At 36.9% G+C, this 72,089-nt stretch overlaps 1 pseudogene; it reads left to right on the top strand.

Moving 5' to 3' along the window:
- Nucleotides 1-34,741: 34,741 nt before the first annotated feature.
- Nucleotides 34,742-49,117, top strand: LOC124243305 (shugoshin 1-like; annotated as a pseudogene).
- The last annotated feature ends 22,972 nt before the right edge of the window (nucleotides 49,118-72,089 follow it).

Raw genomic sequence — 72,089 nt, 5'->3', positions numbered from 1 at the left:
GGGATGTCCTTGCTTTGGGTCCCAAGTTCAAGTTATAACCAGTGGGTAAATAAATGTCATACATGGATCGTTTCAGCTCACTGTAGGAAAGAACTTTATTGTAATTAGAGCTACTTAAAAAATAGAATGGACTTTCTCCTAAGATTAGGGCAATATTTGGCACTCATGGTGTTCAAAGATAAGCTAGAAAACAATATGGAGTCTTCCAAGAATTTTGTGACTTCCAGGATATTTTCCACTGATTGATAGAAAATAAGTGTTTCAGAAATCTTCACTGGTAGTGTTAGAAGTGTCAGAATAATCAGATGCTATTGAATAGGTACTTGGTCCCAGGAACCAGACACTCAGCTGCATGAGGTTCTTGTGGGAAATTTCTGCATGAGAAACAATGGCAAAAAGAACAAAGTGTCATTTTAACTGCACTGACGCATTGCCCTCAAAGTATAAAATGAGAAGACTGGTGGGCAGGAATACAGAGAGCACAGCCGGTTTCCCAAAGGAGTTGGGTCTGAAGATGTTTCCCCACTGCAAGCCCTGGAGGCAAGTCCTGCCTGTGTCCTGTTCCTCTGGATTTTGCCCAAACCAAGGAATCTTTGCTCCTTTAGTTGCATGTAATGAAGAACCAGTAAAAAGTGACATGAAGTTTAGACCTGTAGGAAAGAGAAAATGCAGGTTACACACTGATCGTGGGCACCCTGCTGTGAGAAGGAAGAGAGAAAAGAAAGTATCATATCCGTGGACTGATGTTTCCAGTTTTTATCATCTTACTTTTGAAAGTTATATGCTCAGAAAAATAATTGACAATAGAGATACATTTAAGACAAAAATTTCAATCCACCCCCTCCCCATATATGTGCATTCCACTGGCAACTGCTTCCATGTCATTCTTTTCTAAAGATACATATTTGCTTACGCATAGGGTTGGGGCTCTGTTTTTACTTTTAATGGGATCAAACTGTATGTATTTACATGCATTTTCAAAAATTTAATGCTATGCTTTAGAGGACTTTTCATGAATGGCTACATACAGATATATACCAACCCTAAGATCTTCTTCTAAAGATTGGCACCCGAGCTAACGACTGTTGCCAATCTTCTTCTTTTTTTTTTCTGCTTTTTCTCCCCAACTCCCCCCAGTACATAGTTGTATATTTTAGTTATGGGTCCTTCTAGTTGTGGCATGTGTGACACTGCCTCAAACTGGTCTAATGAGTGGTGCCACATCTGCACCCAGGATCGGAACCAGTGAAATCCTGGGCCGCCAAAGCGGAGCACGTGAACTTAACCACTTGGCCACTGGGCCAGCTCCCCAACCCTAAGATCTTAATAATAGGATTTTATTATCTTCTAAATATTTTCTTCAAATGATTCGAAGTATTATATTTCATATTTTCTTTCATTTACTTGGAAGTGACTTTTGAGTTTCCTGTGAAATGAAGATACAACTTCATTTTTTCCATGCAGAAATCGTTTGTCCCAACACCGTTTACTGAGTAGAGTATCAGTCATTATTGATCTACAATGCCCACTCTAGCATGTATCAAGTTACCATATACAGGCATCTATTTGTAGATTCTCTTCTCTCTTCCATTTTATAAAATTTAGAAATTTATGTTGAGATAGTGTCTGGTACAGGTAATGTGCTCTTGTTATTCTTTTTATGAATGACTTTGGCCTATTTAGGGACTTTCTCTACTCTATCAGGGATTGGCAAGCTTTATCTGTAAAGGGCCACATAGTAAATATTTAGACTTTGCAAATCATATAATGTCTTTACAACTACCCAGCTTTGCCATCAGAGTGTAAAAGTAGCCAGAGGCAATCTGTAAACAGATGGTCATGGCTTTGTTCCAATAAAACTCCATTTACAAAATAAGACCGTGGGTAGGATTTGGCTCAAGAGCCAGAGTTTGCCAACCCATATTCTATATAAAGGCCTTGTTGGGATTTTGAATGGAATTGCACTAAATCCAAATATCAATTTGTAGAAAATTGTTAATACTGAAGTATTCTTTCTGTTTTTGAACATGATATAACATTTTATAGTTTTGTTAAAAAGAATATGCAATAAAATTTTAAATGAACTCCCTAAAAGACTTGGCCCACTTCAACTATGTTTATTCCTAGATAGCTTTAGTTCTCTGTGATTCCTTTCGGGTCTCTAGGTAGGTAATCTTATGAACTACACTAATCATATTTCGTTTTTTCCCTCATTGCCCCAGGTTTATAGATTACTGTTTGAACTCACCTTATTGCACTGACTAGAATGGGCACATCAGTGCTGCACAGCTTTGCTGACATTAAACATGCTCGTCTGTGGTTTCCTTCAATGTTTCAACATTAAGTATAATATTTGATGTAGGTTCTGGTAGGATTCTTTTAACATATTACATTTTCTTTCTAGTTTGATTATATGTATATTCAAATCTGGAATGAATGATGAATTCCATCAAATACTTTTCAATATCTATGATGAAGAGGATAACTTTAGGCTTTTCCCTTTTAATCTGTTAATGAAGAAATTCAACTTGAATGCTTTAAATAAGACTTAGTTTATCATAAACTATTATTTTACTATTTTACTACTATTTTAATTTTCAGCATCTAGATTCATAAGTGTGATTAATCTATTCCTTTTTCATGCTCTCCTTGTCTGATTTTTCTATGAGTTTAATGCTGGTCTCATTTGGAAGTTTAAGAATAATTGTATTTTCTATCATGCCCTGGACAAGTTTAACTAATGTATCGATACTAATAATTTACATTAGTAATTTCTGTTGATTATAAACCAGACATGAATATGCCAAAATATGACCAGCTCATAGCAATTACTCCCTTATAGCAGAAATGGAGAATGAGGGGGCTGGCCTGGTGACGTAGAGATTAAGTTTACTCGCTCTGCTTCAGAGGCCCAGAGTTTGTGGGTTTCAATCCTGGATCCAGACCTAGCACTGCTCGTCAAGCCATGCTGTCGTGGTGTCCCATATGAAATAGAGGAAAATTGGCACAGATGTTAGCTCAGCAGCAATCTTCCTCAAGGAAAAAGAGGAAGATTGGCAACAGATGTTAGCTCAGGGCCAATTGTCCTCACCAAAAAATAAATAAAATAATAAAAAATGTAGAAAGAAATGGAGAATGAAATTATGGCCAAATCATTTATTTATTCATTCATTCAATTTTGTTGTGGAGGAAGCAGATACTGAATAAGATAAACAAGTAAAGTATGTGATATGTTAGACGGCTACTAAACATTAAGGAGAACAATAAAGCAGGTAATGAAAATAAGAAGGAATTGACATTTTTGATATGGTGGCCAGAGAGAATCTCAAAGAGAAGGGTCACATGTGAAGGAGCTAGAAGTAGTTCAAAGATGAAGTTATGTAAATATCTAATGGGAAACAATGAGCAAAAAGGCACTGAGATTAGAGGAAATCTGGTTCATCCGAAGGGCAGCAAAGAGGTGAGGAAGACTGGGAGAGTAGTAGAAGATGATGTCTGAGAAATGAGTGGGGGAGAGACTGATCTGAAAGGAGTATCTACAATTCCTGCTGCCATATCATCACACTTACCTTTGTGGCCATATATTTTCACTTTCCTCCTGTGACCAGATATGAATTCCTCATGTTCCCTTCAAAGCCGGCTCCTCCACTTGTGTGCTAGTCTCATGCTCTCCCTCCCACTCAAAGACATTACAATAGAAATCTCTCCTCTCTCTTATTTCATCAGTTTCTCCTTGAATGTTAGTTAATTTCCATCAGCAAGCATACTGTGATTTCTTCCATTTTGAAAAAAATATTTCTAAATTTTCCCACCCACCTCCAACTACTACTCCATCTCTTTGTTCATTTCAGCACAAATTTTTGTCTAATCTCACTGTATCCAAGGCGTCACCATCCATTTACCCTTAATGTCATTACACTCAAGGTTCTGCCCCACTACTGCACAAAATTCACTGCTGTCAGGTTCACCAGTTGTTTCCACACTGATAAATCCAAGGGTCACTTTCCGTCCTCATCTTACCGACCTGTCAGCAGCATTTCATATGGCTGATTATGTGGAAGGCTTTCTTCTTCACCTAATTCTGTCATAATTTTTTTTTTTGGTCCTTACTTTACTGTTGAATCCTCTTGGTCCCATATTGCTGGTCTTTTTCCGTTTCCTTGAAGTTTAAGATCAAAATGCCTCAAACCCACATTACTGAAAGAAATAAGTAATGAGATAAAGAAATGGAAAGATATTATATGCACATGGATTGAAAGAATAAACAGTTAAAATGTCCACACTGCCTAAAGCTATCTACAGATTCAGTGCAATCCCAATCAGAATTCCAATGACATTCTTCACAGAAATAGAACAAAAAATCCTAAAATTCATATGGAGCAACAAAAGACCCTGAATAGACAAAGCAATCCTAAGAAACAAGAACAAAACTGGTGACATTGTAATCCCTGACTTCAAAATATATTACAAACTTATAGTAATCAAAACAGCATGGTACCGGTACAAAAACAGGCACACAGATAAAAGGATACAATGGAGAAAGGTAAAGCTCTTCCCACATGCAAAAGAGTGAAAGTAGACCACTATCTTTTTCCATACACAAAAATGGACTCACAATGGACAAAAGACTTGAAGGTAAGACCTGAAATCATAAAACTTCTGGAAAAAAACATAGGCAGTATACTCTTTGACATCAGTCATACAAAAGGATCTTTTCGAATACCATGTCTACTTGGAGAAGAAAAACAAAAGAAACAATAAATAAATGGGACTTCATCAGACTAAAAAGCTTCTGGAGGGCAAAGTAAACCAGGATCAAAATGAAAAAACAACCGATCAAATGGGAGAAAATATTTTCAAATCATATATCCAACAATGTGTTAATCTCCATTACATATAAAGAACTCACACAACTGAACTACAAAAAAAAAAAAAAATCAAAGAACCCAATCAAAAACTGGGCAGAGGATATGAACAGACATTTTTCCAAAGAAGATATACACATGGCCAATAGGCACATAAAAAGATGCTCAACATCACTAATCAACAGGGAACTGCAAATCAAAACTACACTTAGATAGCACCTTATGTCCGTTAGAATGGCTATAATCACCAAGACAGAAAATAACAAATGTTGGAGAGGATATGGAGAAAAGGGGACCCTCATCCACTGCTTGTGCGATTGCAAGCTGGTGCAGCCACTATGAAAAATGGTATGGAGATTTCTCAAAAAATTAAAAATAGAAATACCATATGACTCAGCTATCCCACTACTGGGTATTTATCCAAAGAACTTGAAATCAACAATACAAAGATACTTATGCACCCCTATGTTCATTGCAGCATTATTCACAATAGCCAGGATATAGAAGCAACCCAAGTGCCCACCAACTGATGATTGGATAAAGAAGATATGGTATATACATACAATGGAATACTACTCAGCCATAAAAAAGACAAAATTGTCCCATTCGCAACCACATGGATGGACCTTGAAGGTATTATGTTAATTGAAATAAGCCAGACAGTGAAAGACAAACATCATATGATTTCACTCATTTGTGGAACATAAACAAACTTTCTGACAAATAGAACAGTTTAGTGGTTACTAGGGGGAAGGAGCGTGGGGGGATAGGCACAATGGGTGAAGGGGCACGTTTATATGGCATCTGAAAAATAATAATCTACAAATGAAATTTCACAATGTTATAAGCTATTATGACCACAATAGAAAAAAAGCTAAAGGCTAAAAAAAAAAAAAAAAAGCCTCAAACCCAGTTCTTGGACCTCTAGTCTTTGTCTACATTCATTCCCTTGGTGGTCCCCTTCACAGTGTTAAATATCAAATATACTTGCTGAGAACTGCTAAATTTTTATTCTAGCCCAGACCTCATCTGAATTTCAAATCATATAAACAATAGCATCCCTGTCATCTCCATTGTAACATCTAGTAGGCATCTCAAACCTTACAAGTCCACAACCAGAGTCCTAACCTTTCTACCAGGAAACGGGAGCTCTATCTTTCTGGTTGCTGAAGCCAGACAAATTTTCTGTTCATTCTTGATTACTCTCTTTGATACTTCATGTCCAACTCGTCACCAAATCTCATCAGTTATATTTTCCAAATATACCTAGACTCTGATTATTTCTCCATATCCCCTCCCTCGACACCAGCATCGTTTAGTCTAAGCCACTACAGCCACTTCCGGTTTGCATGGTTGTTGGATCCTCCTCCCTAGTCTTCCCCTTCCCAGCTCACCTCCATCACCTGACTTATATCAGAGTAAAACTTTAAAAACATAAGTCCACTATCAGCATTCCTCTGCTCAAAACCATTCAACTGCATCAGACTCACGCACAACTGCTGTCCTCATGCCCTTCAGGTCTCTGTGTAAGTTACACTCTCTTGCAATGTCCTTCTTGACAATCTTCTTTAAAGTAAGCATCTTGCACACCACTCACACTTACGTTCTACCTTGACACTTTCTATCTTCCTAGTTTTGTGATTTTTTTCTTTCCTCCATTGTACTTATCACTAAGTGGCAGAATATGTTTTATTTATCTGCTTGGTTATTTTCTGTCAACCCCGACTAGACGATAAGCTCTATGAGCAGAGACTTCTCTTTATTTGGTTTGCAATGCAAGCACCTCCCAATCATTACCTCTTTCCTCTTACTCAATGGCACTGTTTTCCTAACTGCTAGGCCCATAGGTTGTGTACTGCTGTTTAAACTTTACAAAAATAAGGACTAGTAAACTATATACACTTTGGAGTCTGGCTTCTTTCACTCAAAATTAATTCGTAAAATTCTTTCATGTTGTACATAGCTGTAGTTTATTTTCAATGATACATATTATTTCATTATAAATATAACACATTTAATTTATCCCATCTTCTATTGATGGCATTTGGTCATTTCCCTTTTTTGTTATGTCAATTAATGCTTTTAGATTTTTGTTATTCATGTATTTTGGTGTATACATGTTTCATCTCTGCAGAGTATATGACAAGAAGTAAAATCCTAGAAATAAATTCAACATTATTGCGATTGATACATTCCTGTTTTATGCATTTTGTTTATGATATTGGAATCTGTGTTTGTGAAAAATCCTGGCCTATAGTTTTCCTTTCCTAAAACACAATTGTCCAGTATAAGTATCTAGTGCATGTTGGTTTCATAAAATGAGTTGAGAAGTGTTTCCTCTTTCACCATTATCCGCAAAAATTAATGTAAGAGTAGTGTAATTTTCTTTTTAAACATTTAGTGGAATTCACCACTGTCATTAAAATAATATAACATAAATAGTAATACAATAATCTGTTTAATGGACAGATACATCAGCTTTATAGGCATTTTATGTTTTTATACATATTGATCACGTTTTCTATTATAATCCAAGGTTGTTGCTGACCTTGACATGGACACGTGCATGTGATAAGCTTATTGGTCATGCTCTTGGGAACTGTGCTCTTGGGAACTACACTCATGAAGAAGTTATGAAAATAAATTTGAGGGAGAAGCTGCGCAGGGATACAATTGCCTCAAAGATCTCAGCTGACTCTACGTAAACTTGACATGGCATTCAGAGTTGTCTTAAATTCAGAAATTGCAAGAAAGGGGCTGAGTCTCTGTACTGTCAAAACAGACCTATCACTGGAAGCCAACTGCCTCTCGGGAGAATTAGCAACCTTTGGCATAGCAGCTCTCTTTAATCTAGGATGATTCCTGGGGAGACACAAGACCCTGAGTGGTCAGCAGCTGCTTGAATGAGCACCTCTGGCCTAAAGTGACGTCATATCTTAGCATCAACTACAAGCATTTTAATTCTCCAAAAGTACAAGAGTGATACCAGCAGTGACCAGATTTAATAAGGAGAAACAGAACATTGACCTCTGCTATTTGTACTGAAAGAAAAGACATTGCGCTCAAAGTAAAAGAGGGTTTCCTTCTTACTGGGGTGAATATCCACCACCTTGTTTGAATTCATTTCCACATTGATAAGGAAACTAGAATGAAATGTTTTCAAAGTAAATTGAGCTTGGTCAGAGCTAAAGTCGGGGCAGAAGATTTGGGGAGATGAAGTTGAAAGAAAGAAAAGCCAGGTCCTAATGTCCCAGGAATTGAATAACAGACAGAAATATCAAAATCAAAGGGGAAAAAAGCTGTCCCCTAATTCTAATAAAATTCTCTCAAACCCTTACCCCAGTGTGTTTTGGATATTTACATGAGATAATAATGCAAACAGCTAAGAAATGGATGCCACTCTAAGTCTCTGTATCAGGGTTGAGACAACCTGGGTCTGCCTTTGGAAGCGGGTGAAGGAAGGAAGTTACCATGAAGTTAATTGGAAGAAATTTACTGGGAAGTGGGTAATTTAAAAAGAACTGTATAGGTGGATTTCCATAAAAGGAGATGAGCTATACAGGATATTTACTTTTTTTCTTTTTAGTAACATAACCTCTTTACTTACTAAACATCCAAACTGTTATGTTATTCAGTAGAAGGAAGGGTGATTCTTTGCATTCTAGAATCCAATAAAAACAAATATTTGCCTACCTTGAAACCTGGAAGTTGGGCAAAGACTCATAACTGAATCTGGACCACATGAAAGCTCTGGGATAGAAATTTCCATCTGGGGCACAAATGCAAAGAAGCTGAGGCTGTTGGGAACTCTTCCTGCTATCAGAAGCGGTGAGTATCCAAGGTCCAACAGAAGTTACAATTGAGGAGCTTGGTATGCAGCAATGACAGCAGCTGCCTCCTGTCCAGGTTATTCCTTTCACTGGACCTGGACTCCCTTGATTCCTGATCATTTTCCAAGCTTGTTTCTTCATCCTTCCCATTAATTATTTTAGTTCAACCATAATTTCTAAGTTTACTTTTTTTGTTGAAGTTACCAATGATTATTGTTTTCAGACTGATGTTATTGCTTGCATCATGAGTCTATGAAATTGTTTACTCTGGGGAGGTCTCTGCTACAGTTCTGAGACTATGATCAATGTGGTCCCACCAAGTTAGATTGGCATGGAGAATGTTAGCTTTCAGACTTCTGATTCCCATGTCAGGAGGACTTTGGTCCCAGAATTGTTAATGCATTAATTTTTTGATCCATCACATGGAATATTGTTAATCTCTTTGTTTTATCAAAAATTCTAACTCTCAGGGAGAGCCTGGTGGCATAATGCTTAAATTTGCACACTCCATTTTGGTGGCCCGAGGTTCACGGGTTCAGATCCCAGCTTTGGACCTATGCACCATTCATCAAGCCATCTGTGGTGGCATCCCACATACAAAATAGAGGATGTTTGGCACAGATATTATCTCAGGGACAATCTTTCTCAAGCAACAAAAGAGGAAGAGTGACAATGGATGTTATCTCAGGGCGAATCTTCCTCACCAACATATATATATAGAGGGAGAGGGAGAGAATATCTATATATATGTATATATTCTAACGCTTAAAAATATTTACTTAAAAATCAAACATCATATGGGTCAAGGCCAGAAACGTTAAGCAGAAATATTTCCAAAGAGTATTTGAATTTTAGGGTTTAGAGTTTTGGGTAAAATTTTTTCTAATACACATGGCGTGTGCTTTTATTTCAGGCAATTTTTAAAATATAGCATATAACAAAAATAAAGAAGCCCAGAGCATTACTACAGGGTAAGTCTCAAGGTCATTTTATTCCATTACAGAGCCATTGAAGAATTTGTGATGGTATATCCAATTATGAGTTTAGAAATAACACTCTGTGATAAATTATGGGGACAAGACATAAGGTAGGGAGATTGTTTTGAGGACAATTTCAATAATTCAAGAAATTCATTATATTTTCCAAACTAAAGTCATGCCAATGGAAATAAAGAGAAATAAAATAATAGACCATTTTAGGTAAGACAAATACTGATACTGGTATTTCTATGAGAGATTAAGTCCTAATATCTTACATAATTCACAGAATACAATTAATTAACTGTGGCCAGTACATCTAAAATGGTTTAGTTATGTATCATTGAGAAAATGAAGAAAATAGTCACTAAAATAATTTCTTACATTCTGTAGTTCAGATGAGGGCCCTGATTGAGAAAAGCTATAATTAACTGAAGGTCTGATATTGGGTGACTTGGTGGATGACAAATGATTTACTAAGCCTGTGACTACAGGAATAGAGCAAGTTTGGATAAACAAAGATAGCAAATTTTGAGTTGGACTTGGAATTGCTAACTAATGAGGCAATATTCAGTAGCCAAACTGTATGGATTTGGAAAGCATTAAGAAACATGAGTTGTAGATATAGGTTTGGAAATTACTATTATGCGTAATTGTTGAAGTCAGGGATCAGGAATGAGATCACAGAAGGAGAGTAGGTAGAGAAGAAATAACAGCCTACAATCCAAAGTTGAAGGAGTGGATAGAGGAGAGTGTTTGTTAAGGCACTAGTAAGAGATCTGAGAAAATGACATGTAAAATGCAAAGAAAGTTTTTCAGGATGGTAAATTTTTATAATCTATATGATATGAGGAATGATTAGAAGAGCTTGGAGAAAAAGACTAAGACTCTATAGCCACAAATATCAAAGGGCTAACAATTTGAAGAGAATAAATCTACATAAAGTTGCTCAATTCATATTGCCAGAATCGAAGTCTAAGGCACTGAAAAGCTGAGTTATATTCAACATGATAAAAGCTCAAGATACTCCAGCTGCACAGATTGATCCCCAAATAGAACCAGTTTAAATAAAAATGAAATTTATTGAGCTCCTATTTGTCAAACTTGGGAAAGACAAAGCAATCCTGAGGAAACTTCAATATTTCCAGGATTCTGTAACATACACTGTTGTCTCCAGATACAGAGTAACCCATAGAAAAGAGGAATGTGGCAACATTCACTATCATGCTTCATAAAGCAAAGCTTTTTTCAAGAAGAAGGGTTGAATGTTTCTCACTGACTCCTGATCAAGCACTTCTTGGGAGTTTGAACTGGCCTGCACTGTGCACACTCTCTGAAATCATGACTCAGGGTATGTGAGGCAGGGACCATTGTTTTCTGCCTCCATTAGAAATAAATGATTGTAGTTTAAAAACAAAAAGAGCAATTCCCCAGAAGAAACAGAAGCAGCTCCAAGGATGAGCATATAAAGCTGGACAGACAAACCAGCAATCGCCACTAAGCACATGCTACTGGAAGTGGCTAACCACCATTGAAGGGGCTTCCATAAGTATGCTTAGCTCCCTATCTCCAGATGCAGAAGGCATTTAGATTGTTCACTGGTTCATTTTCATAATACAAAATGTAAGGAATAAAAGAAGAAATGAAGAGAGAAAAGGAAAGGAATATTTACTGACTAGTTAGGATATGTCAGCACGGTTTTTGTAATTTTTTTTTTTGGTAATTTCACTGATATCATCTCATCTGGTTCTCATTATTGTGTCATCAGCATTACTATTCACATATTTATGTGTATCCCAGACTTCAGAATGCATTGCTATCCCACATCATTCCTAGGATTTTTTTCCCTTTTTTGTATCTATTTGACTCTAAATATAATTTGTGGTCTTCTGGTTTTTTTTGGATCTCTTGATTTTTCTCTCAACGGTTTTCGTCATTTTTGTCTCTCAGCTCCATGCCAAGTCAGACATGGTACTTAGTCCCTTTTTTAATTTCACACACTCAGGCCCATGAATATGTGCATATATATTAAACAAGAGAGAGTCACTACCACAAAATATGTTTGGGCTGACATCTCAGAAACTCAAAAAGTTAAAGTCAAATATATATATATATATATATAATTATTCATTATAATAACTTTAACTATAATAATGAGCTTTATGGTTACCTCCTCATTCCTCTTCTTTCTCTCCTTAAGCCTTCTCTCCTTGAGTCTCTGTACTTTTTATTCTTCAGTTTGCAACAGCAAAGTTGGTGCACGGGACAGCAGCACTCAAGCTTATGGAGAGTCACTGGGGAAACACAAGACCGAGATGGCCCCGGAAGCAGCGGAAGTGCTCACAGCCTGGTAACCCCAGTGATGACACCCAAGACTGCAGTGGCGTCTTATACAGCAAGGCACCAGGAACCTCAGAGGGACAAGCAACACAAGGAGGGCACCGATGACACCTCTGGCAGAAGCAGTGGAGGGTGAAAAGTACAGATTTTCAATACAATCAGAAACATCTCAGAATCAAAGTAACCAAAGCCTTACCCAAATAGGAAAGGTGGTTACTACCACAAATGTGCTGGTAGCGGATCAACTCATGAATCCCCATGAAGAACTACAGTAACACGGTAGAAGAGAAAGAAAATAACAACTCTCCAGAAACCAAACTTGAAGTCACAGAAGATTATAATCTAACTGAGAGAAAATTCAAAATAGCTGTCACAAAGAAACTCAATGAGTTACGAGAAAACTCAGAAAGACAGTTCAAAGAGCTCTTGAGTAAAACTAATGAACAGAAGGAGTATTTCAGCAAAGACATTGAAACTCTAAAAAGAAAAGAGAAATTTTGGAGATGAAGAATGCAATTAATGAGAGGAAAAATAAAGTAGAACACATTGGAAATAGAGCAGACCATATGAAGAGAGAATTAGTGAGTTCAAAGATAGAAATCTAGAAATAATTCAGGTAGAATAGGAGAGAAAACTAAGAGTTTTTATAAAATGAAGAAATTCTACAAGAATATCTGACTCAGTCAGGTAAGGCAACACAAGGATAATGGGTATCCCAGAAAGAGAAGAGAGAGACAAAGAAGCAGAGATCTTATTCAAAGGAATAACAGCTGAGACTTCCTAAACCTGGGGAAAGAAGTGGGTGTACAAGTAAATGAAGCTAATAGAATACCTCATTATCTCAATGAAAAAAGACGTTCTCCTAGGCATATAATATTTAAACTGTAAAAAGGCAATGACAAAAAAGAATATTAAGGGTGTACACAGAGAGAAGAAAATAACTTACAAAGGAACCCCTATCAGACTATCACTGGATTTCTCAGCAGAAACTCTACAGGCTAAGAGAGAGTGGAATGATATATTCAAAATATTAAAAGACAAAAACTATCAACTAAGAATACTCTATCCAGCAAAGTTATCCTTCAAATATGAAGGCTTTTCTAGAAAAACAAAAGTTTCCTAGACAAACAAAAGTTCATCACCGCTAGACCTGACTTACTAGAAATGTTGAAAAGAGCCCTCCTACCTGGAACAAAAAGCCAAAGTTTTACAAAGCTTTGAGCAAGGTGATGAATAGAAAGAATTAGAAAATTACAGCTCTGTCAGAATCAGTTAGTAAACAATTATAACATAAAGGCTAAATGGAAAGAAACCATAAAAATAACTATTACCATTTCAATTTGGTAACAAACTCACAACACAGAAAAGGGTAATTTGTGATAATAAAAACATAGAGTGGGAAGGCAAAAAAGACAAAACCTGCATAAGTTAATGGAGATAAGATGCTATCAGGAGAAAAAGGACTATCCCTTCTACGAAATCTTTTATACAAACCTCAAGGTCACTACAAAACAAAAAATCAGAGCAGTGTCATAAAACATAAATAAAAAGGAAATTGAGAAATGTATCACAGAAAACCGCCAAACTGAAATGGCAGACAGAAATACAAGGAAAAAGAAAAAATGGAAATATAGAACAAAAAGAAAACAAAAGAATAAAATGGCAGCATTAAGCCCTCATATATCAATAATTGTTCAAAATGCAAATGGATTTAACTAACTAATCGAAACACACAGAGTGGCTGGATGGATTAAAAAACAAGACCTCCAGGAAACACATCTCAGCTCTAAAGACAAACAAGCTCAGAATGAAGGGATAGAAGATGATACTCTAGGCAAATGGCAACCAAAAGAAATCAAGTGTAGCCATACTTATATTAGACAAAACAGACTTCAAGCCAAAAAAGATAATGAGAGACAAAGATGGACATTATATAATGATAAAAGGGACATTCCACCAAGAAGACATAACACTTATTAATGTATATGCACCTGACATAGGGGCACCAAAGTATATAAAGCAACTATGAACAGATCTAAAAGGAGAAATTGAAAGAAACATGATATTAGTAAAGGACTTTAACATCCCACTTACGTCAATGGATAGATCATTCACATAGAACATCAACAAGGAAATATTGCCTTAAGTGAAACACTAGAATACAAGACCTGATGAACTTAATATTCTGTCCAAAAACAGCATAATACACATTGTTCTTGTAATCTTCCTGCACATGGGACATTCTCAAAAATAAACCATATGTTGGAAAACAAAACAAGCTTCAAAAAATTAAGAAGATTGAAATCATATCAAACATCTTTTCTGAACACCATGATATGAAACAAAGAATCAACTACAAGAAAGCTGGAAAAGTCATAAATATGTGGAGACTAAACAACATGCTTCTAAACAACTATTGGATCAATACATAAATCAAAGGGGAAATTAAAAAACACCTGGAAACAAATGAAAATGAAAACACAACATACCAAAACTTATGGGATGCAGTAAAAGCAGTATTAAGAGGAAAGTATATAGGAATACAGGCCTACCTCAACAAACGAGAAAAATCTCAATAATAATCTAATACAGCAATAAATAATCTAATGCTAAACCTAAAAGAAGTAGTAAAAAAGAAAGACAAAACCCAAAGTCAGTAGAAGAAGGAAATGATAAATATTAGAGCAGAAATAAATGAAATAGAGCTAAACAGACAATAGAAAGGATCAATGAAAGTAAGAGCTAGTTCTTTGAAAAGATAAACAAAATTGTCAAACCTATAGCTAGTATTACTAAAAAAAAAGAGAGAAGTATCAAATAAATAAAATCAGTAATGAAAGAGGAGAAATTACAAAAGATACGACAGAAATATGAAGGATTATAAGACAATACCATGAAAAATGAAACACCAACACATTGGATAACCTAGAATAAATGAATAAATTCTTAGAATCATACAACTTCCAAAAACTGAATCAAGAAGTAGAGAATCTGAAAACACCAATCACAAGGAAAAAGATTAAGATGGTAATCGAAAACCACCCCCCCCAAAAAAGTCCAGGACCAGAGAGCTTCTCTTGTGAATTCTATCAAACATTTAAAGAATATTTACAACTTAGCATTCTCAAAATTTTCCAAAAAATTGAAGATGATGGGATGCTTCCTAACTTATTTTATGAGGCCAACATTAACCTGGTACTAAAACCAGACAAGGACAACACAATAAAGGAAAATTACAGACCAATATCACTGATGAACATAGATACAAAAATTCACAACAAACTATTGGCAAATTGAACATAACAATACGTTAAAAGCATCATACACCACAATCAAGAGGAATTTATTCCAGGGACACAGAGATTGTTCAACATCTGCAAATGAATCAATGTGATACACCACATTTTCAAAATGAAGAATAAAATCACATGATCACGTGAACAGATGTAGAGGAAACTTTTGACAAGACTCAACATCCATTTATGATAAAAACTCTCAACAAAATGGATATATAAGAAAAATACCTCATTATAATAAAGGTCATATATGACAAACCCACAACTAACATCATACTCAATGGTGAAAAACTGAAAGCTATTTCTCTAAGAACAGGAACAAGACAAGGATTCGCACTTTCACTGCTTTTAATGAACAGAGTATTGGATGTCCTAGCCAGAGCATTTAGGAGAAAAAAAAGAATAAAAGTGATCCAAATTGGAAAGGAAGAGGCAAACTGTCACTATTTGTGGATGGCATGTTTCTATACATAGAAAACACTAACGAATCCACCAGAAAAGTATTAAAAATAATAAGCAGAGTAAAGTTTCAGGGTACAAAATCAACATACAAAATTCAGTCACATTTCTATACACTAACAAGGAACTAGCAGAAAGAGAAATCAAGAATATAATCCCATTTACAATCACAACAAAAAGATTAAAATATCTAGAAATATACTTACCCAAGGAGGTGAAAGACATGTACATTGAAAACTATAAGACATTACTGAAAGAAATTGAAGACATAATGAAATGCAAAGATATTCCCTACTCATGGATTGGAAAAATAAGCATAGTTAAAATGTCTATATTACCTAAAGGAATTTACAGATTCAGTGCAATACCAATCAGAATCCCAATGGCATCTCTCACAAAAATAGAGCAAAGAATCCTAAAATTTACATGGAAAAACAAAAGACTCTGAATGGCCAAAGCAATACTGAGGAAAAAGAATAAAGCTGGAAGTATCACACTCTCTGATTTCAAAATATACTACGAAGCTATAGTAATCAATACAGCATGGTACTGACACAAAAACAGACATATAGATGAATGGAACAGAACTGAGAGCCCAGAAATAAACCCCGACATCACTGGAGAGCTAATTTTCCACAAAGGAGCCAAGAAGATGCAATCAAGACTAGAAAGTCTCGTCAATAAATGGTGTTGGGAAAACTGGACAGCCGCATACAGAACAGTGAAAGTAGGCCACTATCTTACATCATCCACAAAAATTAACTCAAAGTGGACTAAAGACTTGGATGTGAGACCTGAAACCATAAAACTCCTAGAAGAAAACATAGGCAGTATGCTCTTTGACATCGGTCTTAGCAGAGTCTTTCTGGATATCATGTCTCCTCACGCAAGGGAAACAAAAGAAAAAACAAATAAATGGGACTACACCAAACTAAAAGGCCTCTGCACAGCAAAGGAACCATCAACAAAATGAAAGGAAAACTCACCAACTGGGAAAAGATATTTGCAAATCATATATCCAATAAGAGGTTAAAACACAAAATATATAAAGAACTCACACAACTCAACAACAACAAAAACAAACAACCTGATCAAAAATTGGGCAGAGGATCTGGACAGACATTTTTCCAGAGAAGATATACAGATGGCCAATAGGCACATGAAAAGATGTTCAACATCACTAATTATTAGTGAAATACAAATCAAAACCACAATGACATGTCACCTGTCAGAAAGGCTATTCTTAAAAAGACAAGAAATAAGAAGTGTTGGAAAGGATATGGAGAAAAGGGAACTCTCATACACTGGTGGTGGGAATGCAAACTGGTGGAGCCACTGTGGAAAACAGTATGGAGGTTTCTCAAAAATTTAAAAATAGAAATACCAGGTGATGCAGCTACTCTGCTTCTGAGTTTTTATTCAAAGAACATGAAAACACTAATTTAAAAAGATACATGCACTCCTATGTTCATTGAAGCACTATTCACAATAGCCAAGAGTTGGAAGCAACCTAAGTGTTCACCAACAGATGAATGGATAAGAAGACGTGGCACATATATACAATGGAATACTACTCAATGGTAAAAAGATGAAATTGTGCCATTTGTGACAACATAAATGGACTTTAAGGGTGTTATGCTAAGCTAAATAAGTCAGATGGAGAAAAACAATTACAATTATGATTTAATTCATGTGTGCATAATAAACAAACAATCAAATACATAGGTACAGAGAATGGACTGGTGGCTACCAGCAGGGAAGGGGGTGAGGGGAGGAGAAAAGGGTAAAGGAGCACACATGTATGCTGACAGATGGCACCTAGACTTTTGGTGATGAATACAACGCAGTCTATACAGAAACCGAAATACAATGATGCACCTGAATTTACATAGTGTTATAAACCAATATGGCCTCAATAACAAAAGAAAGAAAATAGACTTTCAATATGTGTACTGTTACTGTCTCTTTTAAGTGGTTTCACTCAGGAATTTACATTTTTATTCACTGTGGTAGAATCAGTGAGTGTAGATGCCATCAAAAGCAAAAATAAAACAAAATAAAAAAAAAACAATGAAAGGTAATTTTAAAAAGACATAGTTAACATTTAACCTTAAAAGACATTTGGCATTTTCAAGAAGCTCTCTGAGGAACAATGTGTCGTACACTTTAGGTCACATAATGCTATTTAAATGGGAGTCACTCTGAGTGATTTTAGTGTTTGCTATTTAGGGAAAATGAAGTTAATGCAGTAAAATCACAAATAGCAGTTCTTTCTAGAATCAGACAAAGATCTACAAACTCTGCAGTTCCAGCTCAGACAGTGGAAAGCTGACTAGCAATTGATACCACTCAATCTATTTCAAGTTACAGAGGAGAAGGGGGATTCACCTATGATGATGTCATGGACACTCAGATTAGAGCTAAAGTCCAGAAAATGCAGAATAAATCACTAAATTAGAAAAGTTATATGCACATCCTTCACAGAGGAGTTTATTTAGACAAGAAGAGACTGGGAAGACCAAGAGTTTTTCCTGGAACTCCTCAACTAATTATTAAACACCTGCTATATTGCGGGCCTGGAACCAAGGCTTTTACAGACATAATTTCTAATCACAGCATTCTTTCAACATAGATATTCTATATGGGTGGTTATGTAATACACAGGGGGAACAAAGAAAACTGCAGAGATATTAAGTGAACTGAAGAAACTTGCCAAAAGTCACACAAATTATACATGACACATACATGCATACATTCAGGGACTCACGACTGAACATGTAGTATAAATTTTGGCATGAGAACTTCCTAATTCTGTATCCCTGGGCCATTTATTTAACATTTCTGTACTTCAATGTTTTTTGATTTTAAGAATTAGTATTGGATGAGTGGCAAGGGTGTTGATAGTACTATGTCCCCCATGAACCCTGGTAGGAAATGAATCTTAAATAAAAGCTGCTTTTCCTTATTTCATTTTCCTTATTTCCTTATTCCTGTCCTTCTGTTTCCCATGCCTCACTATGAGTGTAATCTTGTCACTCCAATACTTTCTCCCCAAATGTGAAATGTGAACATTCACTGTGACTCCCATCCAAGTAATTCTCTCATTCCCAAAGATTACATATCACTCCTGCCTGTTATTTACAACTGTTCCCTTAAAAGATTTTCTCACATCCATGTCACTATTTCCCGCATCAAGGTCCTTCTTCACTTGTTTAGTTCCTGCTCATGCTTCTTTTCAGCATCTGGCTCAAAATAATCCATCTGAATTTCCCTCTATTTCCACAGATAATTAAAATTCATTTCCTCTGCACTTTTCTCTCATATATCTCAATGTTTTATCATCACTCAAATCCACTAACTATAAAATGGGAGAAAAGGTGGTCTTCTCTATTAATTAATGCCACTCCTGCACCATCAGTCATTTTGTCAATGCTTCTGTCACTTGAAATGAGGCTATATACTACAGCTGAATGAAAAATTTTAAACATTTTATCTGCTCAGTCTAAGTATCCAAAATGGACATGAAATTCAGAATCTATAACAGCAAACATGCTTCTGCTTGGACATATAACAATTGTAGGGGAGGAAGACATTTCCTCTTCCCAAATGTGGGTTCGTCTGGCCAGAGAATGAATTAAATTCACATGAGACAGAATAGCAAGAGAAAATTAAACAAAGCTTTATGAGGAACCATGGCCCGGGGCCTTTCTTCCCAAAGGAAGAAAGGGCACCGAAGAAGTGGGGTGCACATAGTGGTTATATACCCCCAAACAGGGTGTTTCACATGTGATTGAAATGTCCCTCCCACAATAGTCACAAGATTGCCCTGTCGGCACAGTGCTTGATGGACACAGCAGGTAATGGTCTGCTATCTCGGTGGGCGTAGCAGGAGGCAAGTCTGTTGTCTGGAGCTGGGCGGTCACAGGTGAGCACAGCAATCAGTTCCTTGCCTAAGGAAAGATGCTTAATCCTTAAAGAAATGCCAAGGTTGGGAGGGGGAGGGAAGTCAGTTACAGGAGGTTACCAGACTAGCACAATAAAATGCAGATTTTAAGTCCTTGCCTTTGGTATTGATTAAGAGTTTCTAGAGAGAAGGTCATCTCCTTTCTTCTTCCTGGTACAGAGAGGGAGGCACCTTTTACAGATAGAGATTTACCTTACAAATGTAAATGTGTCCTAAGAAGGGCAAGTTCCATTCCTCAGAGCCTCCTTCCCTGTCCCAGTTTATCAAAAGCAATCAGCCTCAAATAATCCTGATGCCAAAGAGACATATCTTGGGGTGGCCAATTCCACGTCCCTACACAATCATACACATTCTTATAACAAAAACAGTTAAAAACTGTGTAAAAAGTACCGTTAGTGCTTGACAGTCTGAAGCTTACTTCCCTAATGGTAAATGAGCTCTCTGAGATCAGGAAGAAACTAAACCTCCCCACACCTCCCAATTTAGCATTCATATGGCCTTTATCTCAATATTTTCCCCATCTGTAGAAGTCTGCCAGTGTTCTTGTCTTTTTCCAATGAAGGGTTCAGGATTGCCTGGTTCCCTCCACACATTTAAATCCTGAGATTGGTGCTCAATTTCTGGTGCCTTAAAGAAGCAGAGGCATTCCATCTGTGGATACGCAGATCAAAATATGGGTAGATGTCAGTAATACTTAGGTGGACTCAATCGTGGGGTTCTATTCAACAACAGCAGCAATGGTGGATGTGTAATGCTCACTCCCTTCATGGTACACCTCACATCTTTCACACTTTCTGCATAAAAGGAACTGATTTTAGTATTGCATACCCTTTTAGGAAGTTTTCTTTGATCTCACATTAGGTTAGTTCACCTTTTTATGTCTTTCCTTGTTATTCTGTATTTCTCCATTCATAATATTCATCACACTTACAATTGTCCTAAGTGTTTCTCCCTCCATTCTCTGTATATTCTCCTGCTCCCCTGTGAGGCTCCTCTACGCCATATGCTTTTCCTCAGTGCTTGTTTCCCTTCCTCTCCTCTTCTACTAAGTCCATAAAATTTCCAAAGGAAGTACTTTCTAAAGAAAGACCACCTTTTGTAGCTAAAAATTCACAAATAAATAACTTACGGTTATCAACTAGGAAGTCATTGCTGATTATTTCAGAGAAAAACATGGCTGCTAGAAAATAACACTGCTGGATCTCAGTGATAAGCAATATCAATAAAAGTAACAGTCTTTACATTGCAATACATGGACCATACGAGCCCCAAAGGTTTAAACACCAATGACAGAGGCATCGCATCATGGGTTAGTGGATTTGTTTAAAATGCTGGTCCAGGGGAAAGGGGGGTGTGGGGGGATAGCACTAAGGGTGAAGTGGTGTACCTGCAACATGACTAATAATAATGTACAACTATAATTTCACAAGGTTGTTAACTATCATAATCTTAATAAAAAAAAATTTAAAAAGAAACCATCTAGGGACATAAACAGTAAAAAAGAAAAATGCTGGTCCAGCAAAATTCTGGTTCTGAGAAATTACCACAAATTCCATCTATCTTAGATTTTACATTATTTTTTTAATTAATATACTTTATCTTTTGAGCAGTTTTAGATGTACAGAAAAATTGAGTGGAAATTATAGAGTTCCCGTATACCTCTTCTCTCTCCTCCCCTAGTTTCCCCTATTATTAACATCTCTCATTAGTGTAGTACGTTTGCTCCAATTGATGTTTTGGGGTTTTCTTGCAGTTGGGACTGACTCAGCAGGTTGGTGAACACTGTGAGCAGAACTGCATATGTGTGGGGTGGAGATGGGCTGTAAGTGGAGAGTGGTTATTTTTGAAATTGTGCCTGTGTGGAAATTCACGTCGGGCTTTATGCAGAGCCACACCAATTTATCAATATGCCCTCTAAACCTGATCACCCTCCGTTTATTACCCCACCAACTTCTTTCCCCTCCTGGAAACTCCCTCATTTCCACTGCCTTTTGCTCTCTATAACTCAGTGCCTTTCCATATTCTCACCTCCTCTGTTTCTATAACGCCTCTATTAATCGACCCCTCAACCTCCCTGAATGTTCCCTCCTCAAATGCTTCCTTCCTTAACTTTCTGAGTCTGTAAGTGCATTGACCAGCTTAGGTGCCAACAGTTGTCGTTAGTTTTCAAATAAACTTCAGCAATCAGTATAAACGTTATTTGGGGACAGAACTTCACCAAGAAGTTGACATATTTCTTCATGCTCTTTTAAGTCAAATCATACACTTGGCCAACTAAAATGTCTATGTGTTAGACAAATTTAGGTTTGTATTTATATAAGAGAACTAGAGAATATTATTAAAACACTATGCTCTTTAATAGACAGAACTTAACCAGATTAGAAGATTTTTCAGGGAGCTACAAATGCTAAGAATCAAAGTTTCTTCGTGTTGAGCCTCCTTCCTGCCCTTCCCTGAGCCAGTTTCCCCAAAAGCAGCACAAAAAAGTCCCGCTGCTCCACCTTGGTACCAGACACCACCATGACATAAATAGCATTTTACACAGGAGAGATAAGCTTGGTAACTGTCACAATTTCTTGCTTATTGTTTTCACAGTTTTGTAGAAACTCCTGACTTTAAAGTCTGCATTTTTGACCAGGGCGATAGTTTAAATTTTAGGCGTTGCAGGCTGAAAAAGACCTTAAAGCTCTTGCTCAAGTCAAACAAAAGTTCCTGCTGGAAATGACATCTTTATAGTAGGAAAAGAAACGCTCAGGGATTCAAACGGACAGAGTCATGTTTGCTAGGGCCCAAATTATTCTTTGGAAATATAAAATACTCGAAACTGATATTCAGGACAAGCACAGTCCAACTTCAGAAATAGAGACTAATGAAATGGCAGTTTGAATTAGCTAAAAATCTGAATTAAATGAGAATGGAAAGCAATCTAATCTTAGAATTCTAGGATTTTAAATAGAAGCAACGTCTAAGATCATGCCATCACAAAGGCATATCTGAAGAAGTTTTCCCTAGCAGAAGTATTTAGAAAACCTGACTTAATTAACAGATATGAATCACAAAGATAATAAATCGTCTTTTACAGGAAATATATAATAACTTAATTCTCACAAATTACTGATATTTGTATAGCTTGATCAGACTAGTCACTGTGTTTGAAAAAATGTTTTAGTACACACAGTATAATATGACATACAGTGCATAAAGTATGTCAGGGTACATTATATTGACAAATGGGATCCACCGCATTTAAATTAAACTAAAAGCAAATGGCAGAAAAAGAGATACGTGTATACTGTACACATATGCATGTGTATATGTTTATATTGTATTTATATACTATGTCTGTGCAAAAATATGAATATATGTATAAAATTTTGCTCACAGGGCTAGAGACTAAAATATGGCAAAACTACTAATTATCAGGATTAGGTAGTGGAAGATACCTCAAGAACTCTATTACAAAGTCCACATGTATCTTTCTATCATTTGACTATTCTTAACCTCTTGAATTTTTCCTCCAGCCTGTTCTACTGTAGTGCCATCTTCTTAGAAGTGAATGATATTTGACCATTGAAATTGATGAGATTTTCACAAATAGAAAAAGTTCTAATAGATCACTTTCCATCAGTCCATTATGATTGGCAACATCATCCTCTTCTCCCTATTGCATAGAATGGGCCTCTGCAACATTAATAATTTGCGGTGTGTACCCTGTTGGATCATACATTCACTATTCACGTTATTGTAGAGTAAATCTTGTTAAAATTAGCATTACAGTGTGATTTTTAAAAATATCATATATAAACATCCTTTTAGGAAGATTTAGTTCAAGATAAGATGGAGTATTTATAATCTACCCTGCCCTTCTCATTGAATACTGATGTAAAACCTGTAAAGAATGCATGGAGACACTATTTGAGGAGTCTGAAAAGCAAACGGTAGCAGACAGAATGTTTCAGCAAAGAAATAGAGCAGAAAGAAGAACCAAATGGAAATATTTAGAACTAAAACATACTTGATTTGAAAAGGAAAACCAAGAAAAACAAACATTCAGGTTTCCTGTGGCTGCCGTAACAAAATAACACAAATTAGGTGGCTTAAGACCATAGAAATGTATTGTCTCATAGTCCTGGAAGGCAGAAGTCGGAAATCCAGGTGCTGGCAGGGTCATGGTTATCAAGAAGCTCTAAGGGGATATTCCGTTCCTTGCCTCCTCCAGAATCTGGTGCTTGTAGCCACAACATAAAGCATGAAAAATAAAGGGCCTACGGATTAGAAAGAAAGGGATAAAAGTGTTGCTCTTCACAGATAACATGATTTTTCTTGTAGAAATTCTTGAGCAATATATAAAAACACCTTCTAGAACTAACAAATGAGCTGATCAGGGCTGCAGCTTACAAGATCAACACAAAAAATTAATTCTATATTTTTACATATTAGCAACAAAATTTTAAAATTAAAAATATGACTACAATTTACAATAGTTGCAAAAATAATGGAATAGTCAAGAACAAATCTATGAAAATATAGACAATATTTATATACTGAAAACTACAAAATGCTGATAAAATAAATAAAGAGGATCTGAATAAATTAGAAGACGTATTTTTTCTATGGATTGGAACACACAACATAATATTGGTGTCAAATAACCCCAAGTTGAGCTATAGATTTATCACAATTCTAAACAAAATCCCAGGATGAATTTTTATAGACATAGACAAGGTGATTTAAAATTTATGTGAAAGCGAAAGGGACTAGTACACCCAAAACAATTCTAAAAAAGATGATTGTTAGAAGGTTGTTAGAATGTGTGTCACACTCACATTCACTTCACCTGCCTTTAAGACTTATTACGTAGCTACAGTAATCAGGACAGTGTGGCATTGGTGAACAGTAGACACATTGATCAATGGAAGAGAATAAAGCATTGACAAATAGACCTGTGCTAATACGGCCAATCGATTTTTGACAAAGGTGCAAGGACAATTCAATAGAGAAAAGTATTCTCTTTAACAAATGGTGTCGAAACACTTGGACAGCTGTCCACACACCCAAAAAAGAACTTTAACCTAAACCTCACAAATTATACAGAAACTAACTCAAAATGGATCATGTATTTAAATGTAAAATAAAAACTGTCAAACTTCTAGGAGAAAACAAGAACATCTTACTACTTGGGGTAAAGAGCATGTGACAATATCAAACATACAAAACATTAAAAAAATAATACAATAGATTTTATGAAAGCTGAAATTGCTTGTTCTGCGAAATGCCTGTTGAGAGAATGAGAAAACAACCTATAGATGAGGAGAAAATATTTTACAATTATTACATATTTGAAAAATTTCTTATATCCAGAATAAATAAATTGTTAAAACTCTCAAAATTCAACAGTAAGTAAACAATAACACAGCTTTTTTTTTTTTTTTGGCTGAGGAAGATTTGGCCTGAGCTAACATCTGTTGCAATCCTCTTCTATTTGCTTGAGGAAGATTCACCCTGAGCTGACATCTGTGCCAGTCTTCCTCTAATTTGTGTGTGGGTCACCACCACAGCATGGCCTCCAACGAGTGGTATAGTCTGCTCCCAGGAATTGAATCAGGCCACCGAAGCAGAGTGTGCCAAACTTAATCACTGGGCCACAGGGTCAGTCCCATACCATACTTTTGAATGAGCAAAAGTATTGAACAGACTCTTTACCAAAGAAGACATGTGGATGATAAATAACCACATGAAAAAATGTTCAACATCATTAACAATGTAAATTCAATACCACAATAAGATATCATTACACATCCATTAGAGCAGCAAATATATAAAGCACATACCAAAAATGCCACTGATGGAGATGTGGAGTGATGGAAGTCTCACATTAGTGGTGAGAATGAGAAATAGCACAACAACTCTGAAAAGCAGTTTAGCAGTTCCTTGTATAAACACATACTTATCACATGACCCAGCCAGCTCAGGTATCTATCCCATAGAAATAAAAACATGCATTCACACAAAACTCTGTTCATGAATGATTATAGCAAATCTATTTATAACTGTGCTAAACTTGAAACAAACGGTGAATAAACAAATCTAGGAACTCCATACAATGGAACACCACATCTCAACAAAAAGGAATAAACTATTGAGAAGATAAGTAGCTTCAATGGATCTCAAAGGCATTGGTGTTAGTGACGGGAGCTTGTATGGGCAGGTTGATATATGCTATATAATTCCATGAGAGCAGATCCCTGGTTGCCAGGGATTAGCAATGGAGTTTGACCGCAAAGCGATGGCATGGGGATGGAGGCAGCTCCTGCAGTTGTGGAACCGTTCTGTATCCTGCTTGTGGCAGTTACATGAGTCTGTACATGTTTTATGATTCATAGAACTGTACACGAAAAGGTCAATTTTACTGTATGTTAATTTAAATCAATTTTAAAACTCCTCTCATAAAGCCATCATTTTTCTACTCTCACTTTAAGACTTCTGGATGACAATCATCTGTTGGGCTTAGAATGTTGTTTGTAAGTAAATGGCTACTTTGCATCTTTATATATGCTTGTGGAAAAGATACAGTAATAATTTCATACGAACTGGTACGAGAATTATAATATCTACAGGACCTAAACAGAGGTCACTCATTCTGAATGAGTAGGGTTTGAAATAATGAGATTTTCTCCACTTAATGAAACAACTTCTGCAGGCTGGAATTTTACATTTTTTTTTCTAATGCTCATGCCAAAATTGAATCTTAACTCAGGCACCAGGCCTGATCTTTTAGATGAAATAACTCTGCTAATTGGTAAGGTCCCCCCTCTACCATCTGCTGTGCCTGTAACTCCCAGCATTTTATGAGAAAGCTACACAGTTGTCTTTCTTGTTAACCGTTAGTCACACACAGAACACCAGAGAAGACAGTCAGAATCTTGTCCACAGAGAATCCTCAGGATGGTAGAGGTTTAGAAGAGGCTTCAGTATAGAATGAATCTTTCTCGTGCTCTGTCCATGGACTGCCCTGTGGGCTGCCCCCTGCATTCATCAGGCACATCCCTAACCTTCTCCTGCTGCCCCTTCACTTGCCCACGCCCAGTGCTCCTGAGTCCCTCTGTGATGGTTTGTCATTCCCTCCAAAACAAAACACAAGGCAACCTACTTCTTCCAGCGTCCTGTGGCCTGGCTTGAAGGACGTTACTTCCCAGTGGTATCCAGTTCTGAGGATGTAATATGGAGGGACTAATGGGTGAAGCACAGAGCAGAAGGGAACCACATGGAGTACTGAGCAGGAAGAGGTGGAGAAGAGGACCTCAAGTTGTATACAATTGAGGGCCATTTTAAAAGCTAAACATGGGGCTGGCCCCGTGGCCGAGTGGTTAAGTTCATGTGCTCCGCTGCAGGCGGCCCAGTGTTTCGTTGGTTCGAATCCTGGGCGCGGACATGGCACTGCTCATCAGACCACGCTGAGGCAGCGTCCCATATGCCACAACTAGAAGAACCCACAATGAAGAATACACAACTATGTACCGGGGGGTTTTGGCGAGAAAAAGGAAAGAATAAAATCTTAAAAAAAATAATAATAAAAAAAAGCTAAACAGAATGGTCACACTTCCAATACAATCTGCTAGCAAATTCTTTTTTTTTAAGTTCCTTTTAAAGATTTTATTTTTTTCCTTTTTTTCCCCAAAGCCCCCCACTACATAGTTGTATGTTCTTCTTTGTGGGTCCTTCTAGTTGTGGCATGTGGGACGCTGCCTCAGCATGGTTTGATGAGCAGTGCCATGTCCACACCCAGGATTCGAACCAACGAAACACAGGGCTGCCTGCAGCAGAGTGCTCGAACTTAACCACTAGGCCACGGGGCCAGCCCCTGCTAGCAAATTCTTAATTCTTATTTTATAAACAATAAAGAAAAACAAAAAAAAAATCCTCTTTCTGTGACATGAGTTGTATAAAAAAGTCTATTTGCTATTATTTTTTTGCCATTGGATGCGACTTGCTTCAGCCAAAGTTCAGGGAAGAGTGAGTTGGATGATAAAATTTATCCCACCACCTTCCCTGGAAGCTGACAATGCTCAGATTTAGCTGAAGCCGTGAAAGCTGATCAAAGAAGCAAACTAATGACAGGCTAGCTAAAGGCAATATTTGGTGGCAATCGGGTCTCTGCTAACTCAAAAATTGCAGCACTTATGATATTCTCAACTATATTTGTGACCAAATTAGGCCTATTTGTCATCCATACCAATGTTCCTATAATAGTCATGATATTTGGAAGAACCACATTAAAATTACAATAAAGCTGTACCACAACTAGAAGGACCCACAACTAGAATATACAGCTATGTACTGGGGGGATTTGGGGAGAAAAAGCAGAAAGAAAAATAAATGAAGATTGGCAACAGCTGTTAGCTCAGGTGCCAATCTTTAAAAAAAATTAAGCTGTACAGTAATATGTGGCATCAGGGTTTTTCTTCATTGTGGAATAGATGAGCTGGACATTGTGCACTGACATCAAGAATATGCTACTTGGCATAAGTGACATAGTTCCAAGTTTACATAAAGTTCTAGAAAAAAAATAAATTTAGAACTACTGTCAATTTTTACCTCCACATGTCATTTGAATGTTTCAGTTTTTTCCTTTCTCTAACGTATCTCTTTTTTGCCTTCTGCCACTACCATCATTTTTTCATTTTGCCCACTTGTTTGTCTCTTTGTCTGCATCTATCTCCCTTTCCATTCTACTAATTCTCAATCAGGGAGAATTCCTCTTGAGGGATTTGAAGACTGGAGGGGGTGTTTAGTTTATGGAGCAGTACTACAGGTGTTTTTAAGCAAAGTCAGGACATCAGACGTCTGCAATGTGGAGTCTTTTCCACAGATCAAGGTATTTTTTGCATCCCTTGTAAAAGTGATTGTATAGCCAGGCAATAATGTAGGTGAAACTGTGTTTATAATTATCCGTGTATACAGGCAAGCTCTATGTTTCCACACAAGCATGAAGCATCTTGCACAATTTTAATCAATTGAATATTCCATGAATACAAATAATACGAAAATTGAGGAAAGTCTGTACTTTGTTTTATTGCAAAATTTTAACAACTATCAGTCATTATTTCACAATAAAATCACGCCACTGGCAGAAATACCTTCTACACTTTGTGTCACCTGTTTGCACATCTGAACTGGTCTTCCTTGTTTGATACTTTCTGTGCTTCTTGTATGTGGATGTCTGTTTCCTTCTCCAGGTTAGGGATGTTTTCAGCTATTATTTCTTCAAATAAACACTCTGTTCTTTTTCTTTCCCTCTTCTCCTTGTGGGACACCGATAATGCAAATGTTACCACACTTGATGTTGCCCCAGAGGTTCCTTAAACTGTCCTCATTCTTCTTTTTTTCTGTTCAGCTTGGGCGATTTCCTCTACTCTTTTGTCCAGATTGCTGATCTGTTCTTCAGTGTCATCTACTCTGCTGTTGATTCCCTCTAGCGAATTTTCCATTTCCATTATCATATTCTTCAGCTCTGATTGGTTATGTTTTGTCTTTTCAAATTCTTCGTTGAAGTTCTCGCTGTGTTCCTCCATTCTACTCCCCAGTTCAGTGAGCATCCTTATGATCATTAGTTCATACTCTTTATCAAGTAGATTGTTTTCTGTGTTTTATTTAGTTCTTTTTCTGAGGATTTGTCTTGTTCTTTTATTTGGAATACATTCAGTTGTATCCTCACTTTGTCTACTTCTCTGTGCTTATTTCTACATATTAGGTAGACTAGCTCTGTGTCCTGATATTGAAAATGTGGCCTTATATAGATGTCTTATGGGGCCCAGGAGCATTCTCCCCTCTTGACACCCATGCCAAATGCTCCAGGGGGCTCCCCTGTGTGGGTTGCATGTGCCCTTCTATTGTGGTGGGACTGTTATGGCTGTGGTCACATGGGTAGGCTGGGTTGGTCCCCACATTGGCTGGTTGCAAGGCTGGGCCAGATGCAGCTGCTATGGGAACATTATTGGGTGGGGCAAGCCCCCAGCACAGCTGGCTGTGCGATTTGGTAGTGCACAATTACTGTAGGTTTGCTCGTGGTGGAGTCAGGCCCTAATGTGGGGGGTTGCTAAGTCCAGGGGCTTACAACTGCTGCAGGCCTCTTGTGTGGCTGGCTGCACAACCAGGCATTGCTGGCTGCCTCAAATATGATCGTGGGTAGAGCAGGCTTCCAGTGAGGCTAGCTGCATGGTATGCAGCTGTTGCCAGCTTGCTCTTGGGTGAGGCAGGCCTCTGGCAAGAACTGGCTACACTTCCCTGCATGCACAGGTGACTTTGGTGCATTTATGGGCAGGGCAGGACCCTGGCATGGAAGCATGCAAATATTTCAGGTGTTTGTAAGGGGGAAAAATTCCCCATGTGGCTATTTGCAAAACCTAGCTGTTTAAGTTGACTGCTGGTTTGATGGTGGGTAGGGCCATTTCCTGGGCTGAGCTGCCTGTGCTGCCTGGCTACACTCAATTGTTTCAGGTGCTCTAGGGAGTGGGGCAGGCCCCTGTGCTAACAGGCTAGAGGAAGGATTCCAGTGATGCCTGCCAATGTCTGTCTAAGCATGGCTGAACTAGTGACAATAACGGCTGCTGCCAGTGTCTCGTCCCTGGCAGGTGGGCCCAACCCCCTCCTGCCTCTCCAAGATGCTCCATGCTTAGTAAATAAGTCTAAAAGAGATGGACTATGCACTTTTCTATTTTTTTCTATGTTTTCGCACTGGTTTCCAGGTTGAATGAGTCTGTATGTGGACCCTTTAAAAGCAGGCTTTACATTCCCTGAAACTCCGTAGTTTTCCAGGGTGTATTACCCGTTGGTTTTCAAAACCACATGCTTTGGGATCTCCTCTCTCTTATGCTGAATCTGAGGGCCTGGGTGCCTAATGTGGGGCTCAACTCTCCTGCTCCTCCAGGAAAGGCTTCATGCCTTCGAGATTGCTCTTGATGATGAAGAGCAGTGGCTTGGCTGTGTTTAGTTTTCCCTAAGCAAAGCTGTACCTCAGCCTACCCCCCACCCCTGGGTAGTCCCTTGTTGTGGAAGTTCTTTTCATCCAGTTTCCAAATCTCTCTTAGCATAAATTGTTCTACAGGTAGTTTTAGGTTTGTTGTGTCCATAGGAGGGAGTGAGTTCAGGATCCTCCTATTCCTCCGTCTTCCACACTCCTCAGTGTTCATCACACACGTCCTTATGTTGAGATACAAATATGAAAACCCCATTTACCCTCTTAAGGAAATAGGCATAACTTCCTATGGCTTAAGTGCAGGATGTACCTAGTGACTTTCTTCAAAGAGTAATAAGGAAAAAGTTAAAAAAAAAAAAAAAAAGGATAACTGTGGCAGATAAACCTGACAGAAACTCTCTCAGCCAGATGATCAAAGTTAATGTCAATTGTGATAAGTCGTGCCGACAATATTTACCCCTGATGTAATGTGATAAGAATAGCATTCTACCTGTGTGGTTTTCCGCCTAAAAATCCTTCCCCCCAGTGGATTCATGAAAAAAAGAATAAGATAAACCCCAGTGGAGGGGCATTCTACAAAACACGTGATCTGTACGCCTCAAAAGTGTCAAGGTCATGGAACATAAGGAAAATCTGGGAAACTGTTACACTCTAGAGGAGCATGAGGAGACATGGCAACTAAAGGTAATGTGGCATCTTGGATGGAAATCTGAACAGAGAAAGAGCATTTGATAGACCCTAAGGAAATCTGAATTAATTTATTAATTATTGGCCTTATTTAATAATAATGGAGTATATTTGCTCTCTACTCAGGACTAATGAACCGTACTAACGTAAGATGGTAACAATAGGAGAAACTTAGTGCAAGCTTACACAGGAACTCTCTAATACCTTTGCAACTTTTAGGTAACTCTAAAATCATTCTAAAATAAAAAGTTTGTGAAAAAATTCTTACCCTTTCTCCATTTTTGATGTTTCTATTCTGTTTTTCTATATCCATTAATAGTTAAATCTCTACCAAGTAAACAGAAAACTTTGGGGTAAGCTGCAAAACTTATTTCTCCTTTGCCTCTCTATTCTGTCACCGAAATTCCTGTCAAATCTGTAAACAGAATGTCTTGTTTTATAAGCATTTCATCATCTGTATTAATCCTCACTCATTTGTCTAAGTAACAAAATAATTTCTTTTTGTCTGTACCATAGCAATGTCCACCAACCTCCTGCTTTAATCATTTTCCCACATCAGATTGTTCTTATTAAATGTTGATATACGTTGCTTCTCCTTTTGGAAAAAAGTAACGCCTGACTGACTCAAGGCTTCCTGTCCCAAGTTGACTTTTCTTCTACTAGACCACTACTACTCTATGTGCCTTCTGCTCAAACTGATCCAATTTTGATGTCTTGCTAGATCTGTACTTTCTCACCTTGAGATGATGATTATGATAACCTGTCTGTCTGGAGCTCTGCTCTTTCTACACAAATTCCACTTCTGAAATGTCCCTCTCCATAAAAAACATTTCCAATGTTCCTTGCCAAAAATAGTATATCTCTTTTCTTTTCTCATATTGCTTTATATTTTTATTATCACTTAACATAGCCAAGTCCACATCTTCTTGTTAAACTGTTTCTTGAAGTCAGGTTGTCTCTTACAATTTCCTAGTGCACCATGCACATAATTGCTTCCTAACAAGTGTTTATTGAAAACAATGTTTAACACATCAATAGTTAATAGTTAAGGGGTAATAATCATATGGAGGACTTTGGCTTACTGATTTATACTTTTCTGTATTTTGATATATTTTCTAAGATTCTAAAGTGAGCATTTATTAACTTAAAATTAGAATTAAGCAATAAATCTCTCGCAGACTCAGCTGTATGCTGTGTAATGCACATGTCTTACCTGAGGCACAGGTTCCATGTTTTTGGATGGAAGAAAATGATCGAGTAGAAGGAGGTGGGGATGGGAGGTAAACACAGAGGGAAGCATGGTCAGAACCTGAGTGAAGGAACCATAAAGTAGACTCAAAAATGTTACCAAGTATATTGATACCTGAGAGTTCCTTCTGCATTAGTCTTACTGAGTTATATTTGTACGGGCCCTACTGAAGAGGACGGATTTCATATAATGTACTAAAAACAACTCTTGTCTCTCTAGCAATCCTTTTCATATCATTTTGAAGTTGTCATTTTATATCATCCAATTCAAAATTTCTTCAATGAATAACCGTTCAATATAGTCTTTGGAAAATTAGGCTCTAAGGACACAATTAATCTTAATATATAGAATCATATATTGTGATATTGAAAATGACTTTGCTGTTGTTCAAGACAACATTGTATTGCATGTTTTCCCAACTAAAGCAACAATTTCAAATGGATACAAAAGTTTTATAGTCAGTTCTCATGCTGGAAAGAATTCTCTTAGGAAACATCAAAATGCTGATGAATTATTCAGAACAATCCTGATTGTAATACTTTTTCATACATAGTGTTTAGGAATATTATTAATTCAAGTGGAAATTATTGTTCAATGAAACAGAAAATGCTCTTGATGGACCAGCATTTGGCTTACAAACCCATGCTGGCCCCAGCAAGAGATGTGATATGGGAAAAGTTGCCTGACGTTTGTAGCATCAAGAAACAAGTTATTTTGCTTCTTTGATTTACAGTCTGATGACAGTTACCTGTTTAATCTTCTCCGCATTACTGCACATAATTTGCCTGCACTGTACTGTCTTTGGGAGTTTCCATTAATACAGATATCTCAAACTTGACACAATCACAGTAGCCCCACTGGAGAAAATTCTGCTGCCCAAATATAAAAACGGAAAATGACAGAAGAGGCTTTATTTTCCATTGAAATAAAAAGCCAGGCACATGACCACAAAAGCATTGCATCTTATTGTTTTTCTTCCAAGGGTGCACGTGTGACAATCCTGCTGATTTTCAATAATTCCAGCACATGGAGCTTCCTGAATATTTTCAAAGAGCACAGGCAAGTTCAAAGAGCAGGTAGGGCAATAGTCATGATTCTGCTTCAGTGACCTGGTTTTTCCTTCTGTGCTACCTACACTGAGCACTAAAAGCTGATTTGGAAATTACAGTGAGTCCACGCTGAGTTTCAGGAATTAGGTGAACCGTACATCTCAAATAACCTCCCCTTTTCAAAGAATCACATCTGCTACCAAAAGAGAAATTGGAAAATTTTAAGGGTAAGGGACTAGATATTGACTAAAAGAATATGGATCCTGCTGCTATAAGAAAATTGGTACAATTTCTTTCCTTAACCAGATGGTCTGAGAGAGAGAGAGAGTCCTATTTCTTTAGTCTTTATGTAACGTGAGGGCAGAGCTAGGTTACTTTACTTTGATATGCCACATATGATCAAAAGTAGGAGTTAATGATGAAAAAGCTCAGAATCTCAATCTCAGAAGACTCTCAGAAAAAAGCATACCTGTGGGGCAGGCATAAGTAGGGCCTGTCCAATACAGGAATGTGAACTCACGGTAGGAACAGAGGAGAGTGGGTCTTACGGTGCTGTATGCAGCGCTGATGTGCAAACACTTAACATCCTTTCTCTCTCCCAGCCTGCTATCCCAGGTGGTAGCTTGATTTAAAATCATGTAAAGACTTTTTAATCTCAGTGTCTTGCACCATCTTTTAAAATTTTTTCCAAAAGTATCAGCCCTCCTTGTTTCCTTCCTTTCCTCCTTTTTCTCTCCCTTTCTCTCTCTCTCTCAACTAGCTAGCTCATGGATGTGTTATCAGAAAATCTCCCTAAATCTAATTTACAGTGTTGGTAATAATATGTGGTGAGCCAAAGTACTGTTAATACTTCTCTTTTCATCCTTTACCAGGAATCAGGAACACTGCATTGAATGTCCAGAGGTCTGCAGCCTCCCAAGAAACCAACGCGTGATTGCAGAGGACAATTCAAATGCCAGAAGTCGCAGCAGGGAGAGGGAGCCACAGATGTGGAGGGCCCAGGGCTGTTAGTCTTGCAGAGCCTTGGAATGTGAGGAGGAGAGCCAAAGAATGGGACCTTACAAAGTCCTTTGGTACAGTGTAGAAGACACAAAGAAACAAATGAAAGAGAAGAGAAATAAGAATTTGACAGACTGGCAAGTGCAAGTCTTTCATAGCTGTACCATGCCAAAATATCACCAACACCCCTAAGCTGCTGAAAACTCGCCAGGACAAAAGAATGTTGGTTTTAGTTTTAGGAAAAAAAATCCAAAGCGTGAGAAGCACAAGATAACGTTATACCATTGAGAAGATATTGTTACTACCTCTCACGTCAGCTATGTGTGTTGAAAGAAAAACTTACTTCACAGCACACAGAATAACCTGTTTGGACCCAGGGAGGCATGATGGAAAGGACTCTGCAATGGACTCCAGCAGTGATGACAACTCCAAGAATTTATTTGAGAAGTATTTACAGGTTCTTCTTCAGGAAGCTGGCCTTCCAGGACAAGGAGAATCATTGCAAATAAAAGCAAATAGAAAAGCAAATATTTGCTCATTCGCAAGACGTCTAGTTCAGGTGAAGGCAAACCTACCAATAATGTCTCACCTAGAACTGAATCTGTCTCCCTCAGTTTAAAGAAATGGATATGGAAATGTGCTACATTGCGTACCTTTGAAATCAATTATTTGGCAGGGGAATCTTCTGAATTAGTAAAATCTAGATATGCAGGTTTTCTGGTAAACATATATGTGCCTGAAAATGTAGAAGAAAATGTTTGTCAATGAAGCAAGGACCAAATTAACTTATCCCCAAAGCTAATGTTCCCAGGAAGGATTATGAAAAGAGATGATTTTAGAGTCTAAATCTGAACAAACTAGAACTAAGTGTAGAGATTTACAAGGAAGAAAAAGAGGAAACAAAAGCTACCAGGAGGAGGAAATATTGGTCTATATCAAGGCATAGCAGGAGAAAAAGTGAAAATTAAAAAAAAAAAACACTATTTCCAAAAAAAAATTGGGTGTATCTATCAGTTCAAGCAAAGGTTATGGTTTCAATTTGACAGTGGATGTTCATCTCACTCTTTTCAGGCAAAATAAAATGAGCAAGGATTTTAAAAGAGAAGAAAGCAACAATACGTCCGAAATGAGCATGTGTGAATCAGGTCGTTCTGGAAGTGATTCTGGTGACCTCTATTTGCCTTCTAAAAACACTTGCAAGTACATTCAAAATCTCACCAGCAAATCACATAGAAACCCAATCTCCCAAACAGGAGACTGGGAGTGACTGAGGGAGCCCTGGCCAGTGGCGTCCATCAGAAGCTTTCTACAGGACCCTATAGGATCACATAGGTGACTTGTAACCTTTTTAAAAGACTCAGACTTCTCTGTGTTGTCAGTATTGAAAATGTAAAAATGCATAAATTAGAAACAGAGACAGACTAAAAAGAAATTTCATTGGGAGAAATTCAAAGGCTAATTAGCAAATCAGTATATTTGATCTTATTTGTCCATAATGCCTATTCTACAACATCTCAATAAAACCCTAGAAACTTTCCTAGTGAAATAACTGCAATGTTCTATGTCAAAAGCATCAGAAATTACTTAGGCATATCCTTTTCAAGATAGGCACTAGTTGCTTTGCTTGGCAAATCCCAGAAGCTGTGAGGCAATGACTTTAGCAAACCACTTGAGATATTTCGATTCCTTCAGTTTAAAACATTTGGTGTTCAGACTGTCTCTGAGCATGACTCACATCTATGGAGAGGCCATTGTGCTGCCCAGGACGTGGTCTCAGCTCAGTGCTCTAGACATATTTTACAGAAACGAGAGAGATCTGTCTGTCTGAATATAAACTAACAAAAAGAGATGGAGGATTCCAAGCCAAAAAATTCCTGCTGGAGCACCACCGAATATTCACCAATCACCTCACCTGAGCCCGAAGGCTATTACCAATGTGTCCTTCTCTCCTGTGTGAAAATCAGAAAACTGCTTTTGTTCTTCCAAAAAAGAATAAAGAAAGCCCAGTAGTGTCTTTGCCTAAGAATAGGTGCACAGCCAGCACAAACTATACGGAAGACACACTAGCATTGAAACAGAGAAGAGGGGATCCTTCTGTAGATTTGTGTTTCTTGAATTCTATTTTCCAGCAGAAAAAGAAAGTAACATTAAACACAGTTCTTTAAAAAAAAAAGTGAATACCATGAAGCCTTTGTTGGATGTCATTGGAATTCATCCTATGTACCCCCCACCATTTCTCAGAGAGGTTCTGTGTGGGGGCTGGCCTGGTGGAGTAGTGATTGTTTGTACACTCTTTCTGAGTGGCCCAGGATTCACAGGTTTGGATCCTAGACATGGAATTACACACCGCTTGTCTAGCCATGATAGAGAGGCATCCCACATACAAAATAGAGGAAGATTGGCACAGATGTTAGTTCAGCAACAATTTTCCTCCAGCAAAAAGAGGAAGATTGGCCACAGATGTTAGCTCGGTGACAATCTTCCTCAGAAAAAAAAAAAAAAGAGAGGTTCTGTGAGAGTGTGCAAGTGGGTCACATTATTGCCATAGAATATTCTCTTGACAGAACTCTATAGATGATGAACATTTCTTCAAAGATATAGTTAAATCATGGTTTTTAAAAAACCTTTAATAAGTTTAGGCCTATTTTGCTTTTGAATATATAAAACTGTCATAAGCACCGTAATAATTTGGATTTCTTATAATGCCCCAAACACCTAATTTTAGTTGAAATTCATCTTATACCACTGTTTTGGAAAGCAATAATGATTATTAAAATGAAGATTGTTTTAATTACAAGTTTTTGACATCCTTATTTTTCTCTTAAGCAGGGGATACCTGAGTGAATGATTTTTCAAGACAGGTTGAGGATCTTTGAGACTCTTTACCATAGTTGAGTAAAGTGAGCCCTTGGTATTCCCAGTATGGCACACTCTAAGTTGTTAGCAGACCCCTCATACCATTGTTTCATTTGACTTCTCAGACAAAATGTGTATGAGATTGTTAGTCATCTTGGTCTGCCATAACAAAATACCACAGACTGAGTGGCTTAAACAACACAAATTTATTTCTCACAGTTCTGGAGGCTGGAAGTCCCAGATCAAGGTGCTGGCCTACTCAGTTTTTGGTGAGAACACTCTTCCTAGCCTGCAGGCAGCCACCTCCTTGCTCTGTCCTCAGAAGCCTTTGCTTGGTGCGTGTGCTCCCTGAGTGGGGGTTGGGTGGGTAGGCATCTCTGATGTCTCTTCTTATAAGGACATTAATCCTTTTGGATCAGAGCCTGACCCTTATAAACTCACTTAACCTTCGTTACTTCCCTATACCAAATACAGCTATGATTGGAGTTAGGGCTTCAACATAGAAATTTTGGAGGGAAAAAACATTCAGTCCACAACAGAGATCATGATTAGAGAACTGAGCTCAGACTTGGGAACTAGTAAATGACTAGCTCTGAATCCCAAGATCTAAGTGTTCATTGTTCAAAGTGAAGCCTTAGCAAAATTTGCAAATTATATCAAGACCTTCAGGAGAGATCCCTGATTTAGGTACAGATTTCAAATATGAAACATGTGTTTGCCAAGGGCTTTTGGATTTGTTTTATGTAAAGTTTTTGATCAACCAATGAGAAGGGATTCAGTTTAGAAAGTTTGAAGCTACATTTGTATATCTCTTTTTAAACTTTAAAGCAACCATAGTTTGTTCATTTTTAAAAGGCAATATAGGGGGTGGCACCATGGCGGAGTGGTTAAGTTGGCACGCTCCTCTGCAGTGGCCCAGGGTTTTGCCGGTTTGGATACTGGGCCCAGACATGGCACCTCTCCTCGGGCCGTGCTGAGGTGGTGTCCCACATCTCACAACTAGAAGGACTCACAACTAAAAATATATACAGCTATGTACTGGGGGGCTTTGGGGAGAAGAAGGAAAAATAAACTCAAAAGGAAAAAAAGGGCAATATAGTTTTGTATGAGATTAAAAAAAAAAAAAAACACCTATAGATCATGGTCCACCACATGGGAAAAGTTGCCACCTCCTGCCTGTAGCTTCCATTCTGAGATCCATTGCTGGACTGTGGGGTCCAAGCCCCGCTCCTGACTCCTCCCATCTCATTCTGCCTTTTCTTCTCTCTAGATTGCATTTCAGCTTCCTCCCTTAGACCTCTGATAAGCTTTTGCTGTTGTTATGTTATGTGATATATAAATAGAGACTCATCTAAAGAATCAGATAAATTGTTGTATCAGTATAAAAAGCAGAACTTGAAAAGTTCTCTCTCATTCCTTTCCGTAGAAGCATGGACACTTTGGCAAGCCTTGTTTGTTTGTTAACTGAGGCATAACTGACCTATACTTTTTTTTTATTATATTAGTTTCAAGTGTACAATGTAAAGATATAATATTTGTATGCACTGTGAAATCATCAGCACAATAATTCCAGCTAAGATCGATCACCATTCATAGTTATAAATTTTTTTCTTGTGATGAGAATTTTCAAGATCCACTGTCCTAGCTACTTTCAAAGGTGCAATACAGTATTGTTGACTATAGTCACCATGCTGTACATTATATCTCCAAGACTTAGTCATTTTATAACTGGACATTTGTACCTTTTGTCCCCTTTCACCCATTTTGTCCACCTCCCACCCCCAACACCTCAGGAAGCACCAAACTGTTCCCCGTATCTGAGTTGTGTTTCTTTTTGTTTTTCTGGGTATCTTTCAGACCCATGGTTGACTCTAAGATGGGGAGAAAAGAAACTGTCCTAACATTGTTCTTTGCACTCTCATTGTCACCCCTACAATGATTATAAAGAAGGCACAATGCACCCCTGGGAGCAAGCCACGGGATTACTTGTTCATTCGCAACATTGGGAAGGGTGAAGAAATGACCTTTACTGAGGCACATGAGCCATAATAAATACACTATAAATGTGAAATAGATAAATGGATGAATGACAATAACCAAACAAAATTCCCAATAGATCCATTTGAACAAACTGCTTGAAGGAGCAAATCAATTATAATTTTAGGCCAAGTATGCCTCTGTTCATTTTATTAATAAGACTAACCTGAGGAAGTTTTTTTATGATGGCATGTGTTATTTTACTGTACTCACTAGAATAGTACAGAATTTAGATCTTTGAAAGTAAGGATTACACCTGATTTTTGCTCCCTCCTCACCTAAATGCCACCCAATGAATAGTCATAGATGCTAACTACAGTTATTGTGCTAATCATTTTACAATACGTAAATATATCAAATCATGATGTTGTATACCTAAAACTAGTACAATGTTATGTGCCAATCATATCTCAATTTAAAAAGTAAAGCTTTAAAAAATTAAGAATATAAGTTGAATTAAGATAAATAAAGAAGCACATTTAGGAAAAAATAAAATAGACTAGAGAATTTTCTCCAGGAAGATTACCATATACTAGATAATGAAAACTCTACCTCTTGCAGTCTATTTCTGTTTTTTAATAAGAAATTCTCATTCTCAGATGTACTTTTACAAAAACTACAACCAGATTTCCAGCCATAAGTGCACCAAAAGTTCTATGTATAATGCTAACAAAAGTTTTTATTTTAATTCAGTAAAAAGAGCAGATCAAATATGTACCCAGTAAATTTAGGATCATTTCTATTGGCAAAATTCTCTATATTAATAGCAATATAATTAAGGGAGAAAAATATTTCATTAAAGAAAATTAGCATTTAAATATTTGGTATCTCCAGATTACTCTATCAAATGACCTCACAACATCATTGGTTTCTAGAAGGACTTTCAATGACTGACTTGCTTTCCATTTGGCTTTGACTCTATATTCTATTATTCCACTAACACATCAGGCAGGGCATCTAAGGAGACAAGAACCTGGCCTTGACACTGGCTCTTCCCATTTCCGTTCATCTCAGCCTCTTCCCAGTTGTATAACTAGGCAAGGTGAAAACACAAATAAAAACACACACATGTACACATACATACATGTGCACACATATTTATGACCTTAGTGTAAAATAAGTCCCAAGAAACAAACAAACCAACAAAATCATGTTTGTATAAATTCTAGACAGAGTCTGCCACAAGGTCCACATCTCTGGAAAGGAGTGAGAGGGAACTTTTCAAGTTTTCCTTGATGAATTTCTGCCTGAGAATTTGACTCCACACATAACTGCCATGGTCCCTATTAAGAATTTACAAAATGATTAAGAAAAAAAGACTCGTATATGTTAATAATGGAAAACAATACAAAATAACATAAAAATTAATTGTTAATGTGTGGGTTTGAGAATCAAACATAGTAGCACAGTAGCATTAAATAGTATTTAAATCACAAAATGTAACAATGAATGAAATCATTCATGGAATGACATTTTGATGCCAATAAAAGTTTACGAATCTTATAAATAATAAGCAAAATTATTTTATCAGTTGCTATTACAGGTTTAATATAAAAGAATTCTCAAAAAGCAAAAGGAACAAATACCTGAGTAGGAGCCGAGGTGGGGAATTCCATCCTTAGTCACAGGGAAGATACACTGATCTTAGGTGACGCTCAAAAATTAAAGATGGATTTTATAAGAGCATTTTATAATTTTTGTGAATTAATATATTATGCATAAATCATTGGAAAGAAAAAAATAATTTTCCTTGTATTCCTACTCGAACTTCATTATTTAATGAATTTCAGGACCTGAAATTCCTAGCATTTTCATTTCAAATAATGTCCAAACAAGGCCAGAAAGCAGAGTTTAATGTGATCCTCTCTTCTATTCTGAGAAATATGAACAGTAGATGGGAAGATGAATTTTGAAGAACTCTCTCATACCCATATATAAAAATCTCACATTGGGGTTTTGCAGGCAGGCAGCATTTTGTCTCTGATACGTAGCACAGAGAAGAAGAAAAGGAAGAAAGAAAGTTTTCAAAAGAGCAGATCCTAAATACAAAGGGAATCTTCACATGTGATGAAAAGAAAGAATGGTAAAATATTTTAAAACATTCAGGGAACAGAGAGAATGAAAAGAAAATAAAACGGAAATCTAAGTTGAGTTAACCAAAAAAAATGATGAATCCCTGTAAAGTGTAGTAATAACTCAAGTATTAAAAATTCTTTTATAACAAAAGCTGTGTTTAAAAATCTGAAACTTCGACGTGAAGCTTTGCTGCACGAATGCTTCTGTGAATGGCTTCTCCTCATCTCTGTGCTTGAAAAACATTTTCTCCTGTTTGCTGACCACTATTTTTCGACACACTTTTCCCTCTTTAGCTATAACTTTCATCTTCTTTGTGAAAATAAATATTTCTTCTATCTTTGGTTTATACAGACACACACACACACATACACTTCAACCTATTCCTATAATAGACTTTTAACATTTATTGTCAAAGCATTGCATATGATCACTTTTACAAGATATGTGAGAGAGATTGTAATAAGAAGCTTCTGACCAGGAAGTTTAGAAATATAACGCCTTCTCTCTGTTACCTGAGATAGTGTCTCAACCTAATGTTATCTGTGAAATTAGGAGAATGTGCAAATAAAATGTTTTCTGTTCTTGCCTGATTTACTTTTGTTGCTTCTCACAAAAAACAAGTCTGCATTTTACAGCTGCTTTCAGCTGCAAGTGCTGGAAAACCCAATCACAAGAAGCATCATCATGAGAGTTCCTTTAGTCATGTACCCCAAGATCCAGAAGTGGGGAGCCCCGGGGCTGATGCACACAGGAGCCAAGTGTGCCCAGTCCCTCTGCTCTGCATCCTAATCTGGAGGTGTCTTCTTCTTAGACACAGGGAGGTCTGGAAATTCGTGGCATGCACAGAGGTGCCTGGGAAGAAGACAGATGTGTCGTTTGGACAATTCTTTTATTAAGGAAGAAAGCCTCTCCTAGAACTTCTTCAGTAGACTTCTCCTCAAGGCTGGTGGACCCTGGCAGGTTACCTGCAGGCCTAAAGAAGCCCCTGCTGGGGGATGGTTTGGTCAGTCCTGCTCGTCTCCATGTAAGTTTCTGATAAGGTAAAGGGTGATGGTGTGGGGAGTGGGGGGTGACAATAAACTTTAAATCTCTTTTACAGAAGATTACTTATACTAATATTTTTGAATCCCAAGCTTTTGTTTCTTTCCATGCTGGAAGGTCCAAATGTGACTTGCTCATTTCATTAATGTATATTTCACAGGACCTAAATATAACAAACTGAAATGGTGAGTGGAGAGCCAGGGAAAGCATATTCTGAATAAATTATTTAAAATTCTTATGTATCGAGGAACAGCCTATGCCTAGAGTAGCCAGCTGTTAATATATGATGGACCCTGAACACGGATTACCTGACACAACCAGAGGCATGTCACCTCCTCCTGCAGAGTGAACTTTGTAGATTAAATGTTTCTCTTAAAAGCAAATAAGATTTTTTCATTAAATATCTAAGCCTAAAGCCAAGCCTACGACAGTCTTTCTGCCCAAAGCATATACAAACATGAATAGTCTCATGGAGAGTAAAACCCAATGTTTTCTGTCCTTGAAAGATCCCCACACCAAGGAGGGGAGCACGAGACATCCTTGGAACCAATTCCTTCACGGATGCATCTGCACACAGGGCAGACACCTGTGGTAAAAACTCTTCCCTAGAAATGCTTATCATGAAAAAGTACCATGGAGATAAATCTGTTGAATTGCACTGTTGTCAAGGCAATAGCTAAGAGGTCCCGTGAAGGGACACTTCCTGTCTCTAGGTCTTGGAGAACCATGTCTCTGATCTCACAGAGGAAGCCCAGGATTCAAGCAGAAGCTCCAGGACCTCCTGACATCTGATCTTAAAGGTGTCCATGTGGACACTGCAGGCTCTCCGGGGCCTCTAAGCTGCAGCCAGCCAGCCCCGGGTGGTTCATTCACTTTGTCTGTTTTTGTCTGGCCAGCACGTCATTGAGGTTCAGGAAGGAACCATGTGGATTGTAGCTGTGTCCACAAGTTAGCAACCCCTGTGGCCTGCCACCTATGGCTGTACCCACCTATTCTCCTTGCTTAGAACTATGCTTATAATCCTGTACTATCCCACAAGTCTCCCTCTTGCAGAAGAAATGTTCCTCCTGAAAGCACTGGGTTAGGGGGAGGCTGCTGTGCTTCCCTGACCTGCATTCCCCGCCAGAAGGGCATCAGTTGGAGCAACAACCTCCTCACTCCCATGGGCATCCCCTCTGAAGACTTGCTGGGGAAGCCTGTTTCACAGTTTTCTCTGCACTCTGTGGTCAGTTTACTGGAACAAGCTCTGCCCTTGTCATTTCCTCTTTGTTTCTTTATTGGGGGTGAAGTGGGATGTGGAGGTAAAGTGAATGCATGGATAAAAATCTAATTCTGGTGAATAGTAAGTCCTTTTGGTTGCAATTCTGCAGCCATGTTTATTTGCATATACAGTTGATTCTTGCTATTCATGAAAATTATAATTATGTTCTATAAAGTCTTGCAAACACTTGCAAACAAGATTAGTGAATACTGACCATTACTCCTAAAGGAAATATAGGGTTATGTTCCTGTAAGCCTCTTTCTGGTCACAACATTTTCATTAACTCATCAATACATAACCTTGTTTTATGTGTATTTCTATGTAAGGACACCTTATTTGTTATATATTGTTGATTCATTAACACTCAGTTCACTGCCAACAGCACTGTAATTCACGCCTAAAAGAAGCTTATCCAATACATGTATTTTCTCCATAAAGAACGCCACGGCCTTCTTATGTTTAGGAATGCTAGAGTATTCAGCACTATGTTTGGGGGCAGTTTAAACAGCAAAATAGTCAACAAAAAACACAAAAATTTTTAAAATGTGGCACTAAATAGACCGAAAAAGGATATATTTATACTGCATGAGAGCTGATACACAAACGTAGGCTGCTGTCTTCTTCAACCTCAGCTGGAAACGTGCATGTTTGGTGACTCAAATTTTTCACTGCTCTGTGCATGTGAGCAAATGACCATGAAAATGTCACAAATATTGATTTTGAGATTAAAAAGGAATTTTGGCGAGTAGGTAAATTTTCAAATACGGATATACACCTTCCTCTCTTAGTGTCAGAACTCAGAAAGGGAAAAGATTAATTTATTTTGAAAGCTTAAACATTTACAGAAAAGTTAAACAAATAGTACAATGAACATCATTATATTTTTCATCAAGATTTACCAGCTGTTAGTGTTTTGCCACATTTGCTGAGTCTCTCGCCCCCTGCCTCTCTATATGATGAGATATCGCTCCTCCAGAACTCAGCATTCTTCTCTAAGGGTAAGTATGTTCTACTGACCACAGAACCGTGATTGGGTCTAAAAACAATGAAGTTTTTATTGGGTCACCTAATAAATATACAATCCAAATTCAAATGTATGCAGTTGTTTTAAAATATATATCATAGTCTTTTAAATAACATATTTATTCCAGGACCAGATCGAGGTTAGACATTGCATGGGGTTATTATGTTTCTTAGGTTCTTTCAGTGAAGAGCAATCCCTTCACATTTATTTCATTAGTTATTTAGTTAGTAAGTTGGTCACGTTGTTTTTTATAACATCAATTGTTATGGAGAGTGCAGGCCAAGCAACTTGTAGAATGCCCCACATTCTACATTTTTCTGATGGTTTACTCAGGGTTAGATTAAGCCACTATATAGCAATGGTGAATATTTCTTATTGGATTACATCAAAAGTTACAGAATGTCAGTTTTTACATTTAAGAAGGTTTTAAGAAGCTAAGTTTAATCATTTGCTTAGAGTGGTGACATTAAGGTAGGAAATTTTATTCTTTAGCTTCCTAATACCTCAACATTTTATAATTCACTTCCAGCCTCTTCTGGGACCTTCCTCTATGGAATGTTTCTGCTCTTCCTTATGTTAACATCTTCAATTTATCTCTTTACCTTTACTTAGCACATAAATAGATGTTCTAACCTGTTTTCAATCTTAAAAATACAGCAATAAATTTCCCTGACTGTGCACTGCAGAATGTCATATTATCTCTTTCCTTCCTTGTAAAAATGTATTTCTTGAAGAGCTGGTCTACATAACGTCTTCAATGACTCACTGATAATTCACGCAATAAACCAATATAATCTGGATTCTGCTGTCACATCCCAATGAAATGCTTCTTGCTAAGCATAAAATTGTGCCAAATGGAAACGCCTCCATGTTTATTTCATTTGTTCTTTCGCCATAGTTAAAGCTGTTAACCTCTCCCTCATTCTTAACACTCTTCCCTCTCTTGACTTTCATTGAACATTTTTTTTTTACTTATTTCTCCAACAACCTCTCTGACTCATCCTAAGTCTACTTTTGGGATTGTCTTCTTCCGTCTGTCTCTAGAAATTGACTATCCCCAAGTTTCAGTCCCTAAAGCTCAATTATCCTCACTGTAAAAAATTTTTGTGTCCATAGATTCCATGACCATGTGTATTTTAATAATTTATACACCTACATCTTGGTACTGACTGTGCCCTAAAGTCAAGCTCCACATATCACAAGGCTACATAAACAATGAATTGTCCTATAGACACTTCAATCTTTTAATTTATTTTTATATTCTATTTATATAACTTTACATTATTTTGTGAGAAATTTGCCTTGGGAATTTTCCCTTCATTTATTTAGTCTTTGGTTTCAAAATATATGTTGAAATATAAAATATTCTGTTATGTTTTATTTTATGTAACATCTACTTTATGTTAGGTGATGTGTCTGTCGCTGGTGCTAAAAAGCTTCAACACAGTCCCTTCAAATCCTTGCTTTCAGCAGCTTATAGTCCAATGAATGAATGCAAGTGGCTAATTTTGACTTGTATCAGAGAAGCAGAACTACTATAGGTACAGATATATGGATATATTTATAATGGTTATATATGCATATATAAATATATAGTTATAAATGTATAGTGGTTCTGCTTCTCTGATAAATATACATTACATGTGTATATTTATGTATGTGGGGGGTCTATATGTATAACACACACATATATATGTATGGTTATGTACATACATACATTACATATACTTGGAGATTTATATATATCTATGAAGGGATTTGTTACAGAAATTTGGCCTGTGAAACTGTGGGAACAGCGTGTCTAAGGCCATTGTCTTCACATCTGATGCTGGAGCTTGAAGCTTACAGGCCAGACAGTTGGGATGGGAAGATGGATATAAAGATGTAAAGTAGGGGAATGTAAGAACTGGGACTTTCTCTGGGAAAGCTGGGACTCACAAGCATGAGCTGGAGCCCAAAAGGATGAACCAAAACTTGTGCAAGTTCTTTTTCCTCTGACTTTGGTGGTATGGGTGTTCTGCAGAACACAAAGCCTTTTAGCATAGAGTTAAATGCACACAATTGTCCCAAGAGTCGGAGACACTGAAAAAGTTGCCAGGGAAAAATGGAACTGTTGAAGGGCTGGCTACTGAAGCTTGTCAATGAGGTGAGCCAGCAGGTCAACAATAGCATGTGTGCACCACAATATAGCTGCTGTTTTATCTGCAGTCTTCAAATTTAGCTGCGAAATCTCTGTGTAGCCCACGCTAACCAGCAACATACAGAGAAGGGGATAGTGGAACCATCACACTCATCAAGTGAAATGCAGTGTGATAAGTGCTATGTTACAAATAAGTGTAAGAGGAAAGTAAGCTAGATTTAAGATGTCAGCTAATAGTTCCAGGAAGAAGGAAAAATTACTAAACATTTTCAAAAGCATGGAAGGAAAGACTGTAAAATATTCCATCATACATAGATTTGTAAATGAATCTTCTATCACTGAAAGTTTAAGTGGATTTCTTGTCAGGTAAATAAAGAACTCTATTGGTTCAGGCTCTTTTGCTATATTTTGGAAAAAAAAACAAAACATAAAAATGCCACTTTCTGTCTGTTCTATCAGCCAAAATTTGCCTCGACTTCATTTTCTTGAAATGTTCACCTGTTTTTAATTACAGAACACAATCCATTTTAAGTACTGACTGGAATCTTCACTGTGTTTTTAAATTAGTGAAGGAAAATAAATTTCAGGAAAGTATAATACAGACAGGGAGGGATATAGAATGCAATAATAACAAGTTACAGGCATTATCGCAAAAGCTACCACTTGCATTTGACTTTTGGAAAAAAATGGCCAAATGTTTTATGGCACAGTACAAAAATTTATTTCAGAACTCAGCTACTGACCATCACAGATCTGAGACCATGCTTTCTGTTTCTCTTAAGGGTCACTTCTACTTTCTTGTTTATAGTCGCTTTCTTTCTTTTTTCTAGCTGTTTTTATCATTGTTTCCACTTCTTGATTAATTTGCTCATTTGTTCATTCTTGCAGTAAACAATTACTGCAACAATTATTGCCAAGTCAATATATGTCAAACCCTGTGTTTTACTAATAAAATGATGACAACCATATTAACACCAAATATGTTGACATGAATGTGTGATCTCAATAAAAATTTATGTTAACTTAATAAGTTAGTTATAATATTCAACTTATTTGGAGAGTTTCTTTAGAGGGATAATCAACTATGAAGTCAGAATTTGAGTATAGGTCTGTTTAGTTTCAGAGCAAACTTTGGCAATTAGCTCATAGTCTAACAGAAAGAAAAGAGGCCTGTAAGTAAAGAAATCCATCTCTAGTGTTCAGTAGATTCAATTACAAAATACAAGGCAGATGCTGGCCCAGTGGCGTAGTGTTTAAATGCACACATTCTGCTTCTTGGCAGCCTGGGGTTCGCCAGTTCACATCGTGGATGTGGACATGGCACCAATTGGCAAAAAGCCATGCTGTGGTAGGTGTCCCACGTATAACATAGAGGAAGATGGGTATGGATGTTAGCTCAGGGCCACTCGTCCTCAGCAAAAAAAGGAAGATTGGCAGTAGTTAGCTCAGGGCTGATCTTCCTCAAAAAAAAAAAAATATAAGGGAGAGTGACTAACTGGCTTTATACTAGGGAAGAAACTGTAGCTTAATCTTAATGGATCAGTAATTATTGATTAAGAAGAAAAAGTGAAAAAGGCTAATTCCAGAAAAATAGAGTAGTTTAAAAACACAAAGACTTACTTGAAGATCCATGAGCAATTTAGTATCCTGAAGAACAATATTAATATAGGGATATGGTATTAGGTAAGGACAGGGACATAGGAAATGGATGTCTCCTAAAATCTGCATTAACCAGGTCAGACTGTCACAATAAAATACCACAGGCTGAACAACATAAAAAAGAGAGACTTATTTTCTCATAGGTCTGGAGGCTGGAAGTCCAAGATCAAGGTTATTTTTGAGGCCTATTCTCTGGGCTTGTAGGTGGCTGCCCTCACCGTGTGCTCATGTGGCCTCTTCTTTGTGCACATGCAGAGCAAGAGCGAGAGCTACCTCTTCGGTTCCTCTTCTAATAAGGACACTAATCCTATGAAATCAAGGCTCCACTTTTAGAATTTCATTTAACCTTAATTACCTCCTTGTAGACCCTATCTCCAAATACAGTCTCATCAGGGATTAGGACTTCAGTATAAGAATTTTTCAAGGACACAATTCAATCCACAGCATTCTACCCCTACAATTTATGTCCTTCTCATGTGCAGATACATTCATTCCATCTGAGTAGTCTCAAAGGTCTTAACTCATTTCAGAATAGTCCAAAGTCTCACCCGAATATTGTCTAAATCAGATATGGGTGAGACTTCTTGTCCCTGAGTGCGCCAATGATGCTCCAGTGATAGTTTGAGTTGAGTTTTTAACAACGCAACTGGAGAAAAATGGGCAGACAAAATTTTGAGGTCTCAAGGAGGTAGAGTTGACAAGATTTAGGGACCAGTTGGGTTTGAAGGATTGGAAGAATTGCGAATCCATTAGATCATCCAGGTCTCCAGCTTAGATGAGTTAGTGCATGTGTGTTGGCATTAATCAAACACAGTGGGAAGAGAATAATTGTAGGAAGATAATGGATTTGGTGAGAAGGCATATACAATTGTTGCCTTCACTTTTCATATAAATCCCCAAATCTATGGCATAGCTAACAGAGTGCATTAATTTGCCTCTTTCTTTTTATCAGCCTTTTCTGACCCCAGCCTTTCTAACTGCAGGAAGCTTCATCTATATGCACTCATGGCAAACTGCAGTCTTAGTCACTGAGAAAATAAATGGCACTGTATTGTAGGATCTTGTCTAGAAAGTGAAATTTTTGAATCTGTCTGTTACCCTAGGTCAGAAATATGCAAGGTGAGTTCCTGAATTTCCTTTTATAAACTAAGCTGTAGTCTCTATGTTGTTGGAACTGGGCTTCAGCTCTGGCTCTTGATTAGCACTTCAGTTCAGCTTGACCTAAAAAAGGACTTCCCATGGCTGATGAGCAGGATTAGCAGGAGTTCACTTTTGTCCCTCTCTCTTTGGCTACAGGCTGGAGTCCTGTTTCAACTCTGGTGGCAATTGCTATTGACTGTCTCATACATGTGCAGACACACACACATACACACACATACGGACACACACGATACTGTCTTCTCATAACAACCACTCCTTCTATAAGTCCTCCCCCTAGACAGAACCCCTGGGCTGAAGACACCAACATATATCAACACGTTTCCTTTTCCCAATTTTACATTATTATTTAAACTGATTTGGAACATTCCCGGGGGGCAATCACTGCCTATAGTTTTCTAAGGTCCTTTAGTTTTCTAAGTCCAAATTAGTCAAGGTCAAAGTTATAGTGACAAATTTTATGGTAATTTATTTAAACATTTACTTTCAAGAAATCTTTGTTTCTGAGCTGTGAGGGTTCTAAGTTTGGACCTTGTTGGTATATTACTATTTTGCTGTTTTCTTTGCCATATGAAAATACTGTTTAGTGAAAAATATGTCAAGTTAATAGACTATATATGAAAAGAAATCTCTGTATAGATAATTTCAAATATTATATGAATAATAAATGGTCAAGTATTTGTTTTTCCTCATGTTCTTTTACAACATGTACCAAGTATGTTCTTTAATATATTCTTATTTGAGCTTAAATTATAGTGAATAAACAACAACTATTTGATAGTCTATTACAAATCACTGGCAAAAGAAATATATTAGGTTAATAGTTAAAAATAATTACTAATAAATGTACCATTTGGTTGGTAAGCGGAGCAACACTTGCTTTTGTATTCTGAGTCCCTGTCTCTCTGACCAAGTTGATGATGGCACTAAGAGGTAAAGCATTAGGAAGAGTAGTATTGTCTCACTTCCAATGATTGTTTTAAGGCAATTAAATTTTTAATAGTTTTTTCTGCTCTCTTAGACTCAGGCGTGTATAAAATAGAAATATTAATGAATAATGAGTTACCCTCTGGAAAAAATTTCCTTTAGGGTCCAAAAATAATAACTGCATTGTCAGTGATAGGTACTTTCAATACAGATTTAAAGTAGGGTGATAACGGGATATAATTTTATTACACATTTGTGTGATTTGGTTAAATATTTTACCTAACAATTTTTATGTGTACCACTATATTATCTAAGTAGAATTAATGTGTTTAATTACTGCCATAAAATCTTAGTTCAAAACAAAATAATAGCAATTCTATCTACTAGTGAAAATGGAAGCTAAAATAATTAGAAATTAAATACAAAGGCTAAACTAATCATAAAATACTGATAAATGCATTGGCTGTAAAAATTAGAATTTTATATTATTCATTTTTCCTTTTAAAGAAATGTAAGGTTATAGAAAATATTTTTACAGTAGTTGGTTTTTGAAATATTTTGTTCACAGGAAACTTACCAGGGCTATTCCTGGCCAAATTTGTCTTTCAAGAGAAAGGGAACACAGGAGAAAAATTGCTGAGAAGAAAACTGTTACAAATAAATATTTTTAAGTTTAGCATAGTGATCTTTTCTTTGATTGATGACATTTATTATATTCAGTATTACAAAGTTGAGGGGTTAGGGGAGCAGTGGACATTTATGTTTTTACCTGCTTAGCGTACATTCCCCTCCTAGTAACAGTATCTATATCTTCCTTTGAGAAACCACTCCTTAGTCAGTCTACACAGCAGGTTTGCCTCCTAATCTAGGGCTGGCTGTCTCCTGTCTAGGGGCAGGAAAGAACAATGAGAATTGCTTTCTTCTGCATTTAAATCTAGAAAAAAGTGAAATATTGTACAAAAAACAGTTGGAAAATTCTTTTCTGACTCTGGTCCTCTTAAAGACTGCACTCTAGGGCTCTCCTGGTCCTGTTCTCTCTAGGCCTGGGCTGAATTTTATCAGCTACTCATTCCCTTCCAGTAAACCATTCTTTCAAGTTGACCAGAATTGGATTTTGTTGTATTTAATCATTAATAATACACTAGGTACACAGAATCATTCCTTCTAAAATACTTGAGAGTAGATTCAGGTTTCCAGAAATAATTGAAATAGAGTAAAATTACTTTCCTCCACTATACAAGATAGTTGAACACACAGTGACAAAGTGACTTCCAAGGGGTTGGAATTCAGGGGGATTAGAAGCAGAAATTTGATCTCTGCTCAAGTTCTTGTTACACATGTGACTTTGAGGAAGTCACATAACCACATTCTTCATTTTTCCCTTTAGTATGGATAAAAAGGGTCGTTTACTATGAAATTTTGTATTCCTAGTGCCTTATGGTTCTGACACATGAGTTCGGCTTAATAAAGAGTTGTAAAATGATTGAAATTGTATTCCACCTTTCACTTAGGTGAGAGAGTTGTAGTGGACATTTGTCATTCTCTTGTCTGCCTAGTGTCTGGACCTCCTGCCTTATAAACCTGGTTCAGTAAAATAACCCATCAGCCCACAATCCGCTACAGATTCTGAAAATACCAGAGATAAGGTCTGAGTAACTCCTTACAACAAAGATAGAGGAATGTGACCCAAACCCCACCCAATCGTATGTACCCATCTTGGACTCTGAATTAGGATTGTGAGATGCAAAGAGGCAGAGACCACGACAAAATGCACAATCTTGTCCCCAGGCAGTGTTATTACAGGAAAAGTGCAATCTCAGGAGAATACTTGGAGTGACGCTAGTAGTGGTATCAATATTCCACTGTGGAAAGGGACAGCAAGTTGGTGTGCAGCAATGCTTATCCCAGCATTTGACATGGCCATAGGAATAGCGGTGGTGCCTAAAGTCCCTGCTGGATTCTACCTGTGATTTGGAGGGTTGAAAAGTCTGGCTCTCTAGCCCTCCAGGCATGGTTCTCAAGAGCAGAGGTACTTAAAGTTCACCAGACTAGCAGCATCAGTATCACCAGGGATCTTGATAGAAATGCAAACTCTCAGATCCAACCTCATCCTTACTGAATCAGCAGCTTTGCAGGTGGCAGTGGGGGTAGGGAGAGAACCAACCTATAATTTAACCTGTCCTCCAAATGATTCTGATGAAGCTTCAAGTTGAGAATCACTGGTCCAAGAGCACACATTTGAGACCAGACCAGATCAATTTAAACCTTTACCACCTATTGTTTGCATATGTATGTGTGATTATTTCTGCACATTATTTAATGTCTCCATTTTTCAATTTCTCCTTGATAAAGTAGGAATACTAATTCTTATCTTGTAGTGTTTTATTGACATACATTATGTCCTATATAAATATTAGCTGCTATTATCCAATTGCCACTAAATAAATTTATATTGTGCTTAAAATATCTAGAACAAGTTTATATTACTTACAACTAGGATATACGAATTACAAAGGATACACAAAGGATATACGAATCAGAAAATAAAATTCCATTAATCACCATGTACACTGCAATATATTTTACACTTTAAGAGAGAAAAAGTTTGCAAAATACTTATAAACCTCAAATAACTCTAATATACCCATTAAAGAATAACTCCTCATTCTCTCCCCACCTCAGCCTCTAGAAACCAACTTTCTACTTTCTTTCTCAATGAATTGGACAACTCTAGGTACCTCATACATGTGGAATCATATAGTATTTGTCCTTTCATGACTGGCTTATTTGACTTAGCAAAATATCCTTAAGGTTCATTCATGTTGTAGCATGTATCAGAATCTCCTTCCTTTTAAGGCTGAATAATATTTCATTGCACTTTTATATCATATTCTGTCTACCCAATCATCCATCAATAGGTGGATTGCTTCCGCCTTTCAGTCATTGTGAATAATGCTGCTATGAATATGAGTGTACAAATATCTCTTGAAGTCGCTACTTTCAATTATTTTGGGTATATGCCAAGAAGTAGAGTTCCTGGATCATATGATAATTCTATTTTTAATTTTTTGAGAAACTATCCACACTGCTTTCCATTGCTGCTCAACCATTTTACATTCCTGCTAACAGTGAACAAGGGTTATAATTTCTCCACATTCTTGCTAAAACTTGTTCTTTTTCTGTTTTTTAATAGGAGCAATACTAATGGGCTTGAGGTAGTATCTCATTGTGGTTTTCATTTGTATTTCCCTAATGATTAGAGATGTTAGCATCTTTTCATATTCTTATTGGCTTATTTGTATATCGTCTTTGGGGAAATATCTTTTTAAGTCCTTTGACCATTTTTTGGTCAGACAATTTTGTTTTTGTTATTGAGTTGTAGGATTTATTTAAATATTCTGGATTTTAACATCATATCGGATTTATGATTTGCAAATATTTTCTTCCATTTCATGGGTTGTGTTTTTCCCCTATTGATTAAGTTCTTTCACAAAAAGAAGTTCTTAATTTCGATGTAGTCTAGTTTATCTATTTTGTTGTTGTTGCCTATGCTTTTGGTGCCATATTTAATAGATCCTGGTCTAGTCTGATATTATGCAGCTTTCCTGCTGTTTTCTTCTGAGAATTTTATAGTTTTAGGATTCATATTTAGGTAATGGATGCATTGTGAGTTAATTTTTGTACACTGTGAAAGGTAAGGGTCCAATTTCATTCTTTTGCATGTGCATATGCAGTTTCAAATATTATTTCTGTAAAAACATAATTTCCTCATTTAATGAACTTGGCACTCTCTTTGAAAATAATTTGACCATATATGAAAGTGTTTAACTCTGGGTTGTCTATTCTATTTCATTGTCTGTATGTCTGTCTTCATGTCACAAAGCTTGATTTGATTTCGATAGCTTTGTAATACTTTTTAAATCAGGAAGTGTGAGGCCTCCAACTTTGTTCTTCTTTTTCAAGATTGTTTTGACTATTCCATACGAATTTTACATTATATTTTTCTATTCTTGGAAAAAATTACATCAATATTTTGATAGAGATTGCATTGAATCTGTAGATCTCTGTGAGTACTATTGACATCTTAACAATATCAAGTCTTCCAATTCATGAGTAAGGAATATCTTTCTATCTATTTGTATCTTCTTTAATTTCTTTTTCAGCAATGTTTTGTAGTTTCCACTGTACATATTTTTCACCAAATTGGTTAAGTTAGTTCCTAAATATTTTATTCTTTTTGAGACTAAGAAGATACTATTTCATTCTTTTTGATTGTAAGTGGACTTGGTTTCTCCATTTCCTTTTCAGATAATTCATTATTTCTGTATAGAAACACAACTGAGTTTTGCATGTTGATTTTGTGTCCTGTAACTTTCTTGAAGTTTTTCAGCAGTGCTAGTATTTTTTGTGTGTGGAATCATTACAGTTTTATACATTTAAGATCATGTCATCCATGACCAGAAGTCATCTTACGCCTTCTTTTCCAAAACTTGGATACCTTTTATTTGTTTTTCTTGCTTAATTGTTCTGGCTAGGATTTCCAGTACTATGTTAAATATAACTGGTGAGAGAGGGCATTGTTGTCTTGTCCCTGACCTAAGAGAAAAAGCTTTCAGTCTTTCACCACATTTGGCCCTTCTCACATTAAAATAATTTGCTTCTATTCCTAGCATGTTGAGTGTTTTCATCATGAACATGAATTGAATGTTGTCAGATACTTTTTCTGCATCAGTTGAGATGATCACATATTTTTTCCCCTTCATTCTGTTAATGTAATATATTTCGATATGTTTAACAATCTTTGCAGTCTGGTCATACGTTCAAATTAGACACAGTTTATTATCCTCTTAATATACTGCTGAATCATATTTGGTACTATTTTATTAAGAATGTTTGCATCAATATTCATCACAATATTGGTCTGTGGTTTTCTTTTCTTGTAATGTCTTTATCTAGCTCTGGTATCAGGGAATGAGTTTGGAAGTATTATTTCCCCCTCTTCAAGTTTTGGAAGGTATGAAAAGGATTGGTATTAATTTTTCTTTAAATGTCTAAGAGAATTCACCAGTGAAGCCATCTAGTCCTGTGAGTTTTATTATTGGGAGGTTTTCTGTTTTTGTTTTTGTTTTGTGTGGAAGACTGGTCCTGAGCTAAAATCTGTTGCCAATCTTCCTCTATTTTATGTGGGATGCAGCCACAGCATAGCTTGATGAGTGGTGATAGATCTGCACCCAGGATGCAAACCAGCAAACCCTGGGCCACGGAAACAGAGTGTGCACACTTAACTGTTACGCCACTGGGCTGGCATAGAAATTGATTCAATTTCCTCTCTAGTTACAGTAGTGTTGCAAGTATATTGTTGAAAGTATACATTTTTGGGAATTTCTATTTATTTATAATCCAACCAAGTAAGTTGTGTGTTCCTAGAATTTTGTTCATTTCTTCTAGGTGATCAAATTTTTTGGTGTGAACTTGTCCGTATAATTTATTATAATCCTTTTTATAAGGTAGTAATGTTCCCTTTTTCATTTCTGATGTTATCTGTTTGTATCTTTTCTTCTTTCTCTTCGTAGTCAATTTAGCTAATGGTTTGTCAATTTTGTTGATGTTTTTCAAGATCCAGCTATTAGTTTTGCTGATTTTCTCTGTTTTTTTAAAATTCTCTATTTTGTTTATGTCTATTCTAAACTTTATTATTTTCTTCCTTCTGCTGGGTTTCAGTCTAGCTTGTGTTTCTATTCCTAGTTCATTAAGGTGTAAATTTCAGGTTGTCAATTTAAGGTCTTCCTTCTTTTTTAATGTAAGCATTTATAGCTGTAAATTTTCCTTCTAGCATTGCTTTCATGGCATCTCATAAATTTTGGCACGTTGTGTTTTGACTTTCATTTGTCACAAGTTATTTCTTAACTTCCCTTAGAACTTTTTCTTTGATTCATTGTTTACTTAAGAGTGTGTTATTTAATTTCACCAACTTGTAGGTGCTCCAGTTTTCCTTCTGCTATTAATTTCTAGTTTTATTTCATTGTGATTGGAATAGGTGCTTTGTAACATTTCTATCTTTTTAAATTTATTAATTTATTTTGTGACCTAACATATGGACTATCCTGGAAAATGTTCCATGTATGCTTGAGAAAAATGTGTATTCTGCTGTTTTCGGGTGAAGTGTTCTGTATATGTCCGTTAGCTCTCATTGGCCTCTGCTGTCTATTTCCTTATTAATCCACTGTCTACTTGTTCTATCTCTTATTGAAGTCTCCTATTATTGCTGTAGAGCTGTCTATTTCTCCCTTCAATTCCATCAATGCTTGCTTCACATATTTAGGACCTCTGATGCTGACACTTTTATATTATGTAACATATGATTTCTGACCTGTGAATGTTTTGAACTTAACATCTTTTTTGTCTGATATTAGTATAGCCATTGTTGCTATCTTTTGTTCACCATTTGCATGTTTGCGTGGAATATCTTTTTCCATGTTTCACATTCCACTATGTGTGTGCTTGGATCTAAGGTGACTCTTTTGTTGATAGTATATAGTTGGATCCAGTTTTTATACCCATTCCGCTAAACTACATCTTTTCATAGAGCAGTTAAATCCATTACATTTAAAGTGGTTACTGATAGGGAAGGACTTACTATGGCTGTTTTGTTATTTGTTGTCTGTATATCTTATGGCTTTTTTGTCCATCATTTCCTCCCTTATTGCCTTTCATTAGGTTTAGTTAATTTTTTGTAGTGATATGGTTTGATTCCTTTCTTATTTTCTTTTGTGTATATTGAATAGATATTTTCTTTGTGGTTACCATGAGCATTATATACAATATCCTAGAGTTATAACAATTTATTTTAACATTAAAATAAATTCACTTCAAATGCATACATAATGCATACAAAAAAAGATTGCTCCTTAACAGTCCCACCCTTTCCACTTTATGTTATTGCTGACAGAAATTGTATCTCTATATTGTGTATTCATTAACATAGATTTATAATTGCTTTTTATGTTTTTGTCTTTTAAATCCTGCAAAAGAATAAAAAGTGGAGTTACATACCAAAATTACAATAGTATAAGTTTTGTGTGTGTGTGTGTGAGCAAGATTGCTGCTGAGCTAACATCTGTTGCTGATCTTCCTTGTTTTGATTGAGGAAGATTTGTGCTGAGCTAACATCTGTGCCAGTCTTCCTCTGTTTTGTATGTGGGGTGGGATGCCTCCACAGCATTGCCTGATGAATGCTATGTAGGTTCGCACCCAGCATCTAAACCCAGGAACCCCAGACCACCAAAGTGGAGCATGCAAACTTAACCACTGTGCCATGGGGCCAGTCCTAAGATAGGTTTTTCTACTTTTCCATGTATTCACCTTTACTGGAGAATTTCATATTCTTGTATGGCTTTGATTTACTGTCTAGTGACCTTTAGTTTCAACATGAAAGGCTCTTATTAGTATTTCTTGTAGGGCAGGTCTAGTGGTAATGCATTTCTTCAGCTTTATTAACTTGGGAACGTCTTAATTTCTCCTTCATTTTTGAAAGACAGTTGTCTTGGATATAAAATTATTTTTCTTTTTAATTTCAGCACTTAAACTATATTCTCTTACTGTCTTCTGTCCTCCAAGGTTTCTGCTAAGAAATATTTATGTAATCTTTTTGAAGATCTCTTGTATGTGATGAGTCACTTTTCTCTTGCTGCTTGACTCAAGATTCTCTCTTTGTCCTTGACTTTTTTTTTTTTAAAGATTTTATTTTTTTCGTTTTTCTCCCCAAAGGCCCCTGGTACATAGTTGTATATTCTGCGTTGTGGGTCCTTCTAGTTGTGGCATGTGGGACACTGCCTCAGCGTGGTTTGATGAGCAGTGCCATGTCCGTGCCCAGGATTCGAACCAACGAAACACCGGGCCACCTGCAGCGGAGCGCGCAAACTTAACCACTCGGCCACGGGGCCAGCCCCTTTCCTTGAATTTTAATATTTTGCATGTAATACGTCTTGCTGTAGGTCTTTTGGGGTTTTCCTATTTTAATTTATTGAGCTCCTTATATTTGTATATCCACATTGTGATGATTAAATTTCTGTGTCAACTTGACTGGGCCCTAGGTTTCTAAGAAATTTAGTCAAGAGTTATTCTGGGTGTTTCTGTGAAAAAGAATTTTAGACAAGATTAACATTTAAATAGTAGACCAAATAAAGGAAATTGTCCTTTCTAATGTGAAGTTGAAGGCCTGAATAGAACAAAAAGTGTAACCCTCCTCCAAGTAAGAGAATATTCTTCCTGACAGACTACCTTTGAACTGAAACTTTGGCTTTTTCCTGCCTTTGGACTGGAATTGACTCTAGCAAGGTTAAAACAAATGTACACAATTATTTGCAAATGAGGCTTTCTCTGCTCCCTCTGCAATCAGGGACTAAGGTCCTAACATCCCACACTGGGAACACAGGCTGCTGACATCAATACAGCTGGCAAGACAGGGAGGGGAGTGGGGCAAAGACAAGTAAAAATGCAACAAAGTTTTTCTATCATCTTTAAGTTGTCTTTTTTCTGGATTCAGCATTCATTTGGTGACTGTAAGCTTTTGACTATTTTCCAGAGCTCTAACAAAGTTGGTTCTGACAGTTTCTGTTTGTTTGCAATGTTTCCTTGGGGAGACAGGAGCTTGGAGCTGCCTACTCTACCATTTTACTGATGCCACTTCTTGGTCATTCTTTATAGCCATAGTTTGTGCTTATGTATGAAAGCTTCTTAAGGTTGAGATCTTTCTCACAGTTACATATTTTCCAAGAAAGCTTGATTTAAATGCTTATATTTTGCCTTACTTTGCCAAATTTATGGTAAATCATCTCCAAAAATATGTGATGAAACAAATGAATTAATAAAAACTAGTATAATAACAATTCATCACCTCTGAGTCAGGTGAGCTAGGAGCATAAAAAACAGTCTCTTTCATCTTTTCTCTCTTACTTAATCCCCAAACCTGCATGCAAGCAGCAGCTCACTAAAACTGAAGTCAATAAATGTCACTGACTGCTCAAACGATTGATGGGCCCCCAACATAAGGGATCTTGCATTCTCATTCTCATCACGTTGTCTCTTGCATCACTGAATGTCAATTTCTTTGACTATGACTGAAGAGTATTTTATTTCACTTGATTATAGTTAAGGATATTTAATCGGGAATAAGGTTCAGAAATTATATAGAAACTAGAGATTTAACATTCAAAGTCAAAGTTCAATGATGAACCTGAACCTATGCCCAATAGTATGCAAAGTCTTAGATCTTGAGGACCTTAGTCCTGTTCTTGTTTTACAACGCTCTGCACTTTCTGCAATGGCTTTTTTTCCTCTTGTTATTACTTTTTATAACATAAAAGGAGAAAGTTTCAGTCAAGCAATTAATTTTCACTGGAACCAAAATTATTGGAAAAAAGAAACTTCAAATCAAAAACAAAAAATGGATCCAGAACAGAGGTACAAAAAAAGGCTAATAACAGATGAATGGTATTATGCCAAAAGGGAAATTACAAAGTGATAATTGCAAGCACCTACAGAGAAAATTAATATGACAGGTGATAACAGTGTGTCCTTGGGAACGAAAAGTGAGACAATTAGAGGGGAGAGACTTGAAACAGCTAAAGAAAGAGACTTATTTAAGGAGATATCCAGAAATTGAAATATTTTTCCAAAGTGCGTTCATGTATTTTATCCAACATTGGGTACTTCGAAACTGGAAATGGAAATCGGAGATTATCTTCAGCAATCAGCACAGATCACATATGAAAGTGAACCACGGAGAGGTGACCTTGCTTCATAAGGTGAAGCTGATTAGAGGAAGAATTACACCCCCAGAGTTGGCCTTGTAATAGCATCTGCAGCATTTTTAGCCTATTTTGGTTTAAATGGGGGAGTAAGAGAATATTCAAAGGCTTTAGATCTATCTTGTAATAACACATATTTTGTTGAATGGCAGAAATATTCAAAGTTCAGTCAAGAATAACATTGATGGCACTGGTTTCAGGTCTTAAATTTCTTACATTCTATTTATCTTCAAAAGATAAGTTAACTGTTTTCTCTACTCATTTTATACAGAAAGGACCTTAATTATTAGGCCCTGCACCTCACAAGGCTCATTCTTTATGATGCTACTTGCCAATCACTGTTTAAATGTAATCCTGTCCTAAAGAAGGGAGCAAATACACGGGGAAAGAGATAGAAGGAGATAGACAACCCAACCTACAAAGCACTGTCTTCCCAAGAGTAATTCAGAACAAAACTCTGCAAACAGCACACCAGAGAAAAATGAACCATAAGGAACAGGCTAATGTAAGGAAACGTTCCATATTTTTAAAAGGAAATTGCCTTAAAGAGGGAATTATCTTTGTAAATGTAGAAAGCAATACTTGTAAAAATAATAATATTTGAAGGTAACATTTCTTTCAAGTAAACATAAAACTAAATCAGGAAGAACTCTTATAAATGAGTAGAATCACTAAAAGGATTTACTTTAAAGGTCAATATTCAATTAATGTAATTGCTAAGATACTGACATGGGGCCTGATTTATGGGTATTTGTAGAACTAAAATGTCCTGTTTTTAGAAACCAAAGCAGTTTTCATAGTTTACGTCATATGCTACAACCTCATATATCCAAACTGATTAGGACTGAAAGTGCCTCTGTGATCTAGAAAGGCTAGTCTCCTATGGACAATTTATAATGGATTGTGCCCAGTGCCATGGAGTGTTTTCAGCTATGCCCAGCAGGCATTTTATATTAAACTTGATGCTAATAGGCAACCCATCAGTGGGCTAATGTGCATTTTACATGCTACCTAAGAGTGGCGAGGATTTTAGTAAGTACTGACAGATATGAGATGTTTCAAGGTAATGCAATTGTTAAGTTAATAGTGGGATGTAATCACTGTAACTGAAATAAACAGTTATTTCGAGTCTACTCAACATTCAGTAAGTTTTCTAAGGCATAAAAACTAGCATCTTATTTTCCCAAGATGCTACTTTATAGGGTACAACTTCCAACTTTTTAGGGTGGCCCATGCTTCTTCTCCCAATTTCTCAAAGTATAAGGGAAACTCTGATGTTAAGGGATTCTCAAGAACAGATTTGATTGGGCCCCAGGGGTAGTGCTTCATTGGGGTAGGATAATTAGATTACATAGGACCAACCTTATTTCCGTTGATTCTTTTTAAATATATACACACGTATACATACACACATATGCATGTACACACATTTATACACTATATATGTATATGTATTTAATACCTCTTTTTATAATTACAGGTGTCAGAAATGGATGATCACGATCATGTGGTAGGGTTGGGGAAATGAGCTAGGAACCCTACTTTCAGCCTTTGGATAGAGGAAAATTTAAGTATATCTTTGCTCATGTGATAATCCAAAGTAACTGGTTAAGGTAAGAGTCTCCTCAGGAATCGTGAACCAAAGTTCTATAGCAGGGCTTTTAAAATATATTTACTTGTGAAACAGTTTATTCAAGCAAGTTGGCAGCACAATATTTAAAGCAAATAAAATAGAGCTGTTTCTGTTAAAAGGGCTCTGTACATCCTGAGACCCATTTGTTCATGAGATAAGTGTGGAAGGAACGGGTTTGTAACAATAACTAAGTGGTGTTTGTCAGAAATTGCCCCTCTATACACACCCTGCTGGAGCCCTGGATTGTGAAAAGCAGTGGGAAAAGTTGTGGTGCTTTAGATCCTGCCTATTTTGTCCATTAGATGTCACTGCCAATTGATGCTGCAGCATTAAACACACAATAAACTCTCTGGTCCCTTCTTTTAAAAAGAAAATGAATGGGATCAAGAGGGAGTCACTATATAATCTCTAAATTTTCTAAGTTCTATTCTATTTTGTTGGGCATAGAAGTGAGCATAGAATCTGACAAATTTAGACAAATCTGGTGTTTAGCTGCTGTCAAGTAAGGAAGTGTACTATAATGCTTATAAAAATATGGCTACCTTGTCCATTCACCAATAATCATGGGCAGCTAGTGTATGCAAATCATCCTGTTGTAGTCCCCATTGCTAAGGATTTTTTTTTTTAAGATTTTATTTTTTCCTTTTTCTCCCCAAAGCCCCCTGGTACATAATTGTATATTCTTTGTTGTGGGTCCTTCTAGTTGTGGCATGTGGGACGCTGCTTCAACGTGGTTTGATGAGCAGTACCATGTCCGCGCCCAGGATTCGAACCAATGAAACACTGGGCCGCCTGCAGCAGAGTGCACAAACTTAACCACTCGGCCACAGGGCCAGCCCCCATTGCTAAGGATTTTTAAAGACAATTAAGATGCAGCCATTTTTAACCCTCAAGCAGTTTACAATAATAGAAGTGAGAAATGTACAAAAACTGACAAAACAAACAAAATCAAATGCATACTAAGGGATGCATACAAATTTCATTGGGCCACAACAGAAAAACAATCGTTACACAGCAGTTAATAGGATTTCCTTGGGGACCAGTGGAACCAAGGGTGAAACTGTACATCTTAAACCTCCATAAACTTCAATTGCCTTATCTGAGAAAGGGGATAATGATTTCCTACTTATGTGACTACTATGGAGATCAAATGCCATATGCTCTTCTGTGCTTAGTCACAGTGGCTGGAAAAGTGGTGGTTGTGTTGACTGAGAAAGAGGAGGGGAAGATAACCTATGGTTTGGGATTGTTTACTGTGAGGTATAATGGAAAATCTGTGTGGAACTACCCAGAAGACATGCTTGTGCATATTTAAGCAATCCATTTTCAAAACATTATGCCATCCATCTGTGTTTTTTCATTCTGGTTCATACTCCTACAGCCATATTCTTTCTCCACTCCTGCCTAAGATATTGAATGCAGTGATGGGAGGTTGATAAGTAAAATCAAGCATGTCTAGATACACAGAAATTCTGGTTCCCATTTGTTTCGCTTACTACTCACTACTTGTCAGTGGCTTGTTTATTCTTTCCTGTTCATTTATATTTAATTAATACCCTTTTACTGCCAAATTCATTTTATCTCTCCCCGAACTCTTTAGTTTTTCTTGCTGTGCTGGCATTTCTCTTGCATATAATGATTTGTGCAAATATCATCAGTTTAATTTAGCACACAATTACTGAATGATATCTGTATATTAGGCAATGTGAATGAATCCAGGCATACAAAGATAAGATATAATTTTTGACAACAACAAATTTACTGAGCATACGTTTGATTTTTATAAGATACTCCTTCACTTTTTTCTGCCAAATAAATTTTATACTAACTTTTTCTTCCTTTCGTTGTGGATTTCTACAAATACACATTCAGCTGCATCTCAGTACACATTGGATGGAGTGTCCTTACTCGGTCTTTGTTGCTGAGAACATTAGGACATCAGTGATATATGTGTAAAATTAAATGGAAGACTCAAATGCTAGATGTGGCAGCTACCCAGGAAATTGACTTGCTGGTCTGCAGAAATCACTGGGAATCCAATGACAGTGTTGACACAGTCATTTCTAAGCTAGGGGACAGCCTGACCCCAACTTGCACATGGGCAGCTCTCAAGTGTCTTCATCTAAGGGGAAATCCCACTGAAAGTGAGGCACTTTACAAGCCCCTCTATTCCAGCTCTCACAAATCCCTTAAACTTCCCCTGTGTTTAAGAGGTCTCCTGAACACAGAGGGGACTTAATCACTTTTCAATTTAATACAAACACAGAAGCACTCATCAATAACCCATGGTGTTATCATCCGTGTCATTACCGATTTGTTTAGTGCCTTTAGAGGACCTCATACCACAGCCCCGAGAGCACTGCAGGCCCTGGAAATACTGGAAAGAGAAAGAGGCAAAAGAACAGGATAAAAAGTATTTTAACAGAAGAAAGAAGTCACCAACCCAAGAATATTGTGGTAATGAGCCCTGTGAGCAGGCTGGGGCATGAGGAATTCAAAGAGCTCAGGCATGGAGAACGTGGTGACCCAGGAACGGCCAGGGTGTGGAAAGAGCCATGTCTTAGGCAGAGCAGAGAGTCAAAGATGAGTCAGATTCATCCCTTGGGCCAACATCTCCTTGTCCATTCCTTCTTCAGTCCTGGAATTCCGGGTTCTGCTTGCATTTAATAAAAGAAATCTGTTTCATGTCCAATGCTTTTTGCAGAGACTTGAGCATCTTAGAAGCTACTTCTAAATATTGTAAAGATTGAGGGTAACAGACTAAAGGAGCCGAAATCAAAGTATCAAATTAATTGCCCCTAGAAAATTGAGAAACTGAGTTTAGGAATATCTAATTCAGGATTAAGTACTAAAGAGAACTTCTTCTAATCCTGGCAGAGACTTAAATAAAAGAATACATGACTCACTCAATGCTTTGAATGATTAAATTCATGGAAAATGAGTGTGCTTGCATACCTTCCATCAATTACACTGCAGATATAAATGTGTGCTTAAATTTGATTCCCTTTTAAGGCTCAGAAAAAGTCTTGCTTCTCTGCAGCTCCTTCAAATCCCTCAGTCAGACAAGACAGTTTCCTCCTCCTTATAATCCTAGGAATGTTTGTTCAATTATTGTATCACATACGGAAAAGAGATTAAGACGACAGACTTGGGAATCAGATAGTGTTACTCAAATTCCAGCTCCAATAATTTCTAGCTTTATAACCATGGGGAAATAATTTCCTTAACCCTCAAGTCTTCATCATTTGAAAAATGGGGATAATAGTGAATCATGTATTTTCCAGGCTGATATTAGGGCACATCCACTCTTAACACACTGAACAGGTTGCCTAAAGGGCCGCTTCTCCGGGAACCCAGGGTCCTGTACACATGCGACCCCGGCAGCTAAAGGGTTAACAGCTGGCAGGAGGCTTAGATGTATCCAGATTTTAAACTTCTGTTTGGGGGTGGCCCTGCCTTATGAGTTGTAGGTATTTTAAATAATATCCCTTTCTCTTGCAAATATTAAAAGGACTACTGTTTTCCTAATACTGAACACATTGTGTAGTGTATAGGGAGGTAGTTTTTGTTGTTATAACAAAATATGACTTGTAATTTATGCTTAGCTTCTCAGTCTGTCCACTTCTTCCATTTTACTGTGACTTCCTTTAGTGGCATGGTATGTTTCATTATCTCAGTAACTAACACAATGTTTTGCACAGAGTAGGAAGACAATAAATGAACATTGAATTAAAATAAAAATTATCCAATTATTCTGTGTATCTGGATGTTGTGGTTTTGTAAATAAATTATCTTTTGGTCAACTGTTTGCTTCACATAAGTGGCTTAGTGTCCTGTAATAACACCCTTAATATCATTAATAGAGGAATATATAGTCTTACACCTGGTAGAACCTTAATGAGAAACCAGATGTAAAATTGCAAATATCTTGAATCTGCTATGAAAAGTTATATAATTGCTTATTTTGGTTTAAGGATTGTGAAATAAAGAAATTTTAAAAGTTACAGCACTACTGGTTTACCTTAAATGGGCCTTGTCAGTTTTGAGTTGTCTCGATAACTTCAAAGTATGTCAAGATGTGGGCTCATCCTTGCATAAACTCATGATGGTCATACAACCAGATGTAATATGTCTACTCTAGATCCATGTCTGCAAATACCAACTACAGTGTCGACATATTATATCAAAGCAATACGTAATTATCAAGTAGTTTAGATACCTACTTTCAGTGACTGAAATATACTTTCTAGCAAATCTATATTGGAAGCCGACAATCAGGAAGCTGTTGAAGAAACATGGACAGAACTATGATAAAGGACACAGATAATCACTTTTATCAACCTCAACTATCACAATGGCCACCAATATAACATCAAAGATGTCACTGTAAAGCTTTCTTCCAATTCTCTTGAGGCCAATGATTCATTAAACCTGCCCAGCATTGGTTGCTGGGTTTCAGAAGACAGCATAAAAGAGAAAGATTGCTCGCACTTTATGGAAATAATTGTTGCTGCTTTCAACTGAACCATCTCTTTAATGTAATGCTCAAGTTAAGCCATCTGTTTATCTCACTGATCTCTATTGCTTCTCTCCCCCAGACTCATCACTGACTTGACCTTCCTATTTGTGCTAGCTTTAATCAAACTCTCTGTGAATGTTCATCACTGACCACCTTACCTATGTTTCTTCACTTCTTATTCCATGGGTAGAGTAGCATTTACCCATCTGTGTGTGAGGAAGGGTCCACATGTACTCAACATTCCTTTATTAATATTTGTTCCAAGTCTAATAACCACAGTTTTACTGCTTTTTTCCAAGCTTTCCCACCTAGAACCCAGAATTGACCCTATATTTTATTGAAAAATGTAAAGCCAGAATTACATATACCATCCATGTAAACACAATTATTACAATTACCGTATATTAAGAGAATTTTAGCTACTAAAATATCTATTTTTGCTTTTGGATATTGTTGTTTATATTGTTTTCTTAAGCAGAAATTAATTGTGAAAGTTTTCATTTATAATAGTAAAACAATTTCCTTTGATAAACACATTACTCTGTCTTGTTTTACCATTTTGAAAATTTTAAAATTGCTCCATTTCACAAACTAAAAATGGCACCGTAACAGAGGCTATTCACAAGTCCCCAACCCTTCAAATAAATGATGCATATTAAATATTTTTAAAAAACAATATTTAAATTTAAGTTATTAAAATTAAAATTAAATATTTAAATTTAAGCAATATTTAAAAAACAATCAACACTAATTCTAAAATCTATAAATGAGGAGATTACCATGATATAAAAAATGCATGCTCTGTTAAGTCAGTGACATTTTCCATTATTCTCTATCTAATTTTCTTTGCTGTCCATAAATTCATTTTTTAAAAATTGAATAATCTATGATTGTAAATAGATTTTCTGTTATCATTTGTTATTAAAAATACTTTCTTTAAATTGCTACTTGTCTGTCTGCTTGAAATGCAATCACGTATAGTTGTTTGGAACTCTGTGTGCCAAAGTTTTGTGGGTTTTTGGATAAACATACATGTCACAGATGTTATAACAAGAGCATGTCAGTGCTAATCAGACTTACCACAGCTGGTAAGTTCTTAAGTCAGTTTTGCTGCCCACATCTTTCCTGCTACACTAAACCTACTTTTTGAAAATTGCTGATTGCCGTAATCTTCTAAAATATTCTGACATCCACCTGTATCCATTTACTGCTTTCCTGCCAACCTCCATGATTTCCGGTTTTGATTACTCATCAATGCTGATTCCTCTTTAATATTCTCTTCAAAACTTTTTCTAAATAATGAAATGAAAATTGAGCCCCAAAGCAAACATTCTTGACATTCAGATATTATAGTAAAAATAAAAATTTTGAAAAACCCTAGCAAAATGGCAGCTTCAACCTGGTGTTTAAATTTGACTAAGCTTCTCCCTTAAATCTTGAATTTATAGTATGAGAGTGACAACTTGTGTTTGAGCTGAAAACTGGCTGAGGATGCCATCATGTAATGTGCACTTTGCTTCAGGTTTGCGAAAAGCAGGGCAGGGTCTAGGAAGTCAGCAGAAAATAGTGCAAAGCGGGTATTTCAAAGACCCAAAATGTTGCTGCCTCAACTAAAGACAGTATGAGGAAAGGAAGTATGAGGACAGTATGAGGACCAGGAGTTCTTATCCAGCCAGTCTGTTGTTTATGTCTAAAGTGTCAGAACTGACACTTAAACATTTGAATCTAAGTGATATAGTATCACAGAATACTATGGTGAAACTACTCTGAGTGACACTAAAATAGTAGATATATGATACTGTACATTTGTCAAAACCCATAGAGCTTTATGTCAGAATGAATAAATCTGAATGCACACATTTTCTGGGAGGTGAGGCAAACCTAGGATATAATGCAGACTGTGACAAAAGAATCTAGCTGCATTATAAATATATGAAATATCCTCAATGAAGGGAATGGGACAAAAAATTTCTGACCTGGATAACATTGAAAATAAGCTGAAAGTGCTGTAAGACTAATAGCAAAATTAACTGCACCTAATCTCCACTCTAGTGGGTAAAATTGTTTGCCATGGGGGTATAGATTAACAATTCTAATAGTAGTGTACTGGAATTGAAGAATTAAGTAAATGACTGGCAGATGATGGGAGCCAAGTTTCTGACTGTCAGAGAAACAGTGAGATAATCAAGAAAAGAAGGGTAAAATGATCAATGAGGTAATGGATTAGAGTTGGAGACATCAGTATGAACTTATGTTTAGCTTAATACACGTGCAGATGGACACATGCAGAAATATTTCTAGATATGTGTATATACATGAGTTAGTTTGTGTGCAGACATTTTCTTATTCTGTCAGCTGAGAGACCCTGGAACCAACAATGCCTCACTGACCACAAGCACACCCAACATCCAGACGTGGTTTCCAAATACCATTCTCCAGTGAAGGGAACTAGAGCTCCTTGGAGAAATTGCTGATTCTAAGTTTGGGGCAAGATATAAACACGGGGATCCTGGAGCATTTTGTAGTACTCCAAATAAGAAAGTACTCAAAACAAACAAACAAAGCAAAATACAGCACTGGAGGAATGTCATAGGGACTCAGCAGCCAGATGAAAAAGTTTCCAATGATGAAAGCTGGAATAGCCTGAACAACAAATAAATTATGTAATACTTGATTATAATGCTAAGTATAAACAAAAATCCACGAGTCCATACTAATACAAATAACTGCTTTTGTAAATTAAAACTGGGAACTAAGAGACAAATCTCCTTGCAGAAGAATTCCAATAATTTATGCAGATACTGTCCCTTCAAGGAGATGGAGCATTACTTCCCACCTCTAACTCTGTGCTGGGTATAGTGATGTCCTTCCAAAGAGCACAGTGTGGAAAGGGGAAAAAGAGTCACTTTGCAACAGAGAAATCTGACAAACAGTCCTTCAGCCAGGTGATCAAGGTCAACATCAACATCATAAGTCGGGTTGGTAGTATGTACCCTGATATGATGTGAATGGTAGTTTACCCCTGTGACCTTCCTCCCCAAAACACATAACCACAGTGGAATCTTGAGAGAAATATCAGATAAACCCTAATTGAGGGACATTCTACAAAATACCTGACCAGCACTACTCAAAAACCTCAAGATCATCAAAAAAGTGCAAAGTCTGAAGAATTGTCACAGTCGAGAAGTGCTTAAAGAGATATGATGACTAAATGTAAAGTGACATCCTGGATGAGATGCAGGAACAGAAAAAAGACATTAAGTAAAAACTGAGAAAATCTGAATACAGTATAGACTTTTGTCTGTACACGTCACGGAGGAGTAACCTTCTCAGGGGCACTGTTCAAGATCAGATATCACTGCAGGCACTGCTGGCCACAGGACATCTCGGCTCCTTTCAGCACCTGGTTCTACTGCCAGGAACTCCCCCACTACTGCCCCTGGCAGCGTCAAGTCCCCCAGTGATAGAAATGATCCCCTGATAGGCTTTCACCTTTGCTTCCTGCGCTTTTGAATTGAAATCTCACACTGATTTGCAAAGCCCAGTTCACAATCATGTATCCTACCTGCAAAGAGTCTTTTGAAAACATACTTCCTGAGTTCTCCCAATGAGGGAGCCACGACTCATATCACGAAGAACCTGCAAACACAGGGATGGTTTTCAAAAGGGTGCTGTGTAATCAAAAACAGAGCAGTTCTCTACCACAGAGATGATGGAAAGAATCCAGGGGGAAAGATGATGGCATTGTAGGGAGGTGGGTTTGAGACAGAGAGAAGTAGCATGACTTCTTAAACAAAAGGAGATTGGGGATTGAAAGGTAAAATGGATGGGTTTGACAAAGGGTAAGAGGTCAGGGAATTTCTTAAAATGCCGCAATTCTGGCTTGTCTATGTGCATGCACCATGGTGCCATTCACAGAGAGAGGGAGTTGAGGAAGAGGGTGAGGGTTCCTACTCTTGCTTTGCTTTGTCTTATTGGTGTGTGTGGTGGGGCTGGGAGAAGGCTGGGTTCCGCTTGGGGCATAATAATATTATTGAATTAAGGAAGCCTGTGTTCTAGCTAAAACTCTAGCTCCAAGTTTCACTTGCCATTGTATCAGTATTAACTTTTTTCTTTCACTGCCTATAGGTGGCTATAGCTTTTGGTCTTCTCAACAACGCTCTAGGATGTCCTTCTGAGCACACACTGGTTTGTTCACTGCTGTATCACTAGGTCTGGAGTCCTAGCACAGTGTAGACTCTCAACAAATTCATGTTTAATAAATTATTTTTCTACCTACCTTCTGCCACAAATTCCAGGTTAGACTGCATTTAAACTCAAGCTTTTCAAAAAATTTCCCTTAAATCCATGTTTCATTGTGCCAGTACAAAGAACCAATATTTTATTAATCCAAATCATGCCCAATGGAAAAGATTATCTTTTACAATCGTAGACGTTTAGCAGACTGGTAGTTTCTAGAAACCCAAAGTAAAATAGATATTTAACTTCAGTTTAATTTCATCAATACAAAACGTCAATTTAGGGTTTGGTGTTCATCCCCATTAACAGAATGAAGAGGAGACGGGAAACCAGAGGACATCATAGATAGACTTGAGTGTGGGCTGACACTTTTTCTTCCAATCACTTTTTTTTTTGCCAATCACTATCTCAACCATGCAAATTAAATATAGGTTTATTTATATGGTATGGAAATATAGACAATTACATTTTCCAATAAAATGATTTTCTTTAGCTAACTTAGATATCCATGTATTTCACCTTCACTTTTGCTATATACTTAATTTTTTTTTCTCCTAGACTAGTTTAAATCATCATTTATGCCATTAATCAGAATAAAAGTCTGCTCCCTAATTGTTTTAATTGCAGGACTGCCAGAGAGGATCTCTATCCAAATCTTTTCTCTAGCTTGTTAAATTGTCTTTTATAAAAGATCAAAGTCTTGTGTTTTACAGACAGTGGTGCTTAAAATAAAAAAGAAAAAGAGAAAAGAAAATCATTTGAATGTAAACTCTACTGGAATCTTTGGAAGGAATTTTTACCCCGTCAAAGGAAGAGCGGGCAGCGGGGCAAGTCCCTGACTTCTAAAAGGGGAAAGGAAAATCTTTTGCAGAAAATAACAAAACTTTGCCCCCTCTGAGCGTCGTGGCCAGCCCACACTCTCTACCAGGTCTACCATTGTCCAGCTGAGGCTGAATCACGCCTTCAGAGGGCACTGAGGAAAAGTCCATATGAAAAGTGTTATGTTCTCCTTCCTCCACA

The sequence above is a fragment of the Equus quagga genome, chromosome 8 (genome assembly GCF_021613505.1).
Source record: "Equus quagga isolate Etosha38 chromosome 8, UCLA_HA_Equagga_1.0, whole genome shotgun sequence".
NCBI lineage: Eukaryota > Metazoa > Chordata > Mammalia > Perissodactyla > Equidae > Equus > Equus quagga.
This window is presented reverse-complemented; position numbering and strand designations above follow the sequence as displayed.